Source organism: Zingiber officinale, chromosome 5A (assembly GCF_018446385.1).
Source record: "Zingiber officinale cultivar Zhangliang chromosome 5A, Zo_v1.1, whole genome shotgun sequence".
Taxonomy (NCBI): Eukaryota; Viridiplantae; Streptophyta; class Magnoliopsida; order Zingiberales; family Zingiberaceae; genus Zingiber; species Zingiber officinale.
In genome coordinates, this window is record NC_055994.1 from 56,324,422 (window position 1) to 56,396,510 (window position 72,089).

At 40.7% G+C, this 72,089-nt stretch overlaps 1 long non-coding RNA gene across 2 annotated transcripts; it reads right to left on the reverse strand.

Annotated features, from left to right (window-relative positions):
- Positions 1–32,446: 32,446 nt before the first annotated feature.
- On the reverse strand, positions 32,447–53,975 carry LOC121982837. 2 transcript variants are annotated; one of them, XR_006112284.1, is made up of 8 exons: positions 53,802–53,973; positions 53,557–53,727; positions 53,212–53,371; positions 52,960–53,102; positions 52,317–52,388; positions 52,133–52,234; positions 51,276–51,339; positions 32,447–32,498 (listed from the first exon to the last, which is right to left on the reverse strand). It is a non-coding gene; the product is annotated as an uncharacterized LOC121982837 (long non-coding RNA). The 2 variants fall into 2 exon arrangements; XR_006112283.1 differs by having other exon boundaries at positions 52,317–53,102; positions 53,802–53,975.
- Positions 53,976–72,089: the final 18,114 nt, after the last annotated feature.

Sequence of the window (72,089 nt, forward strand, 5' to 3'; positions counted from 1 at the left end):
ATGCAACTCTTGTTTATAGGATCAAAATCCGCATTTATATTAAAACTCGAGTTAGCTTTGACTAATACGCCCAAGAGTTAATATAAACGTGATTTTGACCTATCTACCAACCATTGGATAATGTCTATAGTTAAACTCGATCCAATTGAGTTAACTAGTTACTCAATCTAATTGAGTTGTACTCACCCATGCGTTGATAGGCGGGACCAAGATTGTCCCTCCGTACCCTACCAAGATAGTATTTTTTTGCTCTGCTTTGGCAGATTCAACAACATCATGCGATCGAGGTTGTGGTAGGTATCACGGCATGGTAGGCATTACGAGTTAACGCGGTTTAGATCTAATCTAAACGATGATGTGTATCATATACTCAATAGATCTAATCTAATCGAAGGGTGCATCATGTGCACGACTTAGATCTAATCTAATCGTTAAGCACTAATTAATTACTTGATTAACTAGCATGCATCACATACACACAAAAAGTAATTAATTAAATAATTTTGTGATTATGTCATGGCCCTACTACGATCTTCTCAAGCCAATGAGAAGATCGGATGGTCAACCTAAGGTCAACAGCTTCTCAAGCTTCTTCCTTTGACCACCTCGTGTTGCTCGCGCCCTCCTCGTAACTCCGTCTCGTGTGGACATTCCACCGCTTCAAAATTACATTACAATTTTGAAACTCGAGTTACATTCGAGTCTAAATCTAATTTACAACCAGAATATAAGAGAAAGGCACGACGCGCAGGTCGTGAAAATAAAATAAAATAAAATAAAATAAATACAGCACGCACATCACATAACGGCACGTAGGCCGTATTATGAATTACAACACATTTCCAAATCCAATTTGGGTCGTTTGGGCCATGACTATCACAAAATTAATATATAATTCAAAATTATATATTTCTATAATTTTCTGTAATTTTTTTTATAATTTTACAGATTTTATGAGTAAATTTTTCCCGGCGGTCCCGATTAGCGATTTCGGGGGCAATCGCGGAGCAAATCCCCTTGCGGGGTTAGGGGCAGTACCCCTACCCGCGATCTAACCATCGCGAGTTGCTCCTAAGCGATCCAAGAGCACCTTAGCCCGCTGTCCCAAAAATTTTTGGGGCGAAACTTTGCCGTTTTGAAAAATTCTTCTCGGTAGTCGAAGCCTACAAGTGCCGAAACACTTGTGCTTCGCTTCTACGAGAAAAATACCCATAAAAATTCAAAAAACCATAAAATTACAGAATATCATAGAACTGAATTTTTGTCATAAAAACAAAAACTAAACTTGTACAAGCTTCGCACGTGGCTTTGATACCACTGTTGGGTTTTTCGGGCCGCGAAAACTACTTTTTCGCGTCGCGGAAACCCCGAAACCCCCTAGCCATTGGATCCGTGCAAAGAAAACTTTCGAAAATACGAGTACGAGTTTCAAACTATGATCTACAGTAGATCTACAAAGGAAAAATATTTTATACCTTTGAAACGTGCCCTCGCAAATCCTGCTCGTCCAACGGTACGCCGGATCTCGAAGTTGTCAACGTAGACAACTCTCTAGTGATATCCACACGAACAAGAAGTGTTCTCTAACACTCAAGGATGGAGAAGAGAGCACCACAAGTGTGCTAGCACTCTCTAGGGCTCTCGGGTAGGATTGGAAGAAGAAGAAAGGAAAAGAAGAGAACACACTCCTCTAAAATCTCTATGTGACTTTCACTAACCTTTCTTCTTGGATTAGATTCACTCTCCTTTCTTCTCCCTTGCTTGAAACCCACGACCAAGAGAAGAGAAGAAGCAAGAAGAGAGCTTAGGAGGAGGAAGATGACTTGAATGAGAGTTACACTTATAAAATGAAACTCTTTTCATCTAATTAAGTGGTTTGTAACCTCCATGGGATACCAAGAGTCACAACTCTTGGTAACTCCCAAGAGATGGCACTTCACTTAAGTAACCATGATGATGTGGAGCATCATCATTGGTCCACTTAATGTCAACTCACCAATGAGGTGGCATAAAGTCAAGTCAAACTTGACTCTTCATCTTCCTCTCAAGTCAAGTCAAACTTGACTTAATCTCTCTCATGGTTGATCTAATCCAACCATTTAATTCAAGTCAATTTAATATAATGAATCTAATTCATTTAATTAAATTGATTTAATGAGTCATAATCTAAATTAGACTCATTGAACACATGAATCAACTTGAGTCCAACTCAATTAGCCCAATTAGGATTACTATTAATCCAATTTGATTCATCAAATGAATCTAATCCTCTTGGTTCATCATATGAACTTAATCTCCATCCACTTGTTCTTTGTGTGTGACCCAATAGGTTCTTGTAACGTTGGCAATGCCCCTAAACTCATTTAGAAACATAAGTAATGAGCGGTATCTAGCAATACATTATTACTACCCAAGTTACAAGAATGTTGAGATCCAAATCACCTTGTGACTACTAATTGTGACTCCTCACAATATATGACAAGTGTCCTTCTATCCTAGACATCTAGATTGATCAATGTGACGCATAGACCGTGTCATCCTCTAATCAATCTAAATCTTGAAATCCAAGTAGACTCACTCAATCAAATGAGCTCAATATCCTATATTGACTCATTTGGGCATGGCCATGCACTTCGTGGTCTCACTCTATCAAGAATACCGATGTCTCTCCCGTCATATAGGAGGGATAGATCCCATCTACATCACTCACATCCCTCCGCATAATTTGTTACATACCCAGTAATCGCCTTTATGGTCCACCCAGTTACGGGTGACGTTTGACGAAACCAAAGTACATAACTCCTTATGTAGGGAACCATGGTGACTTCAGGTCTAAGGACTAGTAGTCATACTAATAGCCACATGAGAAAGTATATGACACTCATATAACGATCCATGATACTTTCTCATGGTGGGGCATTCAGTATACATTCTCTAATGCATACCCATGTGTCAACTTGATATCTCTATATCCATGACTTGTGAGATCAAGTCATCGAGTTGACCTACATGCTAGTCTTATTGCATTAACATAGTCCCTGAATGTTAATACTCGACTAGGATTGATTAAGAGTAGTGTTCCCTATATCATCCCACTATCGATTCAACCAATCGATTGATATAGGTAAGAAAGAACCTTCTACTCAAGGACGTTATTATACTTAGTTTATTTGGCACCAATACAAGCAAGTATAATAACCAAAAACCAAATGTCTTTATTTATATAGAATATGATACAACAAGTCCAAAATACAATCATCAAATGATTGGCTCTAGGGCTCTAGCTAACAGTGCCAATGGATGAAAATAAGTTAAGTCATGCAAGAAATGAGGTTTAGGAATAATTAGAGGAATCCATCAGTGTACGGTACAAGGATGCACAAGAATATTTCCTTGGTGTAGAGAGGTTCTATTAAAATCGTCGGTAGGTCTAATATCTACCTCAACATCATTTATGGAGAAGGACTTGGATGATGACGATGATATTGAGAGAAGGGCTCAAGAAATTGAGGGAGCGCCAGAAGAAGTCATGGTAAACGAGGAAATACAGTTATTAGAACAGGAACCAGCCTTACCTGAGATTATGCCACTTCATGTGGAGTTAAAACCTTTGCCGCCTAACCTTAAATATGCATTCCTTAGTCTAGATTCCACCTTCCCAATAATAATTAATGCAAATTTGACTGAAATGGAGACACAGAAATTGATCAAGGAGTTGAGAGTACATAGAAAAGCAATCGGATACACCATTGATGACATAAAAGGGATTAGCCCTTCGATCTGCATGCACAGAATTCTACTCGAGGAAGGATATAAAAATTCGATTGAGCATCAGAGAAGATTAAATCCGAATTTGAAAGAAGTTGTGAAGAAAGAAGTATTGAAACTTCTTGACACCGGAATCATTTATCCTATATCAGATAGTGAGTGGGTAAGTCCGGTCCATGTGGTCCCCAAGAGAGGGGGAATGACGGTGGTTAGAAATGAAAACAATGAATTGATTCCAACAAGAATAGTCACAGAATGGCGGATGTATATTGATTACAGGAAGCTAAATAAGGAGACTAGAAAAGATCATTTTCCCTTACCATTCATTGATGAGATGCTCGAAAGATTGGCAAAACATTCCTATTTTTGCTATCTGGATGGATACTCTGGCTTCTTTCAAATTCCAATACATACCCTAGATCAAGAAAAGACCACCTTCATGTGCTCTTTTGGTACCTATGATTATCGACGAATGTCGTTTGAACTCTGCAATGCACCAACTACATTTTAGTGATGTATGATGGCAATATTTTCAGATTTTACAGAAAAGATTATGTAGGTATTCATGGACGACTTCTCAGTCTATGGCAATAACTTCGACTCCTGTCTTCTAAATCTTTCTAAAGTTCTCCATAGATGTGAAGATGTGAACTTAGTTCTGAACTGGGAAAAATGTCACTTCATGGTCAAATAGGGAATTGTTTTAGGACATAAAATTTTAGAACAAGGAATTGAGGTAGATAAAGCCAAAATAGAGATAATTGAGAAACTACCTCCACCTCTTAACATAAAAGGGGTTAGGAGCTTTCTAGGGCATGCTGGATTTTACAAACGTTTCATCAAGGATTTCTCAAAAATCTCCAAGCCACTAACTAACCTGTTGATCAAAGATGCTGAATTTTGTTTTGATGATGACTGCAATAAGGCATTTAAGAAAATCAAGAATGCTCTCATCTCAGCTCCCATAATCAAGCTCCAGACTGGGAACTCCCATTCGAAATCATGTGCGATGCCAGTGACTTTGTGGTGGGTGCAGTTTTAGGACAAAGAAAGGACAAAGTACTGCATGCAATCCACTATGCGAGCAAGACATTGGATGCGGCCCAAATGAATTATTCTACCACTGAAAAAAAATTATTGGCCATAGTGTTTACAATCGACAAGTTCAAGTCTTATCTAGTGGGCTCAAGAGTGATAGTGTATTCTGATCATGCTGCCATAAGATATCTGCTTAACAAGAAAGATGTCAAACCTCATTTGATTAGGTGGATCTTTCTTCTTCAAGAATTTAATCTGGAAATTAGAGACAAGAAGGGGACTGAAAATGTTGTGGCAGACCATCTATCCCAAGTATGGCCAAATGGGCAAAAAGATTTGGATTTTGATCCACCCATAAATGATGTTTTCCCTGACGAGCATCTGTTGACAGTAAGTTCTAAGAGAATTCCTTGGTATGCGGATTTTGTTAACTATCTTGCAAATGGAGTACTTCCCCCAAAATTCACCTTACAGCAGAAGAAGAAGTTTTTCTCAGATGTCAAATACTACATATGGGATGAACCACTACTTTTTAGGAAATGCGGAGATACAATCTACCGGAGGTGTGTGCCGGAAGACGAGATCAAAGACGTTTTATTTCACTGTCACTCATCATCTTACGACAGACATTTGGGAGTGTTAAAAATAGCTGCAAAGATTTTACAAGCAGGATTTTTTTGGTCAAGTATATTTAAAGATACGAAAAATTTTGTGCAGTCCTGCGATCAATGTCAAAAGACCAGAAACGTCACTAGGAGAAATGAGATACCATTAAATTACATCCTTGAAGTGGAATTGTTCGATGTATGGGGAGTAGACTTTATGGGACCCTTTCCTTAATCATGTGGAAACAATTATATTTTAGTGACAGTGGACTATGTATCGAAATGGGTAGAAGCCATAGCTTCTCCTGCCAGTGACGCCAAAACAGTAATTAAACTGTTTAAAAAGGTGATTTTTCCATGGTTCGAAGTTTGAAAATTTGCTAAAGAAATACGGAGTGAGCCACAAAGTAGCGACACCCTACCATCCCCAGACCAACGGACAAGCTGAGATTTCCAACCGGGAGATCAAAGCGATATTAGAAAAGACAGTGTCCAATTCCCGTAAAGACTGGTCATTGAAATTGGATGTTACTTTATGGGCATATCGTACTGCTTTCAAGACTCCAATCGGTATGACCCCAGTCCGACTTATGTACGAAAAGTCGTGTCATCTTCTAGTAGAATTAGAACACCAGACTTATTGGGCAATAAAACAGCTTAACATGGACCTAAAGTTAGCAGGAGATAAAAGGAAACTCCAATTAAATGAGCTTGATGAGTTGAGGATGGATGCCTACGAACATGCCAAATCCAACAAAGAGATGGCATGATCAACATATCATGCAGAGAGAATTCAAGGAAGGGGACTCAGTGTTGTTGTTTAATTCAAGATTGAAGCTTTCTCTTGGAAAGTTAAATCCGAGATGGACAGGACCATTCCAAGTCAAAAAGGTTTACCCATTCGGAGCTGTTGGCATTTGGAGTGAGGAGCGTGGAGAATTTAGAGTAAACGAGCAGCCTTTAAAAAAATACCTCCACGATGTGCCAATAGAGGAAGATATGCTGATATACTTCTCGGATCCGTGCCCACCTGAATAAGTTAAAATGGGGTTGAGCTAAAGACCTAAAACAAGCGCTTCTTGGGAGGCAACCCAAGGTTTTTTCATTTTAGTTCATCATGCAGTTTATCATTTTATTTCTCTAGTAAGTTCAAGTCGAGTACTTTTATTATTTCTTTATTTTTAGATATTCATTTTCAGGATGTGCAGAGCCACCACAAGCTGGCTGTAAGCATTTCATGGGCGTGGAGGCATCAAAGAAACCAAAATGGAAAAAAACGAATCACCATGCGCTTAAAGGAGTCGGTCGTGTGACCCCACACGGCCGTGCGAAGCCGATAGAGGTGCAAAGGCCACGGGTCATGCAACCTTACACGACCGTGTGGCCAGTGCAGAGAAGAGAGAGACATCGGTCATGTCAATTGGCATAGCCGTACAAGAGGACCAGTGGAGGAAGGGACACCGGTCGTTCCAATTGGCACGGTCGTGCAATCAATGCAGAGAGGAAGAAGGTGCTAGCCGTGCCAACCAACACGGTCGTGGTACTTTGGTCGAAGGGAGAAGAAAGGGGGTCGTGCCAATTGGCATGGCCGTGCAGAATCACCAAGAAGAGGGCGTGCAACCCTACACGGCACGGCCCAAAATCCCTCTATATTAGGTCACGAGTGTGCGGAGGCTTGCATGCCCGTGCCACCACATTCACGCCCTTTCTCATACCTCCTTTCTTTTCCTTTCTTCTCCCAACTTCCCAAGGTGCTACCACCCCTTCCCCACATTCATTCCACTCAAGTCTACCTTTCTTGTCATCTGTGATGTCGAACTCCGTCGAAGGGAGCTCTCGTCAAAGGAAAGGAAAAGAATTGTTGGTTGTCTCAAACGAAGAGAATGCACGCTTCAAAGGTATATCGAACAACTTCGACATTATTTTCTCTAATGACGAACAATTGCATCATTATCATTCTCTATCTAAATGTTCCATTTTGAGCACTAGGTTTATAGATCGAGAAACCTTAGAAGTATTGGGGTTTGGGAATGATATTGATTGGTTGCTTGATAGAATAGGTTGGACTAGTGTAATGGCCCTGAAGTACCCAACTTATCCTCGTATCGTCTTGGAAATTTTAAGCCCCATCACTGTTGATAATGTTCAAGGAGGAAAATTAAAATTTCATTTATTTAATGATGACTATGAATGGAGCTTGAGGATTTTAATATATGCTATGATTTACCTAGGGACGGAACTTATATAATCCTACTTGCTTTTGAAAATTCAAATTTATGGGAGCAAATTGGTGGGTAGTCTTGCTTTAATCCACATGTTTCTAATGGTAGTAATATCATTAACCCAATTTTTCGATATGTCCATATGATGATGACGAACACGATATTTGGAAGGGGCGGTAATGATAGAATTGTGAGACTTTCAGACTTGTATTGTTTATGGGCAATGATAGAAAATGTGTCTATTAATTCTGGATATTTCTTTTTAAGACACTTGATAACATTAAAAATGACTTCTTGCTCTGCCCCCATTGTTTTAGGAGAATTGCTTACTAATATTGCGGTTATACTAGGCTATGATCTGAGTGGTCTTGAAATAATTGAGGATGTTTATCGAATGGATTTGAATTTTTGTTTAACCAATCGTTTGATTCACCGGGAGGAATATGGGTATAATCTTGTGATTAAGGATAGTTTTCCCCTTAGATTGCCCAACCCATCTTTGACCATGATCCATGTTAAGGAGAATTGGCGTTTGACTTTAGCGAAGAAGTAGCTTAACCAACCTCCACCCTTCGTTCCTAGGAATATGCCTTCTGTTAGTCAAGATATTTTGCGATTCGATTTCCAGGAATTTTGCCCTATCATTGACTCTCTTCATCATGACTTAGAACAAAATAATGAATTGTTCACTAGAAGCATTTGCATGAAGGATGAGCAATTTAAGTGTTTGCAGGAGTGCTTTAAGAGTGAAAGAGAGTTATGCACATGAATGCTTGAATTTATGGAGGCTCATAGAAAGAGAATGGTTTGGAACGAAGATTTTAGGTGGTATATGAGGAATCCAGAGTGATATTGATGAGTTGTTTGCATATCATAAACGAGTGAGGGACCTGAGATGGGTAGTTGAGACTTATCCTGAGCTTCCAGATCTCCTCGACCTTCAGCTTCATCGACCATTTTGATTTCATCGGGACGATGAAAAGTTTAAGTCTGGGGGTATTGTGTCTGCACAACCTGAGTCGAGTCGAGTTTTCTTTTCCTTCGACATATTTTTTTTCTGTTTTGCATATTTTATTAGTCTGTTTTATTTATTTCGCATTCTATTAGTTTTATATTTCTATTTAAATATCATCTGCACTTTCTTACTTAAAAAAAATAGTTTTGAAGCATATTTGAGAACATCAAACCTTCTACTTTTTCTGCTACTTGTCCGATAGTAAAATGACTATCATTTTCTTAGTTCATGTGTTGTCAAGATAGTGTTAGTATGTTTGGTGTATCTCCTTTCTCTATCTTTAGTAGCATGAAATAAGCTAAGTATTGTATGGAGTTTGGTATAAGTCTTGGCCTAACCTTAAAAATTTTATTTTCACTACACTTAAGTACTTATGCTTGAATAGTAGAAATATTTTTGAAATAGTTATGATTCATCCAAATTGTTTAATACTTTTGTTCCCATGGTGATTTCTTATTTACATTTTGGTTACTGGATGACCTCGGATCATGGAAGCTCATTTGGAAAAATCTAAATCCCAACATATGCTAGTGCTACACTATAGCACCATTAAAAAAAATATTTGAATAAGGGATAAAAAAAATAGTTGTCGATAGTGAAAACTAACAATTCACCCCTTTGAGACCGAGTTAGGTTATTGGGGAAATGAATGTTATGTTTTTCTTGATTCCGAGTGGTATCCTTTGAGACCTTGTGTAATTTAAGGAAAATGAACCAAGTGTGTGGCAGGTAAGTGTCTATCACTGGAAAACATTAGGAACTCAATTGTATGATGACTTAACTAAGATAGAAAATTGAAACTTGAAGAGTTTGAGTTACTTATTGCACCAAGTACAAAGACCTTATGGTTAGGTCATACTTATGTTACTCCACAATTGTGTTTATCAATGAAACTAGTTGATAGAGTTAGGCGAATGCACTAGGGATTATAAAACATAGCCAGGAGCTCATGAACATAGTTTGCAGTGTTTTTCTTGAGGACAAGCAAAGGTTCAAGTCTTGGGGTGTGATATGCGTAAATATTATGATCGTTTATGCATGTTTTAATGCACATTCACTTGCTTTATACGTATATATTCTTTGCGTGATCGTCTCTTTTATCATGTACTCATCATAAATACTCTTTTGTTTGGATATCTACTCTTTATTTGGTTTTGTATTGACAAGGACAACTTTCGGAGCAAAAACAGCGATTGTCGATGCATCGGAACAAGCCAAAGAATATGGCCATGCAACCTCGCACGGCCGTGTGGTCAAACAGCAGAAGAGAAGTGCATGGTCGTGCAGAGTTGCACGGCCGTGTGGCCAACCAGAGACAAACCCTTGCATGGTCGTGCAATCTTGCACGGACGTACCCCCCACGACCGAAGCTAAACAATGCATGACATTGCAATCCTACACGGTCGTGTCCCAGGAGCCGAGCCTGAGATTCACACGGTCGTGCCAATTGGCACGGTCGTGCACCACGGCCAGAGACAAGAAAAGGCACAGCCGTGCCATATTGGCACGGCCATGCCGCCGCAGTCGTGCCCTAGCCTATAAATGGGTTTTAACCCTTCTTCTCAAAGGGGAGAGAGCCAGGAAGCGAGCTGTCAGCGGGAGAATTACCTTGGTGTCGTTCCATGCCGTCCAGGACCTCCGTCCAGCGATCTTTCATCGCCACATCGACTCCAGAAGCAAAGGATTGGATCCGAAGATCACTCGTCGTCATTGTCTCTCTTCGTGTTTTGAGATTGTATGCTGAGATACATTATGTCTTCGTGTTTTTCTCCGGCATCTATGGAGTAGATTCCTTGTTCTAGGATGAGAGAGTAGTTGTGGATTGATTTTGATGTAAGACTCACATTTATGCCTCTATTCATTGGATGATTTCGCTTGTTTTGTTTCGAATATTATGCATGCCTATTGCGTATTAATTGATTGTGTAGGAATTGCTAATCTCGTAGAGAGAGTATCTTAGATCGTACACCCGAGGGACCCTAGTGACAAGGGTAACCCGTTCATGGACATCTAGGGTACTTCCTTGAAAGGAGAGACAACTTCTCTACAAGGAAGTAAGAGACCAAACTAAACTCCTTATTTCTATCCTTAATGGCATCAATTAGAGTTGCATTCTTGTGATCTACCGAGGCGCCCTAGTGACAGGGGTTAACCGTAACAGGATTTCATAGGGATCTTCTCTATTTGGTACTTAAGGATAGTTACTTTAGCTTCCGGTGAATGCATGCTGATGGACAATGAGTAAAGGATAGAATATGATACATCAATACCACCACAATGAAACCGAACTCCTAGAACTTTTCATTAACCAAGTCAATTACTTCTTCTTTGCTAGTTCTCATTTCCGTTTCCAAATCTCTTTTCTTTAGATAACTTACAACCAATCGGTAGTTTAGCTAATCCTAAGTGAGTCATTGTTAGTGCTTATAACTAATCTTCGTGGGATCAATAATCTTTATTACTAATGACGAATCCGTGCACTTGCGGATCATAACAACGGCACGAATGGTAGCCCTACCCCCTTTGCGTTGGCTCCTCCCCCTTCAGCAACGGCGTCGCCGAGCAGTGGTGGTAGCGATCGAGGCGGTGCGCAAGTGTCGGCACTAGATCGATCGCAAGAGAAAATCGATGCTAGGGCTCGGGCTTCCCCCATTTCCTTTGCTCGAAGATCTGCTTGCACAAGGCAGTAACTCGGGAAGAAGACAAGCAGATGAATAGGGTCAATCGATGGAGGAGAAGGGATGCTTAGCCACCGACGATCAATTCCCTTGTGGCGTCGGCGTCGAGGAGAAGAGGTGAGATTAGGGCATGGGGAAGGAAAAAATCGTGATGACTGTGTGCGGCGGTGAGGGGAGAAGAGAAGAAAAAGGAGAGAAGAGGAAAAGGAAGAGGCGTTGACATGTTGGGGTGACGAAGAGGAGGGTTCGGTGAAGATGAAGAGATCATCGGCGTAGAGAGGGGATCGAGCGGAGGTGGTGCGTGGCGGTGAGAGGAGAGAAAAAGGAAAGAACTTTTATATATATATATATATTGTCACGCCCCGGAGGAGTCTCTGTCTGAAGAAATTTCGGTAGCATCTCCACTGTACGGCGGACAATCTGAAACTTTTCTACAAGCACTATATACCTCAGCCACATGCGGCTGGAATAATAACACAAATTAAAACAAACACCACGCAATTTATAAAGATATTCAGCCTCTAGCTGTCACAACCACGCAGTTAATAATAGGAATCAATAACAATAGGACTCTGACTCGAAATCCACCCTATTCCACTACACTCGTAAAGCTCAACTCCAACGAACTCACCTCTTCTGCCGTCCAGGCAGGCACGTAGTAGAATGAAATCCAATATCATATCAAAAATCCATCAAAAGGTATCACTCCATACAATATCCATAGGAAAAATCCAAAGACAATACTAAAACAAAGTCTGATATAGAAAAAAGTCAAATAAAAACAAATAACGAACTAGTAGACAACTGGCTCTACGTGCAGATGGGGAGCCAGCGACTGGAACTGCTCCGGACAGCTTCAACCTGAAAATATCAACAATGGAGGCGGGGTGAGTCCAACACTCAGCAGGTACAACTGATATACATAATAAAACAAATAACAGACAACACTAATCATGCGTACAGTCTGGAATAAATGCAACTGAAATGAAATCAGGAGATAACTGTAATAACCGGAATCAAGGTACAAAGGTAACAGGTCGTCAGACCGAAGAAATCATAATCCTGTATGCATGTCAATCAAATGCATCCATACAAATGCAGCATATAAGTGCAGCAATCACAACAATAAAATTGCAATAAATGCATATGGTGACCGTGCACTCGGACATCACTGCTCCTGACAGTGGCTGAGTGGACGGAATGCTGTCGGAATACTCCTGTCCTCTGGCCCCAAATCATAAATGGGGGAGCTCAATGCTCTCATCTCCCGGTACACAATGACGGGGAGGAAAAATCTCTGCCGGCTACCACGCTGAGTCTCCTGACCAACGGAGCCAAACAGAGTCCACCGTCTGCCGGCTACCACGCTGCTACACTAAATGCCAACGGAGCCAAACAGGCCGGCTACCACGCTGAGTCACCTGACCAACGGAGCCAAACAGCAGAACCGCCACACACCTGCCTGATATACCACTAATCCATAGGTGGTGGTGGTGTGTGCAGTACATGTAACTGGCGATGGGCTCAACCATAGTGGAGCCGACAATCGCACAGCATGCGAACATGATGCATGATACTAAGCATGGCAATCTCATGAATAGCATAGCAAGATCCATACATAAATAAAAGGTGTAACACAAGTCAATGTATCAGATGGAAGGTACACAAACAGATAGGGTATCATATAAACCCTAGGTCCTGAACATGATGTATCACATGGTTGGGTCACTACCGAAAACATGTATGGTCAGGTCAATAATAACATGCAGTGCATAATAAATAAACAAACAACATGTAACAGATCATGTAGTGACCAACCGAATCAAAAGGATAACACAATCATTGCTATATGTTAAACACTTTATTATGCATATCAAAAGACATAAGTCAAAGTACCCGCCTCCAATAAAGTGGTCAAATCCGGTAATCAAGATACTCATCGAGATACCGTCCCGAATCAAAGTCCTGTGTCGAACATATAGATATATTTTATTTAGCTACAATTCAAATGAATTTAAATAGCTTAATAAAATCCAAGAAACTAATATCAGGGAAAGCCCTAATTAACATCACCAATCTATTTCTTAATTCCAACTCAATCTACAACACGAATACAACTCTCTACTTCTTACCTCAATTCTTCTTCAGCCGTTCTGTAATGGCAACAGACCCAAATAGCAATGGGATGGCTAGAATTGAGGAAATTCCAAATCTGCAACCCGATCAGAACCAAAAGAAAAACAGGATGGTGGCACTGTAGAACCTGGTGGTTAATAGTGCTTGTCGCAGTTGAAACTTGCTCCAGCAAAGGTCACTGCAACAAGACATCACCCAAATCAGAGGCATTGAAATCTGCAGCCCTAGAACTGTGATCAATAAACCAACCTACTGCAATTACCTGAACCTGTGCCCTTCTTTCCCCCTGCCGGCAACTGGTGGACGGAAAAGATCGCCCCAATACTGAGTCTAGGGCACGGGAGGTGACACTAAGGACAAGCACAGAGGAACTCGGCGATCGGCTGACACTGCTATGCTGGCTTCGTGCGGGAAGGAGGCTCGTCTAGGGCACAGGCGACGGCTCGAGTAGAAGGAGGAGAGGCCGATGCTAGGGCTGAGGAAACCTCGGCTTGATCGGCGCTGCTCGGACGGCTAGCAATCGGAGATAGGCGCGGCGGAGAGTGAGTGGAGGATAAGAGAGCACCGCAGGAGATCGGCACTAGGGCACAGGGTGGTTTGCGGCGCTGCTCCGTGCGTCACCGGCGGCTAGGGCATAGGCCGGAGTTGGCTCGGCTGAGGCTTCGCGCGGGCACAGGCACAGAGAGGAGAAAGAAATCGGCTCTGCGGCGGAAGAGCAGTGGCGTCGGGCAGAAGAAATGAAGAAGAGGAGAACCGCTGGGCCGGCGGTTAGGGCACGGAGGAGATCAGGCGCGCGGCGAGGGCTCGGGCAGGAGTTGTCGCGCGTGGGAAGGAAGAAACGGCGAGGATGAGAGAATCGGCGAGGATGAGAGGAAATAAAGAAAAAAAATATAAAGAAAAAGAAAAGGAAAAAGGAAAATAAAATAAAACTTTTCCTTATTAAAACTGGGTAGCCTAAACAGGCTTTTCCGGGCCCCATCTTGATCCCCGTTAACTCGTCCATACGAGCTCCGAAAAATTCCCGAAAAATTTCCAAAAAATCCAGAAAATTCCCTTATTAATATTCGCCTATTTTCGGTATTTTACATTCTCCCCCACTAATAAAAATTTGGTCCCCAAATTTCGTAATCTACCATCAGCAAACACTAACAACAGGTATAGAGTATAAATACCGAACGGTAAATAAATCACATACCTCAAGTGAAAAGATGGGGATATCGAGCTCGGATAGTATCCTCGAGCTCCCAAGTAGCCTCCTCGTCTGAATGATGCTGCCATCCGATTTTTAACCAGCCGGATAGTCTTGTTCCGCAACTGACGCTCTTTCCGGTCGAGTATCCGTACCGGAATCTCCTCATAAGTAATGTCAGGCTAAACTGGAACTGGAATATCTGTCAGCACATGCGTCGGGTCAGGATATCGTGGACGCCTGACAGGGACGGTGGTAGTGCCAGTCGGTAAGCTACTGCTCCGATCTTCTCCAAGATCTCGAAAGGACCAATGTACCGCGGAGCTAGCTTACCTCTGATGCCAAATCTCTTCACTACTTTCGTGGGTGAAACTCGCAGAAATACATGGTCACCAACAGAGAACTCTAGTGGTCTACGTCTCCGATCAGCGTAACTCTTCTGGCGATCCGGCGCCTCTGACATCCTCCGTCTGATAGTACGGACCAACTCTGCATCCTGCTGAACTCTCTGAGGTCCCAACAACTGGGCCTCTCCAACCTCATCCCAGAGGACGGGTGTCCGACAAGGTCTACCATACAACGCCTCAAACGGTGCCATCTGAATAGCCGAATGAAAGCTGTTGTTGTAAGCAAACTCTACTAACGGCAGATGGTCCTCCCAACTGCCTCCAAAATCCATAACACATGATCTCAGCAAGTCCTCAAGAGTCTGAATAGTCCGCTCTGACTGTCCATTTGTCTGTGGATGGAAAGCTGTATTAAGTCAGAGCTGTGTGCCCAAGGCCTACTGCAGACTCTGCCAGAAACGAGACGTAAACCGTGGATCTCTATCCGAAATGATACTCAACGGAACACCATGTAGTCTGATGATCTCCCGACAATATAGATCTGCCAATTGATCCAGTGGATCAGTCCTCCGAATCGCTAAGAAATGCGCAGATTTGGTTAATCGATCAACGATTACCCAAATCGCGTCATGGCCTCGTCGTGTCCTCGGCAATCCTACCACAAAGTCCATGGTAATGTGATCCCACTTCCACTCAGGAATAGGAATCCGCTGAAGTAATCCTGCAGGTCTCTGATGCTCAGCCTTCACCTGCTGACAGACAAGACATCTAGCTACGAAATCCGCGATGTCTTTCTTCATACCGTTCCACCAGTAGGAACGTCTCAAGTCTCGATACATACGGGTCCCGCCTGGATGGATCGCAAATCGAGATCGGTGAGCCTCCTGAAGTAACTCCTGTAAGACCGGATGAGACTGAGGTACGCATAATCTGCCTCGGAAATATATAACACCCTCCTCGTCTCGTGTAAACTCGGTCTGCTGCCCGGATGCTATCTGACTGCCAATGAACTAACAATGCTGATCACCAGCCTGAGCCTCTCGGATCTTCGTCCTGATCGACGACTGAGCAATCATAGTAACAAGAATACCCTGCTCTGTAGATCCCTGCTCCTCAAGGTCTAACTCAGAAAAACTCTGAATCAAGTCTGTGACTGAAATCCGGTGGCAAGCCAAAGTCCCTCTGGACTTCCTGCTGAGTGCATCTGCAACCACATTAGCTTTCCCTGGGTGGTAGCTAATGGTACAATCGTAATCCTTCAGGAACTCCATCCATCTCCTCTGTCGGAGATTAAGCTCCTTCTGAGTGAAAATATATTTGAGACTCTTATGATCAGTGAGAATCTCAAATGTGATACCGTATAAATGATGTCGCCATAGCTTCAGAGCAAAAATGATGGCAGCTAACTCCAAGTCATGAACTGGGTAGTTCTTCTCATGCTCCTTCAACTGCCGAGAAGCATAAGAGACTACTCTGCCGTGCTGCATCAGAACAGCGCCCAATTCCTGAAGAGATGCGTCGGTGTAAAGTACAAATCCATCCTCTCCAGAAGGTAAAACCAAAACTGGAGCCGACACTAATCTCCGCTTCAGCTCCTGAAAGCTGGTCTCGCAATCCTCGGTCCACGTAAACTTCACGCCTTTCCTGATAAGGCGTGTCAGCGGCATAGCAATACGCGAGAAACCCTCGACAAAACGTCGGTAATATCCGGCCAATCCCAGAAAACTGCGGATCTCCTGAACTGACTTCGGCTGCTCCCAACTGGTGACAGCCTCGATCTTCTGAGGATCAACTGAAATACCTCTACTAGAAACCACGTGTCCCAGAAAACCGACTGAGGATAGCCAGAACGCACACTTGCTGAACTTCGCGTACAGCTGATGTCGTCGAAGAATCTCCAAGACTATACAAAGATGCTGTGCATGCTCCTCCTCGGAATGCGAATAGACCAATATGTCATCAATGAAAATGATAACAAACTGATCAAGATACTCCAGAAATATGCGGTTCATCAAATTCATAAACACCGCTGGAGCATTGGTAAGCCCAAATGGCATTACCAAAAACTCATAATGACCGTATCGAGTACGGAAAGCTGTCTTCTGAATATCTGAGTCTCTGACTCTCAGCTGATGATATCCGGATCTCAGATCAATCTTAGAATACACTGATGTACCTCTGAGCTGATCAAACAAATCCTCGATCCGTGGTAAGGGATATTTATTTCTAACGGTCATTGCATTCAGCTGTCTGTAGTCAATACATAACCTCATGGTGTCGTCCTTTTTCTTAACAAATAACACAGGAGAACCCCATGGAGAAACACTAGGGCGAATGAATCCCCTATCCAAAAGCTCCTGGAGTTGAACCTTCAGCTCGTTCAACTCCTTTGGTGTCATACGATAAGGAGCTTTCGATGCCGGTGCGGTTCCCGGAATCAACTCAATAGCGAACTCCACTGGCCTTCTGGGAGGCAAACCTGGCAGCTCCTCTGGAAATACAAGCTGCGAACTGCTGCTGTCCTCAGTACTGATCAAACATAACAGAAAACCCTGACAGCCATGTGACAGCAACCTCTGAGCCTGTATCGCCGAAATGATCGATAAGCCATCATCTCTGATGCCAGTGAAATCCCACGAGGGTTGGTTCGGAGGCCGGAATGTGACCACCCTAGTCTGGCAATCAACTGTGGCATGATATGCTGACAAACAGTCCATGCCAAGAATAATATCAAAATCGACCATTTCTAATACTAAAAGATCCACTGTAAGTATTAGGTTGCCAAAATCTAACGGGCAACCTCGGACCTCCTGGGTGACATCCAATGAATCACCGGACGGTAGGAAGACGGTCAATCGCTGGGGTCTGAGAGTGGGTAATCTACCAACCTCCCGCATAAAAGTGCGAGATATAAATGAATGCGAGCTACCAGTATCTATCAGTATATCTGCAGATAAGGCATAAATAGAAATCATACCGCGGAAAACGGATCCGTCGGCTCGCTGCGCATCCTCTCTGGTCATCGCATGAACACGTCCAGTCTCTGGCGGAGGAGGAGGAGGTAACGCTGCCAGCGGCTGCTGCTGCTGGGCAGAAGCCTGCCACTGAGGCTATGCTGGATACTGCGCCAGAGGAGACTGAGAGGACGGCGACTGATACTGTGCAGCTGGCTGGGACTGAGTCTGATACTGCCCCTGCGTCGGATAATAAAGTCCCGGAACAGAACTCTGGGGTGCTATGGAAGCACTGGAGTACTCCTGTCCAAGCATGCCAAATGTCGCTGCTGCAGGTGAAGCACTCGGCTGCTGGCCAGGCAAAGGTTGAGCTCTACGCCCTCCTCGATAAGTACCGGACTGACTGGACTGCCCTCCATGATCCGTCCCTCCGGAAGTCATATGTTGAGTCTTCTGCGGACAATCTCGGCTTTGGTGCCCAGGCAGTTTGCAATGAAAGCAAACTGACTGTCCCAGAGAACATGTCGCTAGCAGGTTGTTTCCGGTTCTGCTGGGAAGACCGGAAACGTCCTGAAGAAGACTGTCCTGATTTCTAAGGTTTACGTGATACCCCAGATGTACCCTGATCTGATCGACTATGCCTGCTCTACTGTGATGTAGCCTGAGGCTGCTGAATCTGACCAGATGTCTGACTCGGCTGCTTCCTTTTCCTATCCGGAAAAACTCTCTGCTGAGCTGACTCAATAATGAGGGCTCTATCCAACATCTCCGCATAAGATGTGATACCAAGACCGACAAGTCTTAGTTGCAAATGTCCATCCAGCCCCTGAATGAACTACTGCATACGTGAACTGTCCTCAGCAACTAGCTCTGGACAAAATCTGGCCAATCTGTCAAACTCTGCATTATACTCAGTCACTGTCCGATTATTCTATCATAAACTCAGGAAATCCTGTCGACGAGCCATCTGATAAGCTCGTGGAAAGAAACGGCTCTCAAAAGCCTCTCTGAATCTGGCCCAAGTGATGTTCTGCTCATCGATGATGGAACGCTGAGTAAGCCACCAAGTGTCAGCCGCGTCCCGTAAGTGAAAAGCAGCCAGCTCTGCTTTCTCCCACTCGGAGCAAGCAATATAAAAGAAAGTCCGCTCCATAGTCTCAATCCAAGACAAAGCCACACTCGGATCTCTGTCTCCTCGGAAGAGTGTGAATCGACTCTTCATCGATTCTGCCAATACTGGAATCCTGGCTCGTGCCGTGGCAATATCAGTGAGGTGTGTCGGAACGGCTGTCGGAACTGGCGGAACCACTGGAGCTGGTGCTACGGGTGGTACCGGTGCATATACTAGAGGAGGTACTCCCGGTGCTACTGGGTAAACTGGAGCATATGCTGTCGGTGGCACTGTAGGGTGAATGTAGGTGGCCGCGGCTGGAGATACAGTAGGCACTGGTACCGGATGTGAAGCAACCGGTATCCCTAATGCCGGAGCTACTGGGTACACAATAGGTACTGGGGGCACAGGCACCGCTGATGCCGGGTACACTGTAGGCCCAGGTGGTGGTGGTGCCGAGTACGCAATAGACTGAGCTGGAGCTGGTGTCGGATATGCTAATGGTATCCCTGGTGGTACCGGAAATACAGGAGCAGTGGATACTGTCGGTGCAGCTGAGGTAGGCACCTCTAAGGGAGCCATCGGAGTCTGAAGGCCCACCGCACTCGCAGTATGCTGAGTCTATCCCTGACCGACAGGCTCAGCCTCGGTAGGCATCTCTGGTATATCCAGAGATCCTGCAGTCCACGCACGTGCTCGTCCAGCACCATGTCTCGCAGCAATACGCGTAGATCGCCTCATATCTGTTAAATTATATTATAGATATTACTACAGGTATAAACAATTACCAAAATGACACCATACTTAATTGCTGTCTGGAGATGTTCCGTCGCTGTCCAGCCCCCAAATTGACCTCAGAATTCCGTACGAGAAAAACAACACTGGAAATCCATATAAATCAATAACGGAAATCCATAACAAAATCGAAACGGAAAATCCGTGCAACCCAAAATAACTGCCCAAACTAATCTGTCTCGCAACTAGGGCTAGTATAAAAATGTCCAAAATACCAAACGCAGGTATCACACCCTGCTCTGATACCAATGAATTGGTATCAGATAAATCCCGAAAATCCAACACACGGGAATCAAATAAATATCGCCAAACTTTGGCGCGCTGATACCCAATAAACTGATATCAGATTATTCAAAGTATCCATAATACGAAAACAAAGATCGTATAAATCCAGAACACAAAGCAAGTATCGTATACCTACTCTGATACCACTAAATTGTCACGCCCCGGAGGAGTCTCTGTCCGAAGAAATTTCGGCAGCATCTCCCCTGTACGGCGGACAATCTGAAACTTTTCTACAAGCACTATATACCTCAGCCACATGCGGCTGGAATAATAACACAAATTAAAACAAAACACCACGCAGTTTATAAAGATATTCAGCCTCTGGCTGTCACAACCACGCAGTTAATAATAGGAATCAATAACAATAGGACTCTGACTCGAAATCCACCCTATTCCACTACACTCGTAAAGCTCAAATCCAACGAACTCACCTCTTCTGCCGTCCAGGCAGGCACGTAGTAGAATGAAATCCAATATCATATCAAAAATCCATCAAAAGGTATCACTACATACAATATCCATAGGAAAAATCCAAAGACAATACTAAAACAAAGTCTGATATAGAAAAAAGCCAAATAAAAACAAATAACGAACTAGTAGAGAACTGGCTCTACGTGCAGATGGGGGGCCAGCGACTGGAACTGCTCCGGACAGCTTCAACCTGAAAATATCAACAATGGAGGCGGGGTGAGTCCAACACTCAGCAGGTACAATAAAACAAATAACAGACAACACTAATCATGTGTACAGTCTCCTGAATACGAGAAGGAATAAATGCAACTGAAATGAAATCAGGAGATAACTGTAATAACCGGAATCAAGGTACAAAGGTAACAGGTCGTCAGACCGAAGAAATCATAATCCTGTATGCATGTCAATCAAATGCATCCATACAAATGCAGCATATAAGTGCAGCAATCACAACAATAAAATTGCAATAAATGCATATGGTGACCGTGCACTCGGACATCACTGCTCCTGACAGTGGCTGAGTGGACGGAATGCTGTCGGAATACTCTGGCCCAAATCATAAATGGGGAGCTCAATGCTCTCATCTCCCAGACACAATGACGGGAGGAAAATCTCGGCCACTACTGAGTCTCCTGACCAACGGAGCCAAACAGAGTCCACCGTCTGCCGGCTACCACGCTGCTACACTAAATGCCAACGGAGCCAAACAGAGCGGAACTGACTGTCGGCTACCACGCTGAGTCACCTGACCAACGGAGCCAAACAGCAGAACCGCCACACACCTGCCTGATATACCACTAATCCATAGGTGGTGGTGGTGTGTGCAGTACATGTAACTGGCGATGGGCTCAACCATAGTGGAGCCGACAATCGCACAGCATGCGAACATGATGCATGATACTAAGCATGGCAATCTCATGAATAGCATAGCAAGATCCATACATAAATAAAAGGTGTAACACAAGTCAATGTATCAGATGGAAGGTACACAAACAGATAGGGTATCATATAAACCCTAGGTCCTGAACATGATGTATCACATGGTTGGGTCACTACCGAAAACATGTATGGTCAGGTCAATAATAACATGCAGTGCATAATAAATAAACAAACAACATGTAACAGATCATGTAGTGACCAACCGAATCAAAAGGATAACATAATCATTGCTATATGTTAAACACTTTATTATGCATATCAAAAGACATAAGTCAAAGTACCCGCCTCCAATAAAGTGGTCCAATCCGGTAATCAAGATACTCGTCGAGATACCGTCCCGAATCAAAGTCCTGTGTCGAACATATAGATATATTTTATTTAGCTACAATTCAAATGAATTTAAATAGCTTAATAAAATCCACGAAACTAATATCAGGGAAAGCCCTAATTAACATCACCAATCTATTTCTTAATTCCAACTCAATCTACAACACGAATACAACTCTCTACTTCTTACCTCAATTCTTCTTCAGCCGTTCTGTAATGGCAACAGACCCAAACAGCAATGGGATGGCTGGAATTGAGGAAATTCCAAATCTGCAACCCGATCAGAACCAAAAGAAAAACAGGATGGTGACACTGTAGAACCTGGTGGTTAATAGTGCTTGTCGCAGTTGAAACTTGCTCCAGCAAAGGTCACTGCAACAAGACATCACCCAAATCAGAGGCATTGAAATCTGCAGCCCTAGAACTATGATCAATAAACCAACCTACTGTAATTACCTGAACCTGTGCCCTTCTTTCCCCCTGCCGGCAACTGGTGGATGGAAAAGATCGCCCCAATATTGAGTCTAGGGCACGGGAGGTGACACTAAGGACAAGCACAGAGGAACTCAGCGATCGGCTGACACTGCTGTGCTGGCTTCGTGCGGGAAGGAGGCTCGTCTAGGGCACAGGCGACGGCTCGAGTAGAAGGAGGAGAGGCCGATGCTAGGGCTGAGGAAACCTCGGCTTGATCGGCGCTGCTCGGACGGCTAGCAATCGGAGATAGGTGCGGCGGAGAGTGAGTGGAGGATAAGAGAGCACTGCAGGAGATCGACACTAGGGCATAGGGTGGTTTGCGGCGCTGCTCCGTGCGTCACCGGCGGCTAGGGCATAGGCCGGAGTTGGCTCGGCTGAGGCTTCGCGCGGGCACAGGCACAGAGAGGAGAAAGAAATCGGCTCTGCAGCAGAAGAGCAGTGGCGTCGGGCAGAAGAAATGAAGAAGAGGAGAACCGCTAGGCCGACGGTTAGGGCACGGAGGAGATCGGGCGCGCGGCGAGGGCTCGGGCAGGAGTTGTCGCGCGTGGGAAGGAAGAAACGGCGAGGATGAGAGAATCGACGAGGATGAGAGGAAATAAAGAAAAAAAATATAAAGAAAAAGAAAAGGAAAAAGGAAAAGAAAATAAAACTTTTCCTTATTAAAACTGGGTAGCCTAAACAGGCTTTTCCGGGCCCTATCTTGATCCCCGTTAACTCGTCCATACGAGCTCCGAAAAATTTCCGAAAAATTTCCAAAAATTCCGAAAAATTCCCTTATTAATATTCGCATATTTTCGGTATTTTACATTAAAACTTTTCCTTATTAAAACTGGGTAGCCTAAACAGGCTTTTCCGGGCCCCATCTTGATCCCCGTTAACTCGTCCATACGAGCTCCAAAAAATTCCCGAAAAATTTCCCAAAATTCCGGAAAATTCCCTTATTAATATTCGCCTATTTTCGGTATTTTACATATATATATACTTAGGTTGTGCTTAATCAAACCCTACACTCCTCAATCAACTCCCACTTTTGGGTATTCCAACAGACTTTTTCCAAGCCTATAACTTTATCATCTCAAAATACGGCATACGAGCTCCGATTAAATTCCAAAAAAGTCCTAAAAATTTTTTAAAATTCTAATAAAATTATTTCTCAAATAATCTTATTATTTAATTATTATTTAGGTACCGTATTTTATACCTTTTGAGATCATAGACAAGGTGGGAATATTGGCATCCAGGGTGGCCTTACTAAATCTTGCAGGGGTGCATAATGTGTTCCACGTATCGATGCTAAGTACATGCCAAATCCTTCGCATATCCTGAACTATGCATCGTTACAACTTACACCAGATCTGGCCTTCGAGGAGAAGCCGATGTAGATTTTAGACAGACAAAAGAGGAAGATGCGAAGGAGGACGATCAAGATGGTCAAAGTAAAATGGTTGAATTACTCTGACGAGGAGGCTACTTGGAAGATCGAGTCAAACACAAGGGATCATTACCCCAAGCTGTTTGGTAACTAAAAAAAATCGAGGATGAAATTCATTTAAGGGGAGGAGAAATTGTAAAAAAATGGTTTACTTAAGCTGAATAAGACTTAACCAATTAAAATTTATGTTAGGGTTTAAATACTAAAGAGTTTAAGTAATTAAAGTATTAATATGTTTAAGTAATTAATGTATTAATAAGTTTACGAACCTGACCCGATTGTTAGTAATCCGACCAACTTATTCTTTTAAATACATGTTTTATTTCCCTTCCCCTCACCTTTGAAGTTGTCGGCCTCCCCCACACCCTCATTTAAACCCTAGCAACTTCAAAGGAGATAGAGAAAGAATCTCATTGGAACACTTAAGTTCATATTTTCCTTCATTTCGCTAGTCATCTCCCATACGCAAAAACACTCAGATAAATTTCCCTTTTTTATTGTTTGATATTTACTGCACTATACGGGTCGTAATATCCATAAATTTATTCTCCGTATTATTAGTCTTGATCTTTCTGATAAATATATTCATATATAGACATTAGTATTTTACTTCTGTTCACACATTATCCTATGTTTCTAGGCGGAGACCTTATAGGCTTAGGCATCCAAAAGCATGTTCTGTAGAAAATTTGGGCATAGCCATGACACATTGGTATTATGCATAAAGCTTTAGTTTTGTTTTGTGTGTGTGTGTGTGTGTGATTAATGATGTGATTGGATAATTAATTCTCTTAGATGAATATTATGGATGGAACTACTACCTTCACTGGTCTTTCCATAATTTATCTATGTTTGGAGAAGTATTGTTGTATGAAGAACGTTGCTCATGAGCATGTAAAATTAATAGATTAATTAATAAACAAGGATGATTGGGAGATTAATTAAGTAATTAATTGAGGTTAGTTAACTAATCTAGGATTTAGTTGATGAAATTGGTTAAGGAATTTCATAATGGATTAATTGATGATATGAACTTAAATTCCAGATTTAGTAAACTAGTATTAATGTGTTAATTACCAAGTGGTTGATGAGATTTATTTGGTTATTTGATTAAAGTGATAGATTAATTAATAAGATGATTAATGGATGGACTAATTAATAGGTAATAATTATGATTATTTGATTAATGAGTAATGACTGATAATTAAGATTGTGGATCTGTTTAAAGAAATAACTAATTAGTCTAATTGATTTGTAATAAATATCAATTAGTCTACTTAGTAAATTAGATAACTAATTAGGTTAAGAATTTATGAGATTATAGGATTGAAAATTAGTCTATCTAGTTAATTTAGTTAATTAAGTTGATAATTAATTAAATTGCTAATCATATTAAAGGATTCAAAATGGAGGAAACGGGTTTGGGAATCCGGCTTAAGAAGAGTCCGGTGAACCTTACCAAAATAAAAGAGGTTTGGAAATCCGACTTAAGAAGGGTCCGGCGAACCTTATCAAAGCATAGGGGTTTCGCAATCTGGCTTAAAAAGGGTCTAGTGAACCTTACCAACTTAGTACTAGGATAAACGTTTGGCCAAACAATCAGAGGTTAAGGTATAAAGTAAATACATTTGATGATCTGAATTCTTATAATTTACAAGTCTTGCAAATAAAATAAAAGACAAAGAAGGTTAAATAATGAAGGTTAATTTATGGAAATTTGGAGGTTCATGAAACTAATATCAGAAGTTACTCTCCATTACTATTTAACATGGTACTTATCAAAATATTTCTTGTGAATATGACGGATGATATTTATATGAAAGATTGAACTTGTTGTGTCTTTAGACTCACTAGATCTATATGGTGCAGGTAATGAGGAGACAGAAGGATTTGATAGATGAGCGTTCGTGTACTTGGCAGTACACACTCGAGGACTTCTTTTATTAGTCTAGTTTTCTTCTTGCATTATCATGTTGGGTCTTCTAGTTAGAGTTGAGTTATTTGTTTTAGTAATTGGTTGAGTTCATCTCACTAGTTAATTGCACTCTTTGTTCTTTTGAAGATTTTATTTATTATTATAATGTTTAAACTCAGATTATTTTGAGTTTCAACTTGAACCCGTTTATAATATAGTATCATTTGAAGTTGTTATTTGAATCTCTATAATGCTAATATTGTGGGGTTCATCTATATAAAGGTCTAGGATGTTCCAAAAGAAACTAGGCCCTGTAATACAAGTTATTAGCAAGTTATCAATATTAATTACATCAATAATGGAGCTATACTATTCATTGGGCATATACAAACGTGTTGACCAGTGTCCAAATTAGTAGAGATTGGGCATACCTTTTCTCTAACCTAGCCAAATGAGAAGTTGTAGATCTCTCGAAATCTTTCTAGAAGAAACAAAGGCAAGAAAATGACTATTAGAAAACATAGATAACTATTTTTTATTTTCATTAAATAAGAAAAACTATCAACTATGAACATGACAAGAAATCAAATATTGTAAACTTGTGATATGTGAAATTGAATAGAATAAAAATACTAACGATCATCTCTTAGCTCACTATGCATGTATGGCAACTTCTCACGAAACTTTTCAATTGTATCTATCCTGCATCAAAACAGTTCTATTATCAGCACAACTGTTCAACCACCATTCGCACAACTAATCAGCAGAACAAAGGTTACCCAAGTGAATGTAATCCACCAAGGAATTATTACCGTGAGAATTCACACATTGTCGCAGCCTTCATGTGCCCAGATACAACTAACTGCATAACAGTTTGAAATACACTATAAGATACAATATGAAATCAAACCTTTAGGTTAGTAATATAGATACCACATGGTTAGTTGAACGCAAATGGTCAATCATATAAATGTTAGATAATCACAACAAAATAGTAGAGCTGATTGCATAGTTTGTGGTCTTTTTCTGAATGCAACTGATAGCCATATAGAGAAGTGAGGGTAACTTAATGAAAGGAGGGAATTCACCAATAACTTGCTCAGATCCATGAGCTATTAAATTCCATGTTTTCGTTCAAACAAATGAAATAGAAGGTATTCCATGTGTTTTTTACTGCTAATTTTCTAAGAGTTGGAGATAAATTATTCATGTTTGTTCTGGAATTTATATTAAAGTTATCCTAATGAGGTTCCTGCACATTGCATCTTATCCCTCCTTTTGGTTAGCACTTATGTTTGAACTAATTCTTGCATTGAGTAAATATAATTAACTTAATCAAGCTTATTGAGAATATAATAAATTGGTTAATTTCCTAAATGCTTTTGGGGTAAGTGGTTAACCAATCAATTTTAACATAATTCAAGAGCAAGAGATCCACGGTTCACATTCTATCTCCCCTGGGTTTGGCCCAAGCAGTGGGAGTACACTGTGAATATAAATATATAAGTTGACCTATTTTGTAAAAGCTAGAACTTTTATAATCATTCCTTTAACCAATCAACTTTTAACAAATTTCAATACCAAGTCGTTGTAAAATTTTACATACTATAAAATTTTGAACTTGTAAATGAAAGCAATTCAGCAAATCTTTCAACCAATAAACAACTAGAAACTCGACCACTAAGTGCATCTGGACCAAGGAGTCCAATTCCAACTAAATCGTAATATATGAAGCATTTTCAATGGCCTAAAAAGTACTTATTAGCATTGATTAATTAAATTGACTCGAAAAGAAAGGGTCAAACCTTAAAATTTGATACGAACTCCACCAACAAATGTGATGGAACCCGAAACAAAGGTGGATAGAATCCCAAGAACTAAACGACAAGAGTGTGAGCCTTGACCCATAACCAAGAATTGGCACGAACCAAGCCTACGAAGGAAAGAAACGCCACACCTAGGGGTGATAAGTTTCGATGATGGGTTGAACGCCACGAGAGTACACTCGATAAGTTCAGCAAGTTCTTTCAAGAACTAAGAGAGCACACAATCTCACCAAAAAATAAGTTGCTTCATACTAAGATGTCCCTCCCTTATATAATGGGAGTGAACAAGGAAAAAGACAAGATAAGTACATACACAATTAGAGTCCCAATGTTCCATGCCTCATGCAAGCTATCTAGAAACCCAAAACAAAATAAATGCATGCACAATTAGAGTCCCAAGTTGCATGCTTCATTAAACAATCTAAAATACTTAAGTCTTCATGCATGAACGAATTCCCATGCTTTGCATGCTTATTAGCGTTCTTTCGTTAAGCGCGGCCAGTCATGGATGGTTATGCCCGATTACGTGGATTAGGCCACGACTAGAAGTTGCGATTATCTTGGTTTCTCCTTGCTCATAGTCCTCCCAATATTTTTTGATTAGCCCATTTAGTGCTTCCTTGAAACGCTTTGCCCGTAGTCTTGTAATTGGGCCTTTTGGAAGTGATAACTAATCTCTCCTATCTTCAGCCCTTGGGCATACATCATTCTCCCCTTCTTGAAAAGGATTTGTCCTCAAATCATCACCTGCATCAAACGGGAATAAGTCAGCAACATTAAAAGTAGAATGTACGCCATACTCACCTGGTAGTTCAAGTTTGTAGGCGTTATCATTGATGCGCTCTAATACTTGAAATGGGCCATCCCCTCGAGGTAGAAGTTTAGAATGACGTTTGTCCGGAAATCGCTCCTTTCGGAGGTGCAACCAAACCCATTCTCCTGGTTCAAACACAATTTTCTTGCGCCCCTGGTTAGCTTGTTGCATGTATTGCTGAGTTCTTTTCTCAATATTCAGTCGTGCTTGTTCATGAATCTTCTTTACGAATTCGGCCTTCTGCTTACCATCTAAGTTTATATGCTCACTTACAGCTAAAGGAATCAAATCTAATGGTGACAAGGGATTGAAACCATAAACAATTTCAAATGGAGAAAATTTAGTCGCAGAATGTATGCTCCTATTGTAAGCAAATTCAACATGAGGTAGACAATCTTCCCATATTCTCAAATTCTTGTTAATAACCGCACGAAGTAAAAAGGACAAGATTCGATTGACCACTTCAGTTTGCCCATTAGTTTGGGGGTGACAAGTAGTAGAGAACAACAATTTAGTTCCTAATTTCCCCGACAAAGTCTTCCAAAAATAACTCAAAAATTTTGCATCTCTATCAGAGACAATGGTCCTAGGCATGCCATGCAACCTAATAACCTCTTTAAAGAACAATTCAGCAATATGCGATGCATCATTGGTTTTATGACATGGAATGAAATGCACCATTTTAGATAATCTGTCTACCACAACAAAAATTGAATCTCTCCCCCTCTTGGTCCGGGGTAATCCCAAAACAAAGTTCATTGAAATATCAGTCCAAGGTTCACTAGGTATAGGCAAAGGAGTATACAAGCCATGGGGTTTCAATTTAGATTTAGCTTGTTTGCAAGTGATACACTTCTCACAAATTCTTTCCACGTCACATTTCATATGAGGCCAAAAGAAATGATCCTGTAAAACCCCTAAAGTCTTAGTAACGCCAAAATGACCCATCAATCCACCACTATGGGCTTCCCTTGTGAATAATTCACGTAACGAACACATAGGCACACACAATCTATTTTCACGAAATAAAAACCCATCATGCCTATAGAACTTACCAAATGCAATCTTATCGCATGCTTTGAACACCTCAGAAAAATTAGTATCGTTAGTATATAAATCCTTGATATATTCAAATCCAAGTAACTTCATATTTAAAGTGGAAAATAAAGCATACCTTCGAGATAGTGCATCAGCAACTACGTTCTCCTTTTCTTGCTTGTATTTGATCACATAAGGAAATGTCTCAATGAATTCTACCCATTTAGCATGGCGTCGGTTCAACTTATGTTGGCTCTTCAAATGCTTTAGAGATTGATGATCTGTGTGAATCACGAATTCTTTTAGCTATAGGTAATGTTGTTATGTCTCCAATGCTCTCACCAATGCATACATTTCCTTGTCATATGTGGGATAGTTGAGAGTGGCTCCACTCAACTTCTCACTGAAATAAGCAATGGGTCTCATTTCCTGCATAAGCACAGCACCTATACCAACACCAGAAGCATCACATTCGATTTCAAAGGTTTTAGAAAAATCTGGTAGGATTAGTAAAGGAGCATAACTTAGCTTTTCTTTCAAAGTGTTGAAGGCCCTCTCTTGCTCCTCTCCCCACTTGAATGACTCATTTTTCTTGATGACTTTAGTAAGAGGAGCTGCAATATTGCTAAAATCACGAACAAACCGTCGATAGAAGCTGGCCAAACCATGGAAACTCCTCACTTAGCTAATTGTTGTCGGTGTTGGCCACTCTTGGATTGCTTTCACCTTTTCCTCATCCATCTCAACGCCTTTAGTACTAACAACAAAACCAAGAAACACGACTTTCTCCGTACAAAAGGAGCATTTAACGAGGTTAGCAAAAAGCTTTTCTTCTTTTAGCACACTCAAAACTAACCTTAAATGTGTAACATGCCCTTCTAAGCTTCTGCTATAAATCAAAATATCATCAAAATACACAACTACAAATTTTCCTAAGAAAGCACGCAAAACATGGTTCATCAAATGCATAAAAGTGCTAGGAGCATTAGTTAAGCCAAAAGGCATTACTAACCATTCATATAAGCCATGTTTGGTTTTAAAACCAGTTTTCCATTCATCACCTTCCTTCATCCTAATCTGATGATATCCACTCCTAAGATCAATTTTTGTGAACACACAAGAACCATGCAATTCATTAAGAATATCATCAATCCTAGGAATTGGATGGCGATACTTTACCGTAATGTTGTTGATGGCTCGACAATCCACACACATCCTCCATGTTCCATCCTTCTTGGGAACTAGTAATACAGGCACGGCGCAAGGACTCATGCTTTCTCGAACATACCCCTTTTCTAATAATTTATTAACTTGCCTCTGAAGTTCCTTTGCTTCCTCCGGATTGCTTCTATAGGCAGGTCGATTCGGAATGAAGACACCAGGTATGAAGTCAATTTGGTGCTCAATTCCTCTAATGGGAGGTAAACCATGCAGAACCTCTTCAGGAAAGACCTCCTTGAATTCCTATAAGAGAGAAACAATAACACTAGGCAAAGAATTGTTAAGGTCGTTAGTGCTCAAGAGTGCCTCCTTATACAAAAGGATAAGGGGCAGCTGATTTGAAAACAAAGCTCGCTTAATCTCACTTTTTTTTGCATAAAAAATATTTTTCTTTCTCTCTCCTTTTTTTTCTCAATTTTTTTTCTCTCAATTTCTTTTTATTTCTTCTTTTCATTTTCTTTTTGTAGTATCAACTGGTCCTCCATAACTTGTCTTGGAGTCAACGGTACAAGAATAATAGGTTGCCCTTTCAAAGTAAAACTATACTTATTTGTGAGGCCATCATGTGTTACCTTTCGATCGAATTGCCAAGGTCTTCCCAATAATAGATGGCATGCATGCATGGGAACCACGTCACACAACAGCTCATCTTCATATTTGTCAATGGAGATTGCTACCAAGACTTGTTTTGTTACCTTGATTTCTCCACAATCGTTTAGCCACTGGAGTCGATAAAGTCGTGAATGTTTCTGAGTTGGTAGTGATAATTTCTCCACCAAATCAATACTTGTCATATTGGTGCAACTCCCCCCATCAATAATAACACTGCAAACCTTGTTATTGACAAAGCAACGGGTATGAAACAAATTCTCCCTTTGATTACCTTCTTCCTCCTTAGCTTGTAGATTGAGAACTCGTCGGGCCACCAATAAGTCTCCAATAACAGCATGTTGTTCATCATCACTGTCCTCTTTTTGTGTCACTTCTTCAACTATTTCATCCTCATCTTCCGACTCAAGTTCTCCTTGAGCGTTTATTACCATCACCCTTTTGTTCACACATTGACTAGCTATATGACCATGTCCTTGACATTTAAAACACTTTATATCACGAGTTTTGGAGGAAATGGGCTCGCGATTACCTTGAGTAGTTGATGGTGTGGGTTTGGGCTTCTTGAAGGGTTCAAACTTTGGCTTATTTTGAGGTTGTTCCTCCTTTCTTGGAGTTGTCCGCCATGTGCCATGAGTAGTCATTGGTTGTCCCTTCCTAGCCAATCCTCTCCTCTTGAGTTGTTCTTCCACTTTTTGTACTTGGTGGACCATATCCGACAGCTCAACATGCAATTCAATAATATCAGCAATTTTTTAATTTAAACCATGTAAAAACCTGGCCATAGTGGCTTCCCGATCTTCATTGACATTAGCTCGGATCATGGACAACTCCATGTCCTTGAAATATTCATCCACACTTGTCACGCCACAGAGGAGTCTCTGTCCGAAGAAATTTCGGCAACACCTCCCCTGTACCGGTGACAATCTGAATCATTTCTACAGACATAATATACATCAGCCACAGGCGGCTGGAATATACACACAACCACGCAGTTATATATATATCATCAGCCCACACGGCTGGAACAAAACCAACACAACGAAAATGACAGAAACTCAATACTAACCAAAGCACAAAAACTGCTAGCCGGCTAGGCTTACACAAGCAACAACAAATACAAAATACCACATAACAACATCAACACTCCAAAAATAAAACCAGAGTACAGAGCTAAACAAACTGATACATAAAACAAACAAATCATACGTGAAACCGATAAGTCTTCTGATGTGACGTGGGGACCAGCAGACAGGATGCTCCAAGCGACACCATAAATAACCTGGTACCTGAAAAAGATAGTGTCAACGGGGGTGAGTTCAACAACTCAACGAATACCAATGGACATGAGTAGTAAGATATATCTAACAGCAACAAACATGGAATACAGCTTCCTAATCATATATAGGGAATATGCAAAACTGAAAGGTAACTGAGGAAGCTGTACTCACCAGGAACTCCTATCCAGACAAAAGGGTCGTCAAACCGAAAGTGTCAATAATCCTGTATACAGGTCAAAGTTATGCATCCAACCAAAATGCAGCAACCAAATGCAGCAAACCCAATCACAATAATATAAATACATCAATGCATATGATGCTAATGATGCGTCCTGGTCACCCCTGACGCCAGTCAGTCCTCTCACACACAAATGGCGAGACCGAGTGGGTAGGGCTATGACAACCGTGCACTCTGTCGTCACTGCTCCTGATGAGTGACCGAGTGGACGGGATACTATCGAAGTACTCCTGTCCTGTGACCCCAAATCATAGATGGGGGAGCTCAATGCTCTCAACTCCCGGTACACGATGACGGGGAGGTATCTCTGCCGGCTACCACGCTGAGTCACCTGACCAACGGAGCCAAACAGAGTCCACCGTCTGCCGGCTACTACGCTGCTACACTAAATGCCAGCGGAGCCAAACAGAGCGGAACTGACTGCCGGCTACCACGCTGAGTCATATAACCAACGGAGCCAAACAGCAGAACCGCCACACACCTGCCTGATATACCACTAAACCATGAGTGGGGGTGTGTGCAGTACATGTAACTGGCGATGAGCTCAACCATAGTGGAGCCGACAATCGCACAGCATGCAATCATGATTCATGTCACTATGCATAACAAAAACTGATCAACATAACCATATCCATATATACAAAATGGGTACTGTAAAAACGATGGTCACATACCAAAATCTATAGTACACAGGTCAGATAGAATATCAAAAACCTATGTCCTGAACATAATAAGTATGGAATATCCTGATCAGCATAGAAAAATCCATATATACATAATATGGGTACCACAGTATCAGTAGGTCAATCCACGGATCTAGGGCATACAGATCCTCTATGGTATAGCAACCTAGATCCTAAACATATTTCCTTCCATAACATATGTACCAACAATATGCACATATCAAGAATCAAGGTCTAGGTACACGAATCATATATGATATACAAATAGAGGTACACAAGCCAGTCATGGCATAAAACCTAAGTATCAGACAATCTCGATACACATGACTGAAACCAAAAGTCCAGAACCTAGTCCTAATCTCAGTAAAACATGGTATGTCACTTATTCTAGAAACTAAGATACTCATGGTAATAAAGTACTCATGGCAACAAGATACTCATGGTAACAAATCACGAGATATAAGTACGGATACTTCACAGGCGACAAATCTAACATGCTATGGATATCAAACAGTGACATACCAAAGGCAAACATGTTCATTGCTTGTAGTTATAAAATACTATGCATATCCAATGACAATATCATAAAAGATAAGTCAAGAGGTACCCGCCTCCAATAAGAGGATCGTATCCGGTCCAATCCGATGTCAAGATGCTCGTCTCGCGTCAAAGTCCTGTAATACATGGTATACCGATTTAGCTAATTACATATAAATTAATTAGCTAGATCAAATCTCCGAGAAGCTAATCTAAATCCAAATCCAATTATAAATCTTAATTTGGAGCATCTAACTCCTCAATCAAATCAGAACAATTAACTACTGGGTGTCATCACTCTACATCAACCCGAAAGCTGAATAAAACTCACCTCAATCTCTACACGTAGCCCTTCATGAATTGCTGCCAGAAAGGGTAGCCGAAACCAAATGGAGCTGCTGTCATCCAACTAAAATTCTCCAAATATAATTCCTATATTCCAAATCAAACCAAAATTAACATCCAGCTAAGTATAGATCAATCACCCAGAACTCCGATAAATTTAAAGTTGTACCTGATCTAACAATACCTAACCCTTTCCGGCGATAGCTCACGGAAAATCGACGAGCCCGCTGAATTAGGATTTAGACTATGCTTGATATGGCTACTAGCAAAAATCACAACCACCCTGGGTCAATGTCAAGTCGTGGTGAGGGTCAGTGCTAGAGCTCGGAAAGGTGGAGCCTGCTGTGGCTGTGCCGGTGATGAAGAGTCTCGGCGCTGGCGTGGTCAAGGCCAAGAGGAGGCGATCGGCAATGGCGCACAGAGGAAGAACTATGGCACAGTGAGGAGCAGCGACACTGGGATCTCCACGGCGAGGGGCAACAGGCGCCGGTGACTAGCAAAGGCACGAGTACAGAGGAGGCGACCGGCAATCGCTTGGCGTCGCTACGCTAGATCGTGCAGGAAGAAGTCTCGGCCGGCGGCAAGAAAAATCTAGGGCACAGCGACTGGAGGCTAGGAGAGGGGTCGGCGATGGCTCAAGCGTCGCAGTGGCCTCTACTCGGCTAACTCGAGATGGAGGGTGGCAACCGGTTTCCAGCTAGAGCACAGCGTGGAGGAGGCAGGCGGCACTGCGGTTGGCGACGCCGTCGAGTGGAGAAGCTGCGACCGAGAAGATGGCTTGGGCTCAAACGGCATCGGCCAGAAGAGGAAGAGGAATGGGAGAACCGGCGGAGGAAGAGAGGAAAGGAGGAGGAGGGGAAGTGCGGCGCCGGCTAGAAGGAGACGACGTCAAGGGATTAGGGCACGCACAGATTCGGCGGAGGAGGAAAGAAATAAGAGTAAAAGAAAAGAAAAAAAAACAAATAAAAAGGAAAAGAAAAACAACTTTTCCTCACTTAAATGGGGTACCTTAAACATGCTTTCCCGGGGCCCAGTTTTATCCCCGTAAACTCGTCCATACGATCTCCGAAAAATTCCCAGAAAATTTCTAAAAATTCCGGAAAATTTCCTTATCGTTATTCGCCATTTTTCCGGTATTTTACAACACTTTTGGAGCCTTGAGATAACCTTTTAAGTCGCTGATATAAGCTTCTATAATAATGGCTGGGCACAAACCACTTTCTCATGAGCACTTTCATCTCCTCCCAAGTGGACACAGGTTGCTCTGTATTCCTGGTTGTTGGACATGACTGCAAAATGCAAAAAAACCTCACAAGCACTCAACTCACGTTTGGGTGATAGCTCTCAATTGATGATATCACTCAGTTCTTGATCAAACTCTAAAACAAATCAGAATATCACGTAGCAATTCAAAAGATACCACTGAAACTTATGATGGCAGAATTTTAAGAGAAAATGAAAGAGTAGAAGTTTGAGAATAAGGAAAACAAAAAAAAATTGTTGAAGACAATTTACTTCGATTCACACAAGCAACTTTTTTTTTTTGCGCTTTGTTCTTCTTCTTCTTTTTTTTTTGTCTTTTCGATGCGCTCTCTTTTTTTTCTTTTTTTTCCACAATTTTTTTTTTTGCTTTTGGCTGAACAACAAGTAAAGATAGATTTGCACTTGCCTTTGAACCGAAGCTCTGATACCAGATGATACGAACCCCACCAACAAATATGATGGAACCTGAAACAAAGGTGGATAGAACCCCAAGAACTAAACGATAAGAGTGTGAGCCTTGACCCGTAACCAAGAATTGGCACGAACCAAGCCTACGAAGGAAAGAAACGCCACACCTAGGGGTGATAAGTTTCGATGGGTTGAACGCCACGAGAGTAGAATCGATAAGTTCAGCAAGTTCTTTCAAGAACTAAGAGAGCACACAATCTCACCAAAAACTAAGTTGCTTCATACTAAGATGTCCCTCCCTTATATAATGGGAGTGAACAAGGAAAAATACAAGATAAGTACATGCACAATTAGAGTTCCAATGTTGCATGCCTCATGCAAGCTATCTAGAAACCCAAAACAAAATAAATGCATACACAATTAGAGTCCCAAGTTGCATGCTTCATTAAACAATCTAAAATACTTAAGTCTTCATGTATGAACGAATTCTCATGCTTTGCATGCTTATTAGCGTTCTTCCATTAAGCGTTGCCAGTCATGAATGGTTATGCTCGATTACGTGGATTAGGCCACGACTAGCAGTTGCGATTATCTTGGTTTCTCCTTACTCATAGTCCTCCCAATGTTTTTTGATTAGCCCATTTAGTGCTTCCTTGAAACGCTTTACCCGTAGTCTTGTAATTGGGCCTTCCGGAAGTGATGCATGTTGGGATCTTAGATGGCTAGAGGGGGGGTGAATAGCCTCTTTAAAAACTTAAGCAGCGAGTTCTACACAGAAACTAGTTAGCGCAGCGGAATAAGCAAACTAAAACAAAACGAAAAACAACACACAAACACTGATACACAGATTTACGAGGTTCGGGGATAACTTGCCCCTACTCCTCGGCGTGTCCGTAAGGTGGACGACTCCTTGATCTTCGGTAGATCGCACCCCGAAAGAATTCCGGGTAAAGATCCTCCTTCTAGGTGGAGTAACCTTCCCACAAAGTCTCAAGAAATATCTAAGTTAAAGCACGAGACTTACAGAAACTCGGTGGCAAAGGAGAATAGAAATGCTTACAACCACGCGAGAATCAGTAGCAGAAAACAGAGATCGCAGTTCACCCGAGAGCTCAAGAACTTCGCACAATAGCACAGACTCTTCTTTCAAGCTTTTCTTGTTATGTTCTTGTTCCCCTCTCGCTGTTTTTACTGCTTCTCAAAACCTGATCTCTGCTGTCACAAATCTGGTCCAAACTGCGCAAATCAGCGCTGCAGCCAATCCCTTTTCCTCCTTCTCTGATTCTCTGAACTCACACCAATGATATCATAGTCAACACTGGCGTCTTCTGAGCTCGAACCAATCCCCAGGAGTCAAGCAGATCGCAGCCAGATCACAGCAGTATCCGTTGATGCCTGAAATGCACCATGCGCCGCTGAAACCAACAGAAAGACCATTTGTCGCATTCCTCTTACGAACTTAATTTGAAATTAGGCTTGGAATGATACCTGTTAACCTACAAACTCAAAAGCTAATAGCACAGAGGATTACATCACATAAATGAATGAGATATATCAAAAGCAGTGAAGGAATCGTTGATAAGGCGAACAAATCAGAATGTGTGGATCGGTCACCAGACCGATCACAGTGCCTTGGACCGATCAGGCAACAGCCTGATCGGTCTGAGGCCATTCTGATCGGTCATAGTGACCGATCAGATTGAGTGTGGATCGGTCCACAGACCGATCCACCTCTTTCTTTCTTCTGCGGGCTTTTCTCCTGATCGGTCTCCCTGACCGATCAGATTGCACTCAGTGTGCTACTGAGTGTTTTCTGATCGGTCTGCAGACCGATCAGATTTCACTCAGTGTGCTACTGAGTGTCATCTGATCGGTCATCAGACCGATCCGTGGAACTTAGTTTCACTGGATCGGTCTGCCGACCGATCCACTGATTCTTGTGTCATCGGTCTACCGACCGATCCAATGTGCCATTGAAAGTCCACTTAAGTCTCTCTATGACTTAATCCGGAGAACGAGCTACCGAGCCCTCTCCGACTTCATCCGGTCCAAAGAACGAGCTACCGAGCCCTCTCTGACCTAGTCCGGAGAACGAGCTACCGAGCCCTCTCCGACTTCGTCCGGTCCAGAGAACGAGCTACCGAGCCCTCTCTGACCTAGTCCGGAGAACGAGCTACCGAGCCCTCTCCGACTTCGTCCGGTCCAGAGAACGAGCTACCGAGCCCTCTCTGACCATTCCGTGCCAAGTCACCATACTTGGACTTTTCCCGTGCCAAGCTCCCTGCTTGGACTTTTCACCAGATGTCTTGACCCATCTGGATTTCCCTTGCCTGGCTTCACTCACCAGGACTTTCCCTCCCAACTGATCAACCTCGATCAGTAGTCATTCTGAGTTTAAACACTATCTGATACAAACTTAAATCAGTGTCAACATCAAAACAACCAGGTCAGACTGTATCAACAATCTCCCCCTTTTTGTTGTTTGACAACACGATTTAAGTTTAGATCAGAATTGTTCAAATTTTCATAATTTTAGGGGAATCAAGATCCTCCCCCTAAGACGGATACAACACTATGTGAGGGTCTTCACATTTGCATTCATCTAAACTTAGTTATCTTCTCCCCCTTTGTCAAACACCGAAAAGGTGCGAATAAGGTAAGATAACTTAAAGAACTCCCCCTTAACCCTTACTGTCTGGTTCTTAAAGCACTGAGAATTCCCTCTAAGTGTATTATAAGACAGTAATAAGGAAATAAAAGACAAACAAGACATGCAAGTGAACAGCATACTAATAACGGATAGAAAATGAAATATAATAAAGAGCAAGCAAATATAAAACTGAGTACCATAAATACATGAGTAGCATCAGAAGTGCAAACATCCAGGTCAGTCATAAAGACTAACAAATAACATCCAAAATACAGACAGTCAACAAACAAACTGTATCAATCAACATCCTCACACTGAGGAACATCACCATCATCGGCAGGAGGGGTGAAATCCTGAGGCGGCACGCTGGAGGATGGATAGCCTGGGTAAGACTGCGGAGGTGGGTAGCGTGTCATCCATCCGAGTAGCAACTACTGTGTCACCACCTGATGACTGCGCATATCATCGAAACGCTGGTCAATATGCCCGCGCAGGTCATCATAGCGCTGGTCTATCCGAATACGCAGGCCATCCAGCTCAGCAGATATCCTCTCATCATGCTGATCAAAGCGGCTCTCCAGCTCGGCGATCTGCCAGCGCAGATCAGGATCGGCCTCTCCATCGTCAGCAGCAGGAGGAGCAGCAACAAGAGCAACCTGTCGTGGAGGTCCCCGTGGTAACTCACCCAAAGCCCTCCCATCCTTCCACTGAACACCCCCATTTTGTCCAATGATGCCAGACTTGGAAAATGCCCGTTTCCCAAGTCGGCAATCCTGCCTGACCATTTTGACTACCCTACCCTTAGACACATCTACCTGAAGGGTCTCGAGCCAATCTGTAATTATATGCCCATAAGGCATATAAACAGTGGAGCCGCTGGGCCGAGAATATGAAATGATCGAAGAGTAGATGCTGGACATAATTTCAAAGTCGAGACGCCGACGTAACCCATAAAGCATCAAACAATGATAGGGTCGGATCTCAGCAAGAGGTTTGGATGTGATTGGAAGAATACAATTTGTGACTATCTTAAAAAGAATATAGTCAGGGGCAGATAGTCGTAGGGCAGCAAAGGTGGGAAAGTCAACATCCAACTCATCCAGGTCATCTGGTCTAGGATGACCGAAGAAGTACTCATAGATGGAGTCAGGTGATACATCAAGTGGAGGACGTAATGATTCAGGTAAATCAGGATAAATGGAAAAAAGATCCCCCGAACACATCCGGCAGCCTAGATACCCAAAAAATTCTCTGATGGAGAAATCGATAGGTCTTTTAGCGACTCGGGTTTTATAAACACCATCACTGTTCTGATGAAGATTGTTATAAAACTCAGAAACTAGGTCAAGGTTGATGTCCCTTTCTAAGTAGACTACCGAGTCAAGTTTAAAATAGGCTAGGGTTTCGGACACAGAAGGACAAAATTCATCCATATACTTTCGATCCACAGATCGACATGGAAGCAGCTTGAATGTCCTCTGTTGAAATGCTTGCTCAAAATGGCGGTTCGGGAACCTTGAAGAGGAGGAAGGTTGAGGTCGGGTGGGTGCCTGGGACTTGGATTTCTCAGGTGACTTTCTTTCTAAGGGTCAACAATGTGGTAAAATGGGGCAATGAGTGAGCACCGGAGCCACCAGCACAAAAAAAAAACACATATGGTGAGAAATGAAACCGAAACGCCAAAGGTCTAGAGAGGTAGAGAGTTACCTTGGTGCCATTTAACTTTAGGCTAGGGCTTCCGAGGGCTAGAGCTTCGTCTAGGGTTCGGCGTGCAACGAGAAGAGAGTGAGGTTAGGGAAGGAGTCGGCTAGGGTTCTGCGTGAAAGAAGATCGGGAAGAGAGTGGGTCGGGAGGTGTTAATGAGGGGATAGTGCACAGTGTGATCTGATCGGACGGCTGTCCGAACAGAGAAATCCTGACCGATCAGGAAACATCCTGATCGGTCGTGGAGACCGATCAGGGATCTTCCTGATCGGTCCTTGGACCGATCAGATGTGGATCAGTGGGCTGCGATCTGTGCCGGTGTCTCCTGATCGATCCCTGGATCGATCAGTGAACCTTCTGTGTCAGGAATTTCCTGATCGGTCGTGGAGACCGATCAGGTATCGTCAAATCTCCTGATCGGTCGTGGAGACCGATCAGGCATCATCCTGATCGGTCCCTGGACCGATCAGTGTCTGATATAATTTTCAGTAACTGAAAATATGAGCCGTTATCTATCGGGAATTTTGAAAATTTCAGAATTCAATAATTCAGAATCTCCCAAATTCATAACCTAGAATCAACACCCACAAGTATATTAAAAAAAATATGAGCTCTTATGGTCTTAGCTTGTGTAGAGCCCGAAAGTTTCAGACTTTAAATCCAAAAACTCAGACATTTGGAATCTTAGAATTCCAATCTCAGAAAACCTTATAAAACCATATAGTGAAACAAGGTATTAATTAAGACTTAAAATTGCTATGATCAGTTTCAAGTTTGTCAAAATATATCCAAGTTAATATTATTTCCTTTAACAACCTATCGTATTGACAATCAAAGTCATGAAATGAATCAAACAACCATATCAATCAACACATCAACCAACAACCATAAATAGATAATTTCTAGGCAAAAGTCCAACCAAGATTCCTTGATTGGAATATATGAGTAAGATCTAGGAGCCAAATACACATGAATTATGTAATGGCCTTCCCCATACTCAATTTATGTCTCTTCAACCTAATTATTCAAGGGATGCATGATACATTTTGAATAATTTGATTGATCCTAGCATCTCACCCCATTTCTAGCAAACAAAAATATTTTGTTAAACCTTATAGTTTGTGTGAGATGTTCCCAAGTTGCCCAAATTATTGTCCCAATTACTCTTGTCATTTTAATAGTCCTTATTGATCATGATGAAGTCCTAAGGACCTAAGGAGCCAAACACATTCCCAACTCCCTCCTTATATGACTAAATTCATTCTCCGGAAGGGGTTTGGTGAAAATATCAGCTATATTTGACTTTGACTCAACATATGTGAGTGCAATGTCTCCCCTAGCTACGTGATCTCTTATGAAGTGATGACGCACTTCAATGTGTTTGGTACTCGAATGATGGACTGGATTTTTAGTTAGGTTGATCGTGCTAATGTTGTCACATAGCACTTGTACACCCTTATAAGAAAGTCCATAATCCTCTAGGGTGTGTATCATCCACAACAACTGTGATACACTCTCTCCCATGGCAATATATTCGGCCTCGGTCATGGAGAGAGCAACACAATGTTGCTTCCGACTCGACCAACTAACTAAAGATGAACCTAAAAATTGGCAGCCCCCACTAGTACTTTTCCGATCCAATTTGCATCCAGCATAATCGGAATCGGTATAGCCTATCAAATCAAAAGACTCCGTACGAGGGTACCACAGTCCTACTCTCATTGTGCCTTTGAGATATCTCAGAATTCTCTTAACTACAATTAAGTGAGATTCCTTGGCACAGACTTGATACCTAGCGCACATGCCCACAGCAAAGAGTATGTCCTGTCGACTAGCTGTGAGATATAGAAGACTACCAATCATGCTTCTATATTGCGTTAGATCAATTGGTTTTCCACTCTCATCATTGTCAAGGCGAGTGTTTGTCGCCATTGGAGTGGACACTTCCTTAGAGTCACTCATATTGAATTTTCTAAACATCTCTTGAGTGTATTTTGTCTGATGGACATAAATTCCATCTCGAGTTTGTTTGATTTCAAGTCCGAGGAAAAATGTCAACTCTCCTACTAGACTCATCTCAAACTCACTTTCCATGTGAGAAATGAATTCATTCAAATAGCCCTTGTTATTTGAGCCACAAATTATGTCATCGACATATACTTGGGCTACAAAAATGTTTTCACCATCTCTTCGTAGAAATAGTGTTGGGTCTATTTGGCCTCTTACAAAGCCCTTTTCTAATAGGTAAGTTGACAACCTTTCGTACCAAGCTCGTGGTGCTTGTTTAAGCCCATAAAGTGCTTTCTTGAGCTTGTACACGTGGTTTGGAGCTTCGGTATTCACAAACTCCGGTGGTTGTTCAACATAGACTTCTTCTTTAATAAAACCATTTAAGAAGGCAGATTTAACATCCATTTGGTAGAGTTTGAAACCTCTATGTGCAGCAAAAGCTAGCATCAAACGAATGGACTCCAATCGTGCCACGGGAGCATAAGTCTCATCATAATCGAGACCTTCGACTTGACTATAGCCCTTGGCTACAAGTCTTGCCTTGTTTCTTATAACTTCTCCCTTTTGATTTAACTTATTTTTGAAGACCCATTTAGTTCCAATAATGGTGGTCTTCTTAGGTCTAGGAACTAAGTCCCACACTTGGCTCCTTTCAAATTGACCTAACTCATCTTGCATAGCTAAGATCCAATCAGGATCGTGCAATGCCTCATCAACTATTTTTGGTTCAATCTCTGAAATCAATGCGACTTCATTAGATTCATTTCTAAAGAATGACCTAGTCCTAACCCCTTGTTGGATGTCTCCCACAATTTAATCTTGGGGATGACTAGTGGCTAACCTAGACTACCTTGGTGTTGGCGGTGCCTCATGAGTGGTCTCACTCGGCACAGGCAAGGACTCAATATAAGGCAAAGGATCAGATTGAGTTCTTTGTTGCCTTTGCTCATCAACATCAGAGTCAACTTCGACTCGTTCTTCATTTTGATCATTCAAACTTAGATTTCTAAGTTCAAATTGAATTTCTCCTATATCCCTTGGTTGATCATTTAAGTTAGGGATTTCTTCAAAAGCTACATCAGAGGACTCTTCAATCAATTTAGTCCTATTGTTGTAGACTCGATAGGCTTTGCTGGTAAGAGAGTACCCGACCAGTATCCCTTGATCAGCCTTAGCCGTGAACTTCCCAAGATGATCCTTGGTGTTCAAGATAAACACCTTACAACCAAACACCCTAAGATGTTTAATTGTAGGAGGTTTCCCAAACCAAAGTTCATGGGGAGTCTTTCCTAAAAACCTATGTATTAAAACTCGATTTTGCACATAGCAAGCTGTATTCACAGCTTCAGCCCATAAGTAGCTCGGTAGTGAGTACTCATTGAGCATGCTTCGTGCAGCCTCTTGTAGGACTCGGTTCTTTCTCTCCACAACCCCATTTTGCTGTGGGGTCCTTGGAGTAGAGAACTCATGCCTATATCCCTTTTCTTGACAAAACTCTAGAAACCTATGATTTTGAAATTCCCCACCATGATCACTTCTAATGGTTTTAATTGTTGTAGATTTTTCATTTTCAGTTCTTCTACAAAAGGAAATAAAAATATCTATAGTTTGGTCCTTATGTTTCAAAAAGAAAGTCCATGTGTATCTAGTAAAATCATCAACGATTACCAAGCAATATCTACTTCCATTCAATGATATTACACTACTGCAATCAAATAGGTCCATGTGCAATAAATCTAAAGCAGTAGATGTACTTACAGTGCTTTTACCTTTATGAACACCTTTTGTTTGCTTACCCTTTTGACATGCATCACATAGTTTAGTCTTGTGGTACTTGATGTTGGGTAAGTCTCGCACTAATCCTTGGTTGGCCAACTTCCGGATGTTCTTCATGTTTACATGTGCCAACCTTCTATGCCATAGCCAAGACTCTTCTTCTTTCGACATGAAACACTTAATCAAAGCATTAGTAGCACTTTTAAACGATACTTGATAAATATTATCAACCCTTGTGCCTACTAGTACTGTGTCAAGTGTGTCAATGTGTTTAACCAAACATTGACTTGAATGAAATTCAATTGTGTAACCCGTATCACACAATTGACTGACACTTAGGAGATTAAAAGTCATCCCCTTGACTAGAAGGACATTCTTGATATGGAGACATTCGGATATATGAATGTCTCCAACTCCTACAACCTTAAGGCTACCATTGTTACCAAATGACACATTACCTCTATTTTTGTTTTGAATGGTAGAAAAGAGTGATCCGTCCCAGGTCATGTGCTTGGAGCATCCACTATCAACAAACCAAGTTGATAGATGCTCCCCCTCGACCAATGCCTACAAGACACGGAAGATAGAGGTTTTAGGTACCCAAATCTTGGGACCTAATGCTTCTACAACGAAAGACCTAGGAACCCATGCCTTGGTCATACCTTTCCTAGTTCCATGAGCCCTAGAAACATGTGATCTACTATGTTGAGTTCTAGACATTAGAGAAATGAAACTCGACTCCTTGGGTTGATACCCTAGCCCGGCCTTGTTGTAGACTGCCCTTTGGGCATTTAGAATCATGTCTAGAGTCTTAGAGCTAGTTGAGAATTTCTCAAGCATTTTCTTGAGTTTCTCAACCTCACCCTTTAACGCCTTGTTCTCATCCTCAAGGACTTCTAGATGTAGGTCATCGACCTCATCTTCCCTAAGGGTCCTTAAGGTTTTTACTTCTTCTTTTAACAATTTATTTTCTGTTTTTGACTTTTTAAGCAATGTAGATAAATGAGTGATAGTCTTATAACACTTTTCTATATGAGAAGAGGTTACCTCTTCATCATCCGACGATGATGAAGCCGCGGTTGAGGCGTCGCTCGAATCTTCCTCACTTCCGGAGTCCGAAACTTCCCTTGCCATAAGTGCTAATTGTCGTGTGCTCTTTTCCATCTTCTCTTCTTCCTCCGATGAGCTTGATGAGGACTCATCCCAAGTGGCCTTGAGAGCCTTCTTCTTCTTGGCTCTTTCCTCCTTCTTTTTGGCTCGTTCCTCCTTCTTCTTAAGTTTTGGACACTCACTTCGATAGTGTCCCTTTTTGCTGCACTCATAACACGTAACATTAGTTTTGTCAATATTTTGTTCACTAGGTTTACCTTTTCCTTTGTATCTCCTACTCCTTCTCATGATTCTTCTTACGAAATTCGCCATCTCACTTGATGATGATCCACTTTCATCATCGGATTCTGAGGAAGAGGTGGATGAGGAAATCTCCTTTTCTTTCTTCTTTTCCTTCTTCCTTCTTCCATCCTTGCTCTTTGGTCCTGCAAACAAAGCAATACCCTTCTCTTTTTGACCTTTGTTAGCAAGCTCATGAAGTTCCATCTCACAGAAAAATTCATCTAATTTAACAATGGAAAGATCCTTGGATACCTTGTAGGCATCTACCATAGATGACCACAAGGCATTCCTAGGAAAAGCTTTTAGAGCATACCTTACGAGATCGCGATTCTCCACTCGTTCGTCCACCGAGTGTAGACCGTTGATGATCTTCTTGAATCTCCCGTGAAGCTCACTTACCGTTTCATTGTCCTTCATAGTTAGATTTTGGAGTTGATTCAAGAATAGGTCCCTCTTGGCAATCCGAGAATCTCGAGTTCCCTCTTGGAGCTCGATGAGTTTGTTCCATAGGTCTCTTGCACTTGAGAACGGACCTACCTTGACGAGTTGGTCCTTGGCGATTCCACATTGCAAGGTGACCATAGCCTTGGCATCGGCTTGTGCTTTGCGTAGTTGTTCGATAGACCACCTAGACGAATCAAGTTCCTTACCTTCTTCATCTTTTGGTGGTGTAAAACCCTCCTTGACGGAAAACCACATGGCAATGTCGGTCTTGAGGTAATACTCCATGCGGCCCTTCCAATATTGAAAATCTACTCCTTCGAAGTAGGGTGGTTGATTTGTGCTGAAGCCTTCCTCCATAGCCATCCTTGTTTGCTCTTTTGGGTGTTAATCCGAATCAAAGAGCCCCTTGCTCTGATACCACTTGTTGGGATCTTAGATGGCTAGAGGGGGGGTGAATAGCCTCTTTAAAAACTTAAGCAGAGAGTTCTACACAGAAACTAGTTAGCGCAGCGGAATAAGCAAACTAAAACAAAACGAAAAATAACACACAAACACTGATACACAGATTTACGAGGTTCGGGGATAACTTGCCCCTACTCCTCGGCGTGTCCGTAAGGTGGACGACTCCTTGATCTTCGGTAGATCGCACCCCGGAAGAATTTCGGGTAAAGATCCTCCTTCTAGGTGGAGTAACCTTCCCACAAAGTCTCAAGAAATATCTAAGTTAAAGCACGAGACTTACAGAAACTCGGTGGCAAAGGAGAATAGAAATGCTTACAACCACGCGAGAATCAGTAGCAGAAAACAGAGATCGCAGTTCACCCGAGAGCTCAAGAACTTCGCAAAACAGCACAGACTCTTCTTTCAAGCTTTTCTTGTTATGTTCTTGTTCCCCTCTCGCTGTTTTTACTGCTTCTCAAAACCTGATCTCTGCTGTCACAATCTGGTCCAAACTGCGCAAATCAGCGCTGCAGCCAATCCCTTTTCCTCCTTCTCTGATTCTCTGAACTCACACCAATGATATCACAGTCAACACTGGCGTCTTCTGAGCTCGAACCAATCCCCAGGAGTCAAGCAGATCGCAGCCAGATCACAGCAGTATCCGTTGATGCCTGAAATGCACCATGCGCCGCTGAAACCAACAGAAAGACCATTTGTCACATTCCTCTTACGAACTTAATTTGAAATTAGGTTTGGAATGATACCTGTTAACCTGCAAACTCAAAAGCTAACAGCACAGAGGATTACATCACATAAATGAATGAGATATATCAAAAGCAGTGAAGGAATCGTTGATAAGGCGAACAAATCAGAATGTGTGGATCGGTCACCAGACCGATCACAGTGCCTATCAGATTACACTCAGTATGCTACTGAGTGCTACTGAGTGTTTTCTGATCGGTCTGCAGACCGATCAGATTTCACTCAGTGTGCTACTGAGTGTTTTCTGATCGGTCTGCAGACCGATCAGATTTCACTCAGTGTGCTACTAAGTGTCATCTGATCGGTCATCAGACCGATCCGTGGAACTTAGTTTCACTGGATCGGTCTGCCGACCGATCCACTGATTCTTGTGTCACTGGATCGGTCTACCGACCGATCCAATGTGCCATTGAAAGTCTACTTAAGTCTCTCTATGACTTAATCCGGAGAATGAGCTACCGAGCCCTCTCCGACTTCATCCGGTCCAAAGAACGAGCTACCGAGCCCTCTCTGACCTAGTCCGGAGAACGAGCTACCGAGCCCTCTCCGACTTCGTCCGGTCCAGAGAACGAGCTACCGAGCCCTCTCTGACCATTCCGTGCCAAGTCACCATACTTGGACTTTTCCCGTGCCAAGCTCCCTGCTTGGACTTTTCACCAGATGTCTTGACCCATCTGGATTTCCCTTGCCTGGCTTCACTCACCAGGACTTTCCCTCCCAACTGATCAACCTCGATCAGTAGTCATTCTGAGTTTAAACACTATCTGATACAAACTTAAATCAGTGTCAACATCAAAACAACAGCCAGGTCAGACTGTATCAACAATGCATACATCAAAACTGCTTGGTCACTGGTCCAGTCATATGACAAGGAAAAGCTAGGGCTGAACATCTCACTATCATTCCAGTCGGGTGCTACCTCAGTCAATGCTTTATAAGTTAATCTACAGTTGCATAGCACTAGGTATTTCACTCTCCTGCACAAAGAACATTTATCATGGGCTCTCAACTCTTGAAGTCTATCAATCCATGAGAAACAAGAAATAGGAAACACTTACTTACCAGAAACAACATTTCTCAATAATATCAGGAAAATTTCCTCTTGGACAACTCCTGTCCTATGCATCAACACAGTCTATAGATTACAACCTAAAAGGCTAATGCAGTGCAAGCATGTTGCACCCTACCTAAGCAGGTGGCAATGCACCTTTCTGATATTGCTACCAACCACATAAATATGACCTCTCTAAGATATAAGGTTCAAGCTAGAAAGGTATGAAGTTTGGATGAAGTTGGATGAAATTGGACACATTGGACAATTTACTTCATGCCTAGTATTCAGTCGTTATCGATTTCTAGTTAGATTTGATTCTACTAGTGTACATGAATGTGAATACGACTCATCAAATATTCCATATTAAATAAGTAGAGGGTTTCTTCTCTCGTTATTTGTTTTCTTCTTTGTTTATTTTTCTTGTCCTTTTGGTTTTTTTGAAGTGCTTTTCTAAAAAAAATTGAGCATAATTTTCTTTCCTGTTTTAATATAATTCCTACTAAATTTAACATCATTTAAAGAAAATCTAATATATTTTCTATCTAATTTGTACCATATAAAGAAAATCTAGTATATTTTCCATCCAATTGAGATGGAAAAAGAATCGTGTTCAATTTGATAGAAAGTATACTAACATGAGTATAATTCCTCTTAAAGTTGACACTATATACTAGAATCGAGTATATTTTCTATTAAAATTGACCCTCATATTTTTTAGGTACAAATAGTCTAAAAACAAGTATAATTCTTATTAAATTCAGTATTTTAAATTAGAATTGAGTATATTTTCTATTAAATTGAGCACGACTTTTTTCTTACTTAATATAATTCCTCATAAACTCAGCATCATTTAAAGAAAATCTAGTATATTTTCCATCAAATTGAGTATCATTTAAAGAAAATCTAGTATATTTTTCATCCAATTAAAGTGGAAAAAGAATCGTACTCAATTTAATAGAAAATATACCAGATTCTAGTTTAATTTACTGAATTTAAGAAGAATTATACTCATTTTTAGATTTTTATACTTAAAATATCAGGGGCAATTAGGTAAGTATATTAGACTAGAGAGTGAAAACAAAGATTTTTTTCAATGGGGAGTGCATGCAAAGTTGTGTTTGTCAACGGGGACTGCATGAAAATTTTTCTTTTTTCGATAAAGTAGAGAAAAATCCCCAATCATAATTTTAATTTTGCATGCAATCTAGAATCCTAAAAAATTTTATTTCCACTCCCTGATGCAAAGTTTTATTTGCTTCAACTCCCTCATGTAAATATTATTACCTAATTGCCCCTCAGATTTTTTAGGTACAAAAAGTCCAAAAATGAGTATAATTCCTCTTAAAGTCAGCACTTTACACTAGAATCGAGTATATTTTCTATTAAATTGAGCATAATTTTTTTTCCTGTTTTAATATAATTCCTAATAAATTTAACACCATTTAAAGAAAATCTAGTATATTTTCTATCTAATTAGTATCATTTAAAGAAAATCTAGTATATTTTCCATCCAATTGAGGTGGAAAAAGAATCGTGCTCAATTTGATAGAAAGTATACTAACATGAGTATAATTTTTCTTAAAGTTGACACTGTATACTAGAATCGAGTATATTTTTTATTAAAATTAACCCTCATATTTTTTAGATACAAATAGTCTAAAAATAAGTATAATTCCTATTAAATTCAGTATTTTAAACTATAATCGAGTATATTTTCTATTAAATTGAGCACGACTTTTTTGTTAATATAATTCCTCCTAAATTCAGGATCATTTAAAGAAAATCTAGTATATTTTCCATCAAATTGAGTATCATTTAAAGAAAATCTAATATATTTTTTATCCAATTGAAGTGAAAAAAGAATCGTACTCAATTTAATAGAAAATATACTAGATTCTAGTTTAATGTACTGAATTTAAAAAAAATTATATTCATTTTTAGATTTTTTTATACTTAAAATATCAGGGACAATTAGGTAAGTATATTAGACTAGGGAGTGAAAATAAAAATTTTTTTCAATGGAGAATGCATGCAAAGTTGTGTTTACCAATAGAGACTGCATGTAAATTTTCCCTTGTTTTTTCCTCATTTTTCTGATTGTTACTCTATTTTGCTTCTGATTTCTACTCTTCTAGTTTATGCTATATGACTAAAATGCAAATACAAGAAAACCACTTAAAAATGAACTGCAGAAACATATAAATCAGTTTAGAATCAAAATATTATTATTTTTATTCCATTTTTACTATAGCCAATTCATCTAATCTATTTGCTTCAATCTCATTCATCAAGCAAAACTCAATTTGTTTGAGGGCATATACAGAGAAGCTATGAACATTTAAGAAAGTAAATGTCCAGTCAGAAAAAGTGACACAGAACCAGTATTGATAGTTAACAACATAACATGAACATTCGCACTTGGGATAATCTCTCCTATAACTACAAATGTCTCAAAAAGGATTAAAAAAATATTATCATGAACATTCCCAACATTTGGATGCACCAACATCAAGATATGTCCTAGAGTCCAGACGCATTCTCATAGGACCATAACTTTACTAGACAAAGCATACTGATCTTGACATAACTTAAATGTAAAAGAGAAAAAATGGAGAACTAACAATGGAAGAAGTAAAAAAGGTACATAATAAGATCAAGGCCGTAATTCCATTTTTCCATCAATCTAGGACCAACATGTGTCAATAACTACACAGAAGGAATGATATCATGGTAAAGAACCACTTCTAACAAAAGCAATCATAAGATACACTTTGAACCCTAATCAAAAAGAAATATTGCTATTGTGGACAAGTTAATCCTAACGTCCTTACACAAAGCGCGAAATTGCTAAATGACGACAATATCTTATGAGTTACTTGCATTGAGAAAGTAAAATTCTAGACTTTTCATGATATGTAAACTGGATATGAATATAGGGTCAATAGAAAAATAATAAAATCATTGATTAATACCACAAGCAAAGCAAATGCATGAACATTAAAGTGGAATGATTTGTTGCGAACTTCATGAAGGTCGATTAGATATATTACACAAAAGAGAAGTAATTCCTTGAACTTACATCTATGGATAAGTGTTGTACTTGTCATCAGTACTGAGTGCCAATTCGGTAAAATACTGAGAACCTACAGGAAGGGAAAAAATAGCATGAGCACACTATTGAGCAAGTCCACTGTCCTAACCTACAAGAAGGGAAAAAATAGCATGAGCACAATGTTGAGCAAATCCACTGTCCTTCCTCGATCATTGATGCATTGAGCACCAAGCAGAAATAGATTTGTTGCAGCAACAAACTAGAAATCGGAGTGAGTATATGAAGTATCTTACTAGGCAGAGATCATTGACTACATCATTAAAGGAAACTCTATACTTTTGAAATAATACATGGATATCAAAGAAGAGACGTCATTTGATTATATCATCAAAGGAAACTCTAATTACAGTTCAGGTGTGTTACAGCAAAATTAATCTATGTTAGCTTGCATTTTGATAGACGTTTGTCAGAAAGAAAGGAAAAGACAAGATTTTTATTCTGATAATGGTAGAACACTAGAATCCACAAATAAATTAGCAGGATCAATAGTAACAAAGACTTCAATAAAAAGTTAATCATTTGAACATTTTAATGATGTATTCAAGGGATGGATTAAATCTCAGTGTTATCTCGCCCATATATGCTTCTAACATTGTGGCATACGGATCTCAATTATTTCTTCACCATTAGGACAACTAAAACCTTGCCATATATGGATGCGTTATGTAAGGATACATATGCCTACGGCTCAACATCGAAACATAAACTACATACAAAGAAATCAACAGCTTGTCTAACATGTTTTAAGTTCATCCCATGAAGAACACAAAATCAGTCAGAGTAACAAATAACCAACTTGAATAAGTGTCTCTAGGATCTTGTACCTCAAGCTTTATTTTTTTACACCACACCTCAACTTCAACAAGACCAACTTTCATTGTATTCACCCATTGCTAAATGAGCAACACTCACAACGAAGAAGCAAACTACAAACAGGAAAATAGTAGTCGTGTAATTACCTACTACATAAATAATTTTGAAAAATAAATTAATCTAAAGATCAACTACCTATAGAAAATTTGTACGTTTAGGAATGAAAAAATTTATGTGAACATCTCTCTCTATTAAAATAAGAGGTACCTAAAAATCAAAGATAAATGGTTAGAATACATTTTTGAATGGAGCAAAATAAAGAAATTTCACTATATTCTAACAAGATAACATACATAATTTTCTTGCAATGTATTAAGTAGATTATGAGTCTTTCAATAATTGCTTGCCAGGTTGGATTGTGGGTGAAACCCTAATGATGAATGCAACTACCTCTTGCTGCTCTAGGAGCCTCAAGATCAACATAAATATCGGTGGAAGAATCTAAAAGTCCAAAATTTTAAATTTACTAGTATAGCAATTTTGCTTCTACAAACAATAAAAACTAATTTATATACAATAAGACATGATCCCATCTATCTGGTAGTAGCTTCAATCGTATATCATTATGAACTCTATACAAATCTAATAATACTAAGTTTTGTAAGTAATGTTTTCTTTGATATGCCTTTGTCCCTCACACACCTTAGACTAAAAAGAAAACATTTAATAAGTTTGATATTTGATCAATTCCATTACAAAGAATTTGTTCTAAACCTTGTCATGAACAAATAAACTTACTTGTGGAGTATGTAACAAAAAGTAAACAAGAAAAATAAACCTGGATACATAATGATATCAAGGGTAATATATCCTTTTTCACATTATCACGAATAATTCCATGTATCTTTTCCACATAAGCTCTGCAAGTAAAGCAGGGTATTTTGCCTCCACTTGGTCCACAAATTATGAGGAGCAGAAACTCTAGCATTAGCAATACAAATGTTAATACAAATGCAAGTGTCAATAAATAGTATTAAATAACTATCAAATATCATTATGTGAAATAAAAAATCAACATAATCAAATGAACCATTTGATAGCATCAGGTTTCCGATTTGGAGTAGGAGTGTTAGGTTTCTGGTTTGGAGTACCCCAACAGCACTAGCTACCTTCAGACTATGTTGCAATAGGCACAACAAATTAGAACCATTTGATAGCTAGTAAGCAAGATGATTATTATTCTCCTCTTCCTGAATTATAAAAAGAATCCAAATCTCAAGAGAGTAGCAACAATAAAGATGATACCAATTTAAAGAAAAAATCCCCAACAACTTTTGTAAAATGTATGGCAATTCAAGAAAAAAAGATAAACAAATTAATAAGATGTAAAGGTATAGTAATATTAAGCTTACGTAATCTGATCTTGCAAAATTACCTCAATTACAGAACCAATCATCTATATAAAGATGATCAAAAACGCTAGTTTTCTCCACTTCAAATGACTTTCAACGCAGAAAACATTTTTAGATGGTAGATGAAGCGACTAGCTTTTCTTGACTGAAGCCCATCTCTTAGAAACACATTTGATGAGGGCTTCAAAATTCTCCTACAGCATAAAAGCATCTATTTATCAGGACGAAAATAACATATGATATAACGTGAAGTAAAATATACACAAACCTGCTTTCTCTCCAAGGAAGACCTCCTCATCTTAGCATCAAAGTTTGCCCCTCAATGTTGACCAACTCGGAGATACCTGTATATATTGGCAATTCATTAGTAAATTATGACAAATTTGTGTATCATGAAGCAGCTTTTAGTTGAGAAGCATGGATGGTGATTTGATTAAGAACCTAGGAGTGGTTGAGGTGGCTTATGAGGGAAGTGACAACCAGCATGATGACGTTCAATCAATAAAGAGAGACTAGTCGCTGCCAACTAAAAAATAAAATAATAAAATAATAAAATAAAGAGAGACTAACTGGAGAGAAAGGTGAACTTGAATCTCCCAATTTTAATCAAGAACGCCATGTCAACATGAGGGAGTATAATTCCGAGAAAAATGAGAGGATAATGTTGTTTTAAAGAGAGTACTAACAGTAGTAAATTGTACTAAAAATAGTAAGCATGTAATAAACAGGTAAATAGATGAGTAAGATTAAGAAATTGGTATCTCCGATTGAAGCGTCGGCGTACCGACTGTCTTTAGAGAATTTATTGCTGCCCACGGTGCAGAGGCTCTCCGACAAAATTCCCCCAAGATCCGACAACCGTTCGCGTCGTCCGTAGGTGCACTCTAAGACGAATGGCGCACTCGAACTCAACTTCAGATTGCGGAACCAAGCCTCAGAACAAGGGAAAACTCGGAAAAGAGGAAGAAGGTAGTGCACGCACTACAGAGGGAAGAATGCTATGCTCTGAGAGTATGTCTAAACGAGGAACCGAAGCAGTGTATTTATACACTCTGAAGCAGTGCTTTGCCAGCGAACCGGGCAGGTGTGTCGCTTCTTCACGCGCGGGCAGAGGCAGGTGCACCGCTTCCTCACGTGCGGACAGGGGCAGGTGCACCGCTTCGCGTGCGCTGACCAAAACTGGCAAAAACGAACCAAACCAAACCAGAGACTGGTAAAAATGAACCAGGTCGCCTGCAAGTGCGAGGCCCATTAGCTGGGGATTTGCACCCCCCCTGCGCGCGATGATCGCGTGCGTCGCGCCCGGTTTATGGATTTCCGGCTCGAACCCCTCGCAACCACCTAATTTGGGCTCGGCCCGCGCATACGTGTAAGCCCCCTTAACATTGCTAAGCAAGGATGAAAGGGCTCCATATATAAGCTCTTCCAACCTTCTTGGCTTAGCAATGTGGGACTAAATGCATACACATATGCATTACCAAAAAACAAAAAGAATACTTTGAATTAAAACTCAACAATCCCCCACTAATTCAAATTATTTTGGTCGAAAACAAAGATATGTTCTGAGGCTTGGTTGCAATGAGCTTTTAGTGAAAATACCTTCCGGTTTGAATTTTCACCTAAGTACACCAATCTTATTCACATAGGTTTGAAGTGAACTCAGTCTTGAACTTAAACCTTTTATATGTGAAAATCAATTGGTAACAACTCATCACGGGCGACGGTTGAATCCTTCTGGGTTGGTGCATTACGGCCATGCCACCGAATCTTGTTTCATAAGTGCTAAGGAGAGTTGCCTAGACTCCCCACACTGCGGCCACACAGTTACACTTACATAGGTGAGTTCTCCAAGGATGTACTGTGAGCATCCTGTCATTAAGACCTTGAACTCATTAAGAGCTCCTAAGCTCATCCTAACTAGCAGTCAAGCATCTATCCAGGGAAGAGACTATGAGATTACATCTCAATCAATTTGATGCTTACGGTTCACCCTTATAGCTTGTTTATACTACATTGAACCTACTTCTTGGGATCTCCAATCAGATAGGTTGGGTTGCCGCTATAGATGAAACCAGGATAGGCCTCAGTCTCATTCCCTTACTGGATCTCTTGATTTTCTCAGAATCAAGTGCTTTAGTGAGTGGATCAGCAATATTATCTTTTGAACTTAGAAAGTCCAATGACACCACTCCAAGAGACACTAACTCACTAATAGACTTTAATCTTATTCGTACATGTCTCATCTGTTTCTGGTTATACTTGGAGCTTTTAATCTGAGCTATTGTTGTTTGATTATCACAATGTACTGAAATAGAAGGTATTGGCTTCATCATCAAGGGAATTTCAGAAAGAAGACCCTTAAGCTAATAAGCTTCAGTTACTGTGGTATCCAAAGCACATAATTCTGCCTTAGATGTAGAACGGGTTATAATCGTCTATTTAACAGACCTCCAAGCAACTGCACCGCCTCCAAGTGTAAAGACATAACCAGTAACGTCTTTACACTCAGCAGTGTCAGCTATCCAACTAGCATCACTATATCCCTCCAGGACTGCAGGGAATTTCCCATACCACAAGCCCAAGGATATAGTGCCTTTTAGGTATCTGAGTACTCTGTCTAATGCATCCCAATGCGTTCTGTCCGGACAGCTGGTAAACCTGCTCAATTTCATTATAGCAAAAGAAATATCAGGTCTAGAACAATTTGCTAAATACATTAGACTACCTATTATTTGTGAGTATCTTAATTGAGACACTGCTACACCACTCTTATTCTTGTGGAGAGTTTTTGAAGGATCATAGGGTGTGACGACAGATTTAACTTGGCTATAGCCATATTTTTTTAATACTCTCTCAACATAGAGTGACTGAGAAATTGTTATTCCATCAGTTGAACGAGTCAACTTCAGCCCTAAAATCATGTCAGCATAACCCATATCCTTCATATCAAACTTACCACTTAAGAGGGCCTTAGTATCATTAATAATAGAAAGGTTAGAACCAAAAAGTAGAATATCATCTACATATAAACATAAGATAATACAATTATCACCTTTCATTTTAGCATACACACATTTATCAGAGTCATTCATTTCAAAGTCAAACGATAGCATAGCACTATCAAATTTTTCGTGCCACTGCTTTGGGGCTTGCTTCAAACCATAAAGAGATTTGACTAACCTACAGACTTTATTCTCATATCCAGAAACTACATGTCCCTCAGGCTGATCCATATATATCTCTTCTTCAAGATTTCCATTTAGGAATGTCGTTTTGACATCCATTTGATGGACCTCAAGATGATATATGGATGCCAATGCTATTAACACTCGGATTGTAGTAATTCTGGTAATAGGAGAATAAGTGTCAAAATAGTCAATCCCTGCTTTCTGTTTGAATCTCTTAGCAACTAGGCGGGCTTTGAATTTATCTACTGACCCATCAGGTTTTAGTTTTCTCTTAAACACTCATTTACATCCTATAGTGGTACACCCAGGAGGTAAATCTACCAACTCCCAAGTGGCATTAGAGATAATAGAGTCTATTTCACTTTTAATAGTCTCTTTCCAGTGCTTAGCTTTAGGAGAAGCCATAGCATCTCTATATGTCACAGGATCACCTTCTATATTATAGGTGATAAAGTCTTGGCCTAAATCCGTAGACACACGTTGCCTCTTGCTCCTTCTCAGTTCTGTATGCTCACTTGATTCATCTAGTCTAGAGTGACTTGAGGAAGGTGTAACTTCTACGGATAATGGAGCCTCTACGGAAGTAAGCTTATCTCTAGTAGGAATACTAGATATAGACTGAGGTGTTCTCGTCTTCATAGGAAATATATCCTCAAAAAATGTAGCATCGTGAAGTTCTACAATAGTATTTGTATCTATTCCAGAAATTTCTGATTTAATAATCAAAAACCTATATGCAATACTATTTTGAGCATAACCCAAGAAGATACCATCAATGGTCTTTGGACCAAGTTTTTTTCCTTCTGTGTTCAGGTACTAGTACCTTTGCAAGGCACCCTCACACTTTAAGGTATTTCAAACTTGTCCTCCGGCCTTTCCAAAGCTCATATGGGCTTTTATCCCTTGACCTCATGGGGACTCTATTTAACACATGGCATGCAGTGTATAGAGCCTCCCCCCACATGAAGTTGGGTAACCCAGAACTGCCTAACATGGAAATTAATCATATCTTCAAGGGTTCGATTTTTTCGTTCTGCTATACCGTTGGATTGAGGACTATATGGAGCAGTTACCTCGTGAATTATACCTGCATCTTGACAAAATTTTTGAAACAGGTTCGAGGTAAACTCTCCACCCCTATCAGACCTTAACCTCTTAACAGATTTATTTGTTTGATTCTCAGCTTCAGATTTAAAAATCATAAATTTATCTAAAGCTTCATCCTTAGTTTTCAGCAAATAAACATAATAATAATGAGAGTGATCATCAATGCAGGTAATGAAACACCGTTTATAGTCTCTCGTTATTACACCGTTAAACTCACAACAGTCAGTATGAATCAATTCTAAAATATCAGAATTTCTATCAACTGATTTGAAGGGTTTACGGGGTTGTTTATATTGCACACAAACTTCACATTTTTTCTTATCATTTATAGCATGTTTAGGAATCATGTCTAAATTCATCATTCTTTTTACGGTATTAAAACTGACATGTCCTAATCTATCATGCCATATATCATAAGATTCAATATTATATGAATAACCAATATCAGTAGATTTATTTAACGTAGCATTTTCTGTTGGGTTTTTCGGGCCGCGAAAACCGCTTTTCGCGTCGCGGAAACCCCGAATCACCCAAAGCCAACGGATCCGTGCAAGGAAAAACCGAACGAATATACGAGTACGAGTTTCAAAGACTCTAGATCTACACTAGATGAGAGTTATACCTTTGAAGCGAGCCCTTTCGCGTTCCCGCTCGTCCAAGGAGTTGCCGGATCTCAAGACCGTCAAGCGTCGGTCCTCTAGAAGTATTCACACGGACACGTAGGTGGAGAAAACCTCACATAAAGGTGTGCTAGCACCTTGGTAAGGTTCGGCCAAGCAAGGAGGAGAGGGAGAGGAAGAGCTTCAAGAGGAGGAAGAAGCAGATACACCACTTGAATGAAAATTGAAATCACAATCAAAACCAAAGTGGCCGGCCAAACTCAATGGTGAAAAACTCCCAAATTAATTGCATTAATTGCAATTAATATGAAACCATTAAAGAGAATGGCTTTGTAACTTCCATGAGGTGGCACCCATGATGATGTGGAGTATCATCATTGGTCCACCTAATGCCAACTCACCAATGAGATGACAAAAGGTCAAGTCAAAATTAACCTTTGGTCTTCCTTCTTAAGTCAAGTCAAACTTGACCCAATCTCTTCCATGGTTGATCTAATCTAACCATTTGATTCAAGCCAACTTAATATAATGAATCTAATTCATTTAATTAAATTGATTCAATGAGTCAAAATCTAAATTTGATTCATTGAACACATGAATCAACTTGAGTCGAACTCAAGTTAGCACAATTAGGATTACTCTTAATCCAATTTGATTCATCAAATGAATCTAATCCTCTTGGTTCATCATATGAACCTAATCTCCATCTAATTGTCCTTAGTGTGTGACCCTATAGGTTCTTGTAACGTTGGCAATGCCCTAAACACATTTAGGAGCATAAGTAATGAGCGATATCTAGCAACACATCATTACTACTCAAGTTACAAGAATGTCGAGATCCGACATCACCTTGTGACTACCAATTGTGACTCCTCACAAAATAATGACAAGTGTCCTTCTATCCTAGACATCTAGATTGATCAATATGAGGCATAGACCGTGTCATCCTCTAATCAATCTAAATCTTGAACCCCAAGAAGACTCACTCAATCAAATGAGCTCAACATCTCATGTTGACTCATTTGGGCATGGCCATGCACTTAGTGGTCTCACTCTATCAAGAATATTGATGTCGCTCCCGTCATATGGGAGGGATAGATCTCATCTACATCACTCACATCCCTCTGCATAATTTGTTACATACCCGGTAATCGCCTTTATAGTCCACCCAGTTACGGGTGACGTTTGACGAAACCAAAGTACATAACTCCTTATGTAGGGATCCATGGTGACTTCAGGTCTAAGGACTAATAGTCATACTAATAGCCACATGAGAAAGTATATGCCACTCATATAACGATCCATGATACTTTCTCATGGCGGGTCATTCAGTATACATTCTCCAATGTATACCCATGTGTCAGCTTGATATCTCTATATCCATGACTTGTGAGATCAAGTCATCGAGCTGACCTACATGCTAGTCTTATTGCATTAACATTGTCCCTGAATGTTAATACTCGACTAGGAATTATTTAGAGTAGTGTTCCCTATATCATCTCACTATCGATTCAACTAATCGATTGATATAGGTATGAACCTTCTACTCAAGGACGCTATTATACTTAGTCTATTTGGCACTAATACAAATAAGTATAATAACCAAACAAATGCCTTTATTAATATACAAGAATATGATACAATGAGTCCATACAATCATCAAATGATTGGCTCTAGGGCTCTAACTAACAATCTCCCACTAGCACTAGTGCCAATCAGTATAGGCTTTAAGGCCTAATGACCTAGTGTGACCATCATGCTTCCTCTGTGCCAAAGCCTTGGTCAAGGGATCTGCGATGTTAGTCTCTGTAGGTACTCTGCAAATCTTCACATCTCCTCTGTCGATAATCTCTCGAATGAGATGGAAGCGCCGTAGTATGTGCTTGGTCCGCTGGTGTGAGCGAGGTTCCTTCGCCTGTGCTATAGCTCCATTGTTGTCACAATAGAGCTCAACCGGATCAGCGATGCTATGAACCACCCCAAGTTCAGTGATGAACTTCTGGATCCAAACTGCCTCCTTTGCTGCCTCTGATGCAGCAATATACTCGGCCTCTGTTGTAGAATCATCTACTGTGTCCTGCTTCGAACTCTTCCAGCACACGGCACCCCCATTTAAGCAAAACACGAACCCTGACTGCGATCGGTAATCAGCCTGATCGGTCTGGAAGCTAGCATCACTGTAACCCTTTACAGTTAGCTCATCATTGCCTCCATATATCAAGAAATATTCTTTAGTCCTTCGTAAGTACTTAAGAATATTCTTGACCGCTATCCAGTGACTTTCACCTGGATCTAACGTCATGCTCAAAGCATACGAGACATCAGGTCGAGTACATAGCATAGTGTACATGATCGATCCTATGGCTGAGGCATAAGGGATCTGATCCATGCGATCTCTCTCCTCTCTAGAAGAGGGACCTTGAGTCTTCGAAAGACTCACGCCATGTGACATTGGCAGAAATCCCTTCTTGGAATTCTGCATGACAAACCGAAGGAGTACCTTGTCAATGTATGTACTTTGACTTAGGCCAAGCAATCTCTTAGATCTATCTCTATAGATCTGTATCCCTAGAATGCGGGATGCCTCACCTAAGTCCTTCATTGAGAAGCAACTCCCTAGCCAGGTCTTGACAGACTGAAGCATAGGGATGTCCTTCCCAATGAGTAGTATGTCATCCACATACAATATGAGGAAGACAACTATGTCCCCTACAACCTTCTTGTAGACACAGGGCTCATCTTCGTTCTTGATGAAACCAAACTGTTTGATCGCATCATCGAATCGAAGATTCCAGCTCCGAGAAGCTTGCTTTAGTCCATAAATGGACCTATGCAGCTTGCATACTCGACTAGTATGCTGTGGATCTACAAAACCCTCAGGTTGTGTCATGTACACATCCTCGAGTAGGTTTCCATTCAGAAACGCGGTTTTGACATCCATCTGCCATATCTCATAGTCATGATAGGCTGCAATAGCAAGCATGATCCGAATGGACTTAAACATCGCCACTGGAGAAAAGGTTTCATCATAGTCAATACCATGAATCTGCTTGAAACCTTTAGCTACCAAGCGACCCTTATAGATAACTCCATCCATGTCAGTCTTTCTCTTAAAGACCCACTTACACCCAATGGATTTTACCCCTTCAGGTGGATCAACCAAAGTCCATACTTGGTTGGTGTACATGGAATCCATCTCGGATCTCATGGCCTCTAGCTATTTCTCGGAATCTGGTCTCGTCACAGCTTCCTGATAGGTGGTAGGCTCATCCTCTATGAGTACAATGTCATCATGGTCAGACAAGAGAAATGAATATCTCTCAGGCTGACGACGTACCCTATCAGACCTGCGAAGAGGTATGTCTACTTGAACCGGTTGTTGTTCCTCAACTCTTTGTGGAACAACATCATCCACAACACTTTGTGGTTCCAGTTCAATTTCCATCGAGGCACTAGTCTTTCTAGAAAGACCCTAGTCTTTGCCACAACTACCTTGTGCTGACTGGGAATGTAGAAGTAATATCCCTTAGTTTCCTTGGGATATCCGATGAAATAGCACTTGTCAGATTTGGGTCCTAAATTGTTTGAGACTTGACGTCATACGTAAGCCTCACAGCCCTAAATTCTCATGAAAGACACCTGGGCATCTCTCCCAGTTCATATCCTATATGGTGTCTTTATCACGGCCTTTGATGGAACTCGGTTGAGTATGAAAGCTGCCGTGCCTAGAGCATATCCCCATAGATATGTCGGAAGATCTGTGTGACTCATCATAGATCGTACCATATCTAATAGGGGAAGATTCCTCCTTTCGGATACACCATTCCACTGTGGTGTTCCAGGAGGAGTGAGTTGGGATAGAATCCCACACTCAGCTAGGTAGTCACGAAACTCATGGCTAAGGTATTCTCCACCTCGATCTGATCAAAGTATCTTAATACTCTTGCCAAGCTGGTTCTGTACTTCATTCTTGAATTCTTTGAACTTTTCAAAGGATTCAGACTTATGTGTCATCAAGTACACATAACCATATCTACTGAAGTCATCAGTAAATGTGATGAAGTATCTATAACCGCCTCTAGCAGCAACATTGAAAGGGCCACATACATCACTATGTATGAGCCCTAACAAATCAGTTGCTCTCTCGCTATGCCCACTAAAGGGGGTCTTGGTCATCTTGCCTCGTAGGCATGACTCGCATATCTCATATGATTCTAAATCAAATGAGTCCAGCAAACCATCCTTATGGAGTTGGGATAAGCGCTTGTCATTTATATGACCTAAGCGACAGTGTCAGAGGTAGGTTTGGTTCATGTCATTTGACTTGAACCTCTTGGTACTAATGTTATAGATAGGGCTCTCAAGGTCTAGAATATAGAGTCCGTTTATTAGTGGTGCACTACAATAGAATATATCTTTTAAATAAACAGAACAACATTTGTCTTTTATTATAAAAGAGTATCCTTTCTTGTCTAAACAAGAAACTGAAACTATGTTCTTAGTAAGAGCAGCACATAACAACAATCATCTAAATCTAGTACAAGCCCAGAGGGCGAGATAGTGATAAGTTCCTACAGCAATAGAAGCAAACCGTGCTCCATTGCCTACTTGTAGGTCCACCTCGCCCTTTGCCAATGCTCTTCTATTTCTCAGCGCCTGCACATCTGTACAAATGTGAGAAGCACATCCAGTATCTAATACCCATGATGTAGAAATAGATAGATTGACTTCTATAACATATATACCTGAAGTGGAAGTCTCACTTCGCTTCTTCTTAAGATCCTCCAAGTATACCTTGCAGTTCCTCTTCCAGTGCCCGGTCTGACCGCAGTGGAAGCAGGTAGCATCCTTGGCGACCCCTCCTTTAGGCTTCAGTGCCTTGCCTTTACCCTTGGTTTGGGACTTTCCCTTACCTTTGGGCTTGCCCTTGTGCTTCTGGACCATCAGAATGGGCTTAACCTTCTTAAGGTTAATCTCAGCAGTTCGTAACATACTAAGTAGCTCGGGCAGTGGCTTGTCAATCTCGTTCATGTTATAGTTGAGAACGAATTGACTATAGCTATCCGGCAAGGACTGTAAGATCAAGTCAGTGGACAACTCTTGGCCAAGTGGGAACCCCAGTCTTTGTAGGTTCTCTATGTACCCAATCATCTTGAGTACATAAGGACCTACAGGAGCCCCGTCTGACATCTTGCACTGAAACAGTGCCTTAGAGATCTCAAATCTCTCATGCCTCGCTTGTCCCTGATATAGTTGGCGAAGATGCTCAACCATTTCGTAAGCGCCCATCAACTCGTGTTGCTTCTGAAGCTCAGAGTTCATGGTCACGAGCATTAGACAGGACACATCTAATGCGTCGTCTTTATGTTTCTTGTAAGCATCTTTGTCTGCTCGCGGGGCATTGGCAGGAGGAGCCTCCGGAATGGGCTGCTCCAGAACGTATAGTTTACGTTCCTGGGTGAGAACTATTCTCAAGTTCCTGTACCAGTCCAGGAAATTCGCTTCGTTGAGCTTGTCCTTCTCAAGGACAGATCGCAGGGAGAAGGAATTCGTGTTCGACGTCATGGTTATCTACAACAGAAAAATTTGCAGAAATAAATATCATATTCTTTAAAAATCATTTAATTAGGCCTTTAACTAAATGATGCTCCCACTGAATACTATAATTCATGTGGGACAAGATCCACATCATACTAACCCTTGAGTTAGCTTTGGCTAATATGCCCAAGGCTTAGTATGATCGGTAGGTAACGATTACCAATTACATCTCTATGCAACTCTTGTTTATAGAATCAATATCCGCATTTATATTAAAACTCGAGTTAGCTTTGGCTAATACGCCCGAGAGTTAATATAGATGTGATTTTGACCTATCTTTTCCAACCGTTGGAATAATGCCTATAGTTGACTCGATCCAACCGAGTAACTAGGAATACTCAATCTAATTGAGTTTGTATTCACCCATGCGTTGATAGGCGGGACCAAGATTGTCCCTCCGTACCCTACCAAGATAATATGTATTGCTCTGCTTTGGCAGATTCAACAATACATGTGATCGAGGTAGTGATAGGTATCACGGCACGGCTAGGCATTTAGAGTTGGTTCGATCGAGATCTAATCTAATCGAAAAAGGATGCATCTTGTGCACGATTTAGATCTAATCTAATCGCAAGGGTGCATCATGTGCACGACTTAGATCTAATCTAATCGTAAGGCACTAATTAATTAACTACTTATTAAATATGCATCACATACACAAGCAATTAATTAATCTATTTGTGATTTAGTCATGGCCCTACTACGATCTTCTCAAGCCAATGAGAAGATCGATTGGTCAACCTAGGGTCAACAGCTTCTCCAAGCTTCTCCCTTTGACCACCTTGTGTTGCTTGTGCCCGCCTCGGAACTCCGTCTCGTGTGGACCCTCCACCGCTCCAATTTGTACATTACAATTTGAAACTCGAGTTACATTCGAGTCTAAATCTAATTTACAACAAGAATATAAGAGAAGGCACGACGTGCAGGTCGCGAATATAATACAACACTCGCAAACACATAACGGCACGCAGGCCGTATTATGAATTACAACACAATCCAATCATATTGGGTTTTTGGGCCATGACTATCACAAAATTAATATATAATTCAAAATTATATATTTTTCATAATTTTATGTAATTTTAAAATTAATTTTTACAATTTTTACGAGTAAAATTTCCCGGCGGACCCGTTTAGCGGTTTCGGGCGCAATCGCGGAACGGATCCCCTTGCGGGGCCAGGGGCAGTGCCCCTACCCACGATATAACCATCGCGAGGGTTCCTTTGCGATCCAACAGCGCCTAAACCCACTGTCCCAAAACGATTTGGGCCGAGACATTGCCGTTTCGGAAAAATCTTCCCGGCGGGTTCGTTTTTAGCGATTTCGGGTGCAACCGCGGAGCAAATCCCCTTGCGGGGTTAGGGGCAGTACCCCTACCTGCGATCTAACCACCGCGAGTTGCTCCTAAGCGATCTAATGGCACCCAAGCCCTCTGTCCCAAAAAATTTTGGGGCGAAACGAAGCCGTTTTGGAAAAAACTTTCCGGTAGCCAAAGCCTACAAGTGCCGAGACACTTGTGCTTCGCTTCTACGGAAAAATTACCCATAAAAACTCAAAAATCATAATTTTACAGAAACTTTAGTTTTCATAAAACCAAAAACAAACTCGTACAAGCCTTGCACGTGGCTCTGATACCACAGTTGGGTTTTTCGGGCCGCGAAAATCGCTTTTCGCGTCGCGGAAACCTCGAATCACCCAAAGCCAACGGATCCGTGCAAGGAAAAATCGAACGAATATACGAGTACGAGTTTCAAAGACTCTAGATCTACACTAGATGAGAGTTATACCTTCGAAGCGAGCCCTTTCGCGTTCCCGCTCGTCCAAGGAGTTGCCAGATCTCAAGACCGTCAAGCGTCGGTCCTCTAGAAGTATCCACACGGACACGTAGGTGGAGAAAACCTCACATAAAGGTGTGATAGCACCTTGGTAAGGTTCTGCCAAGCAAGGAGGAGAGGGAGAGGAAGAGCTTCAAGAGGAGGAAGAAGAAGATACACCACTTGAATGAAAATTGAAATCACAATCAAAACCAAAGTGGCCGGCCAAACTCAATGGTGAAAAACTCCCAAATTAATTGCATTAATTGCAATTAATATGAAACCATTAAAGAGAATGACTTTGTAACTTCCATGAGGTGGCACCCATGATGATGTGGAGTATCATCATTGGTCCACCTAATGCCAACTCACCAATGAGATGGCAAAAGGTCAAGTCAAAATTAACCTTTGGTCTTCCTTCTTAAGTCAAGTCAAACTTGACCCAATCTCTTCCATGGTTGATCTAATCTAACCATTTGATTCAAGCCAACTTAATATAATGAATCTAATTCATTTAATTAAATTGATTCAATGAGTCAAAATCTAAATTAGACTTATTAAACACATGAATCAACTTGAGTCGAACTCAAGTTAGCCCAATTAGGATTACTCTTAATCCAATTTGATTCATCAAATGAATCTAATCCTCTTGGTTCATCATATGAACCTAATCTCCATCTAATTGGCAATGCCCTAAACACATTTAGGAGCATAAGTAATGAGCGGTATCTAGCAACATATCATTACTACCCAAGTTACAAGAATGTCGAGATCCGACATCACCTTGTGACTACCAATTGTGACTCCTCACAAAATAATGACAAGTGTCCTTCTATCCTAGACATCTAGATTGATCAATATGAGGCATAGACCGTGTCATCCTCTAATCAATCTAAATCTTGAACCCCAAGTAGACTCACTCAATCAAATGAGCTCAACATCTCATGTTGACTCATTTGGGCATGGCCATGCACTTAGTGGTCTCACTCTATCAAGAATATTGATGTCGCTCCTGTCATATGGGAGGGATAGATCTCATCTACATTACTCACATCCCTCTGCATAATTTGTTACATACCCGGTAATCACCTTTATAGTCCACCCAGTTACGGGTGACGTTTGACGAAACCAAAGTATATAACTCCTTATGTAGGGATCCATGGTGACTTCAGGTCTAAGGACTAATAGTCATACTAATAGCCACATGAGAAAGTATATGCCACTCATATAACGATCCATGATACTTTCTCATGGCGGGTCATTCAGTATACATTCTCCAATGTATACCCATGTGTCAGCTTGATATCTCTATATCCATGACTTGTGAGATCAAGTCATCGAGCTGACCTACATGCTAGTCTTATTGCATTAACATTGTCCCTGAATGTTAATACTCGACTAGGAATTATTTAGAGTAGTGTTCCCTATATCATCTCACTATCGATTCAACTAATCGATTGATATAGGTATGAACCTTCTACTCAAGGACGCTATTATACTTAGTCTATTTGGCACTAATACAAATAAGTATAATAACCAAACAAATGCCTTTATTAATATACAAGAATATGATACAATGAGTCCATACAATCATCAAATGATTGGCTCTAGGGTTCTAACTAACATTTTCTACATTGAGTTTAAATAAACCTTCATTAAGGTAACATTTTCCAATAAAGATTCCTAAATGTAATATTACAACTTTATTACATTTAAAGTTCAACTCATAACTAGCGCGGACTAACTTTGACCCGCTAATCAAATTCCGACAGACCGTTGGAACATGATGCACCTCATGCAGTGACAGGACTTTTCCAGAGGTGAACCTCAGGTCAACTTATCCTATCTCAAACACCTTGGCTGCAAAATGGTTCCCCATGGGCACAGAAGTGCCTTCAATTACCTAATAAGTAAGGAAGGCAGAGCGATCAGCACAACAGTGCACATTAGCACTTGTATCAACTAACCATTCATTGGATTGATATATCAAATTTAGTTCAGGTTTAAAGGTAGCAAACCTATTGCTGGTGTCGTCACTAGCAGTCACGACACTTGCTTGTGCCTTGGTGTTGGACATATTGCTCTGGTTTTTCTTCTTAGGGCAGAATTTGGCATAATATCCAATTTGTCCACATGCCCAGCACGGCTTGGTTCCATTTTTCTTTTGAATCTTTGATTTGGGTGTCATCTTGTTCTTCATTTTTTGATTTTTGAATTTTTTCTTGTCAGATGAGACTACTACGTTTGCCTTTGGAATAAAATCCATAAACATTCTTTTATCATCATCTTTATGTTGTTTCCGATGTTCTTCTTCGATATTTAAGGTAATCATCAAATCTTCTAGAGAGATTTTACCTCTCCTATGTTTAAGAGTCATGCCAAAATCTTCCCAACTCGGAGGCAATTTTTCAATGATAGATAAGACCTGAAATTTTTCAGGTAATGACATATCTCCTTCAGCAAGACCATGAATTTGAACTTGGAATTCATGTGTCTGCTCAACCATAGATTTGCCTTCTACCATTTTGAAGTTTAGGAATTTTGTCATAGTATACTTTTCTAAACCAGAATCTTCAGAGTTGTATTTTTTATCCAAAGATTTCCACAGCTCTTTAGCCGAAGATGTTGAGCAGTATACATCAAATAGTATGTCTGAGAGGACAGACAGGATCCTCCCATGGCAGAGGTAATCCCTTTCCTTAAACCTCTGTAAGGCAGCACTATAGGCAGGTTCCTCTTCATCAGGTGAAGGAGGATCTGTTTCTATAACGGAGAATAGCCCTAGTGTAGTAAACCAAAATTTCATCTGTTGTTGCCAACGTCTGAAATTTTGCCTGAAAAATCTTTCGGGTCTAGCACTAACCTCATCAGATCCCGTTACCCTATCATTTATCATGTCTACTGATGCTTACAATAAATTCTCTAAAATTGTTGTTTTAAAGAGAGCACTAACAGTAGTAAATTGCACCAAAAATACCAAGTATGCAATAAATAGGTAAATAAATGAGTAAGGTTAAGAAATTGGTATCTCCGGTTGAAGCGTCGGCGTACCGACTGTCTTTAGAGAATTTATTGCCGCCCACGGTGCAGAGGCTCTCTGGCAAAATTCCCCCAAGATCCGACAACCGCTCGCGTCGTCCGTAGGTGCACTCCAAGACGAACGGCGCACTCGAACTCAACCTCAGATCGCGGAACCAAGCCTCAGAACAAGGGAAAACTCGGAAAAGAGGAAGAAGGTAGTGCACGCACTAGAGAGGGAAGAATGCTATGCTCTGAGAGTGTGTCTAAACGAGGAATCGAGGCAGTGTATTTATACACTCTGAAGCAGTGCTTGACCAAATCAGAATCAGAGACTGGCAAAAACGAACCAGACCAAACCAGAGACCGGCAAAAATGAACACGAGCTGGGGATTTGCACCCCCCTGCGCGCGATGATAGCGTGCGTCGCGCCCGGTTTATGGATTTCCGGCTCGAACCCCCCAAAACCACCTGATTTGGACTCGGCCCGCGCATGCGTGTAAGCCCCCTTAACTTTACCTCCCTCCATATCCGTGGGACCGGCTCTAGGGGGGCCGCTGATGTGGCGGTTCCACATTTTTTTTGTGTAAGCCCCCTTAACATTGCTAAGCAAGGATGGAAGGGCTCCATATATAAGCTCTTCCAACCTTCTTGGCTTAGCAATGTGGGACTAAATGCATACACATATGCATTACCAAAAAATAAAAAGAATACTTTGAATTAAAACTCAACAGATAACTCCTGAGATGCTGATTGAAAGTGGCTATGTTAATGATCTTGGAATGGAAAAGGCAATGGCTTTGTCGGGGTCTCCTTTGCTGAAGTGATCATGCTCCATGATCTAAAGAAAGAGAAACAGTAAGTTGTCTATATCACCTTCCAAGTTTCATTCCTAAGTTGTCTAGATATGGCATTGGAGATTCTCATGACATTTTAGGCAGACCTTCATCAGTACTCTTGTAGTGCTGACAAGGTAATACTAAAAAGAAGGTATCTTCAAGTCAGGTGCTTCCCTCAAGAAGCAGGAAGCTCTAGTGGAAGCTTTTTCATTTGGAGTCATAGGAATCTCCAAAGGTCTTGGACCTTAAAACTAGAGAGGGAAGTCCTTCTGGTGGTTGCCTCAATCGTCCAATACACTTCAAGTTCTATTGTTGACATAAAGAAGAAGAAACCAGTGGAAGAGTTAGAAATTGCTGTTGTTTTATAGCCTCAGAATCAATGGATTGCTTTTTGTGCAGAATCCTCTTCTTAAGGAAGGCCCCTTTTAGTGTAAGGTAAATTGGCATACATTGGCAACCTTCAGCTCTTCAAAATCAAGCTGACCAGTCTCTAAATACTGATTAGAAAATAAAAAAGAAATGAAATATATGAATTAATTGGAGTCTCTAAAAGAGTTGAATGATATTGATGTCAATAATGCTTTAACAACCTGTTTAGAGTAATTGGAGTTGATAAATGTTCTTGCAAGCTCTTTATGCATGGTAGAAGAAAACACAGCTCGCTGCCTAAGAATCTGAGCCTCAGACTCCAATGAAGATAGTTTCTCCATAAGCCTATCTCCAAATAAATAAGTTTAAGTATGTTGTGACATAAAAGATGAATAATTTATATTTCTAACGTCTAAGAACTTGTTCCATAAAATGTGCATAAGGAATCTACACATAAATTGTATAACTATGAGAGTCAACTATCTTTGATTCAGCCTCCATTGCCTTCTTCAGCCTTTGTTCACTAATTATGATTGAGTTATCATACTTCTCAGTTTCATCAATCTTTGTTTCAAGAGAACGCACCAGGGCCTACATTTTTTAAGAAACAATCACTTTGAGTTAACAACATTAAACTAGTAAATTTGCCCACAACCAATACCTGTTTCCATATCCAAATGCATTTAAACCCAACTAAAGATATTTTCACAAAGAAAATTATACCAAGGTTGTCTTGCCTTAAGCTTCTCATTCTCATCTCTAATTAAGAAGAGCAATGTCTATAGCAGGGACTTCTTTAATGACAGAAATGTCTTTAACAGCCACTTTGACCTCACACTCTTTCACCAATAAAGCTTCCGTTTCATCAATTTTTTGTTGCATCTCCTGCAAGGCTGCTTGCAATTTTTCATTTTCCTATGACTTGGTTTCCTCAATGTCAGCGTAACAAAGAAGAGCACCTTCAACTCAAAATAATGGATTAGAAATATATCGGCATATCTCTATATGCATGGTTTTACGCAAATGAACAAGTGTGCTTTCTTAATTTTTTTATCAATATCTTCATAAGCTGAAGCAAGAGGAACATAGCCCACTGAAGAAAAGTACACAGGTACTTAAATTCATAAGATGAATATTGCAAAAACTAAATGAATGCAAACTCCACAGTTGTTATACCACAAATCTGAGGCAGAAAACATTTCAAAATCTACACAGTTTAGTAATATTGGAGATATTTCACATCATAAGCAAATCTTTCTTTAATATCATAGTAACAAACTCCAAAAACATGGAATAAAATGGCATTTCACTGCATTTGATTATTAGAAATTATAAACATTTTTAATTTTATATAAAATATTGTTATGCAAGAACAAAAATACTAGTCAAACATTTTTCTTCCATAACTAAAGCAGTCGTGTGCAAGCTCTAATGTCAAAAGAATAAATAAAAATAACTTCAAATCTATTGTTGAGCCACAAACCTCCAGCTCCTGGCTCCTCAAATTTAAATCTCCGAGGAATAAGCTTTTCTCCTTGCAGTTCAGAAATTAAATTTTAAGCAATGAATACATGTTAGAATTATTAGCACAAATATAAATGGTGTCTCCCCTTATTAAAACCTTATTTGGAGTCTCTAATGTTTAAAAGGTTGTGACTGGACTACAACATCTTGAACAGAAGCAAAGGGTCAGATTTGAAAGTCCTTGTCGAAACATTTCCCCAGCAAAACAAAAATATCAAAAGTAAGCATCGTCTGCTTTAAAGTGATCTTACAACTAGTGAGAAGATCACACCATTAATGCCATCTTGTTGCCAAGTCTACACTCATTGCCAACATTTGATGTAAAATACCGAAAAAGGACAGATAATAATAAGGAAATTTTCCGGAATTTTTAGAAATTTTCCGGGAATTTTTCGGAGACTGTATGGACGAGTTCACGGGAATGAAAACTGGGTTCCGGGAAAGTCTGTTTAAGCTACCTCACTGAACGAAGAAAAGT